The following is a 72,089-nucleotide window of genomic DNA, read 5'->3' as shown; positions in this document are numbered from 1 at the left end:
GAGAGTGAACAAACCAGGGAAATGTCTAAAATTCCAAGGAGCCCTCAGCAAGGGGGAGACTTGAGGAAGAAATTACAGATCAAAGTAAAGAGAGGAGGGAGAGAAGATCTGCTAAGTGACAGATCTATGCTACCCTTTTGCTCACTGCACCAGGATTTCCCACCCTTGGCACTATGGGCATTCTGGGCCCACGGATTCTTTGTTGTTGGGGGGTTACCTCGTGCGCTACAGGACGCAGCACCTCTTGGACTCTAGCCACTAGAGGCCAGGCAGGCGCACGCGCAAACACACACGCACACCAACTGTGACAACCAAGAACGTCTCCGAACACTGCCGAGTATCCCCTGAGGGGCCAGCATGGTCCCGTTGAAGACCACTGGTGTACGTTATTTTATTTGATCCTATAGAGCAAGGATTATGGTCCTGCTCTCAGGGATGAGATTAAATGCCCGAGGACACACGACAAAGACCAGATGGAGCCCAAGTTCAAACCAAGTCTGCTGGAGACGCGTTCTTCCCTCTGGCCCTGAGCTCCAAAGCCCACAGTGCCCCACCAGCACCAACACCTAGCAGGAACTGAGTGCCCTTGGCCCCGGCCTCAGGACCTTCGCACTAGGTTTCTACACCCCATAGAGTTGCCTTGGGCAGTGATCTGTTTTCCGGAAAGACTTAGAAAGAACTCATAAAAATTAAATCGTTAGAAGAGCTCTCTGTATGTTCTTTTCCAGGAAGTCAGTCACCCGGGTGAAAAACGTGGCAACATTTTCCCAAGGACTTGGAGGAGGAAACCACCATCCAGAAAGGAAAATCTTTCGAGTTGGAATGTGCTGGAGGCTGCCTCTTTAAATGAAAAACGTTATATGCCTGGGAAACATTATATCTGCCAAAGAAATAGGAGGGTCTAGCTGTAATAATGATAGCGTCAACTCCATGCTGCTTTTCACCCCTAAGACTCCAGAAAGGGCCTTAAAAATGAAATTTTATACAACCGCATACAAACACACACGCCGTTGGAAAAATTCACACATGTATCACTCTGTCCAAAGGTGGAATGCAGTGGCAGAAGTTTCCCAGCTGCCTGACACTCACCCTCTAGCACTTTAGGACAGGAAGCCGAGGACACTCGATCCAAGGAGAATTGCAGGGAGAGTCCAGGGAGGTAAAATCCAATCCTGCAAATTGGGATGCAGCCAAATACATGGGGTACCCTCCACATCATTGCCTCATCCCTGACTCCAGGAGACCGAATGAAGAAAAATGACGGGCATCTCTCTGCATCGGAGAGGCCATGCTGTTCCCGTGAAGACAGCTGGAACTAGAAAAGATTCCTAACACTTGGGGCATACGTGCTGCACGGACAGCCTGCAGTCCAGCCCGATGAGGTCAAGGTCATGGGTTTGGTCCCCAGTCCAGTTAAGTACCTTAATTCTGTTGAATAGCCATTGGATCTACCCCTGTTGTAGAGATGGCTGCTAGCCCATTACAGGATAAATCCTTTCATCAAGAATCCCTCACTGATGTATGTTGGTGGTAGGGGAGCACAGGGGTTGGGGATGGCATCTTGTCTAACGAGGTCAGGTAATGTACACCAAGTGAGGTGAAAGGAACTAATATCTGGGGAGCACCTAGCTCAGGGCAGAGCTTTTCCGAAGCCATCTCATTCACCCTTCCTAGGCCGTATTTCCCTGAACTTCACCAATGAAGAAACTTTAAGCAGTGTGTTGGGGTTATGCCCCCAACAAGGCAGATTCGAGCTCAGGTCCGCCAACCCCAAAATGAATGCATCTGGGCTACTATCCTATCAGGACTTAGAATATCGCTAACACCCCAGAGATCTTTTGTGCCTCTTCCAAGTCATGACCCACCCCCTTCTCCAGGTAACAGCGCTTCTTCCTTCTGTTACATCGATTACATTTTGCCTGGTTTCGAACTACATATAAATGGAATCATGTAGTATGTATTCTTTGATATCTTCTTTTGCCCAATAGTTTGTGAGATTCATCCATGTTTTTGTGACAACAGTAGCTCATTCCTCCCTGTTGCTGTATAAGACTCTACTGTGTGGGTATATTATTATTTATTTACCCATTTTACTGTTCATTGGCATTTGGGTTGTTCCACTTAGGGATATTATGGATATAATATATAATAATATGTATAATAGTTGCTACAAACTTTCTTGACGTCTCTTTTGGTGCGCACATGTTTACACACATATACCTAGGAATAAAATTACTAAATCAAAGGATATATATTTGTTCACTTTGAGTAGATGATGCCAAGTTGTTTTCCAAAGTGTTATAATAATTAACACTCCCACCAACAATATGTGAAGGTTCTCTCTGCTCCACATTCTCCAAAATTGGTATTTTAAGTTTCTTTTAAATTTTAACCATTCTGATGGCTATATAGTTGTATCACATTGTGATTATAATTCCACTGGTTATCAATGAACTTGAGGGCTTTTCCATACATTTATTGGCCATTTGGACCATTCCTTCTTTTATGAAGTGGCATTCTGTTTTTATATGTTGATTTGTTGGAGATCTTTATTCTCTGTACAAAAGTTCTTTGCCAGATATAGGTATTGCAAATATCTTGTCTCATCCTGTGGCTTCTCTGTTCAATCTCTTTGGTGTCTCTTAGTTCTTAAGTTTAATGATTTTAATTAAGTCCAATTTAACAATCTTTTTGTTGTGATGTTGTATCTCATTTAAAAAGTATTTGCCACCTCCATGATGGACATTCAGGATTACCAACCAGATAGCTTCTAATTTCAAAAAACACTATTTTTTTCTGTGCTGTGGTGAATATCTTGGAACATAAAGATATATCCATTTAGATTATTTCTGTAGAATAAACTACAAGAAATGCAATTAATGAGTCAGTGATTTCCAGCATTCTTAATGTTCTTCTTTTGAGTAATAAAGACAAATAAGTCTTAAAAATAAAAAAAAAGTGTATATTTGCCATGTAAGTGGATAAAGATATTCTCCTACGCTATTTTCTAGAATATTTATTGTTTGCTTTCCATATTTGGATTTGCAGTACACATGAAAAACTTTTTGTGTACGATGTAAGGTAAGAGTTAAATTTTTTTTTCTCCAGATGGATATCCAGTTAACCTAGAACCAATTATTGACAAGACTCTCCTCTTACTGCATTGAAGTGGTTCTCTTCTCATGAAAGTCAAGCAACCATGTATGTGTAGGTCTGTTTTTGAATTCTTTATTCTGTTCCGCTGGTCTGTTTGTCTATGTAGCTATTCCACCTAACTTACCTACCATAGCTTTATAATAAGTCTTTACATAGTAATTTCTTTAGCTTTGTTCTTCTTCCAGACTGTCTAGCTAATCTTGCTCCCATAACATGTTATACATTTTAAAATCAGCGTATCAATTTTTTTAGAAAGACTTGGGATTTTTGAATGGAATCCCATTTACTCTATAGATCAGTTTTGGGGAAGTGGCCATTTCTACAAAATTAAGTCTTCTGATCCACAAACATTGTGGACCCTTCTATTTATTAGGTCTTCTTTAATTTCTCTTTAAAAATGTTTTGTAATTTTTTTTTATTTTTTTTTAACGTTTTATTTATTTTTGAGACAGAGAGAGACAGAGCATGAACGGGGGAGGGGCAGAGAGAGAGGGAGACACAGAATCGGAAGCAGGCTCCAGGCTCTGAGCCATCAGCCCAGAGCCCGACGCGGGGCTCGAACTCACAGACCGCGAGATCGTGACCTGAGCTGAAGTTGGATGCTTAACCGACTGAGCCACCCAGGCGCCCCAAATGTTTTGTAATTTAAAGTAGGGAAGTCTTGGGGCGCCTGGGTGGCGCAGTCGGTTAAGCGTCCGACTTCAGCCAGGTCACGATCTCGCGGTCCGTGGGTTCGAGCCCCGCGTCGGGCTCTGGGCTGATGGCTCAGAGCCTGGAGCCTGTTTCCGATTCTATGTCTCCCTCTCTCTCTGTCCCTCCCCCGTTCATGCTCTGTCTCTCTCTGTCCCAAAAATAAATAAACGTTGAAAAAAAAAAAATTTAAAGTAGGGAAGTCTTGGGGCGCCTGGGTGGCGCAGTCGGTTAAGCGTCCGACTTCAGCCAGGGCACAATCTCGCGGTCCGTGAGTTCGAGCCCCGCGTCAGGCTCTGGGCTGATGGCTCGGAGCCTGGAGCCTGTTTCCGATTTTGTGTCTCCCTCTCTCTCTGCCCCTCCCCCGTTTATGCTCTGTCTCTCTCTGTCCCAAAAATAAATAAACGTTGAAAAAAAAAAAATTTAAAGTAGGGAAGTCTTGCTGTTTCTGTAGATATAGTCTTGAATATTGGGTGATTTTAATCTATCATAAAGTGTACCATTTTTAAAACTTTATTTTTGTATCATTTGTGAATAGTATGTAGAAACGCAATTTTCATATTGACCTTTTATACAATGTCTTTGCTGAATTGAATTCTGAATTCTAACTGTGTGTATATTCATTTGGATATTTTAAAAACATAATCATGGTGTGTCTAAATTGTAACAGTGAGCATACTTGTCTCATTTCTAGTATCAAGAAGAAAGTTTTCAAAATTTCAGCATTAAATTGGATACCCTTTTTTTGTTTTTTGCTCAGTATTCGCAAGTTGTGTTTTTCAAGGACCTTATTCATTTAAATTTTCAAATTTACTAGCATAATATCTTCATGGTACCATATTACTTTCTGATGTCTCTAGGATCTTTTGAGATATCTTCTTCATTTCTTCATATTGATACCATCTGATTGTGGTACTTTATCAGTTCTTTCAGTCCATTTAAAAAAAACAACTTCTAACATTATTGATTTTTTTCCTATAATATGCTCGTTTTGTTTCATGAATTTCTTATCTTATTATTTTTTAATATTTTATTTATTTATTTATTTATTTATTTATTTATTTATTTATTTATTTTTTACATTTTATTTATTTTTGAGACAGGGAGAGACAGAGCACGAACAGGGGAGGGTCAGAGAGAGGGAGACACAGAATCTGAAATAGGCTCCAGGCTCTGAGATGTCAGCACAGAGCCCAATGCGGGGTTCGAACTCACGGACCGCGAGATCATGACCTGAGCCGAAGTCAGCCGCTTAAGCGACTGAGCCACCCAGGCACCCCAATGTTTTTATTTATTTTTGAGAGAGAGAGAGACAGAGCATGAACAGGGGAGGGGCAGAGAGAGGGGGAGACACAGAATCCGAAGCGGGCTCCAGGCTCTGAGCTGTCAGCACAGAGCCCGATGTGGGTTTCGAACTCACAGAGTGTGAGATCATGACCTGAGCTGAAGTCGGATGCTCAACCGACTGAGCCACCCAGGTACCCCTCTTATCTTATTTTTAATATTGTCTTATCTCTACTTTTTTGGCTATAATTTGCCATTCCTTTTCTAACTTCTTAAAATGAATGTTGAAATAACGAATTTTAATTCTGTCTTATTCTTTAATACATATGTTTTAAGGATAGACATTTCTCTTGAAGCATAGCATTAGCTGTCTCCCACAAACTTTGATAGAATTTATCTTTATTATCATTCATTTCAAAATACTTGCTAACTTTTTATTTCTTCTTTGGGTGGTGGATTTAATTTACATATAGTTAAACTTCACTATGGTCAGGGAATCCATTCTGTATGTAGTATCAATCCTTTGAAATGTGCTGAAACTTGCTTTATGGCTCAGTTGATAGTATATTCTAGTAATTTTATAAAAACATGAAAAGAAAATGTATGCTGCAGTTATAGGGTTCAGTGCTCTATAGATGTCAAGTAGGAGGTTTGTTAGTTGTGTTTTTCAAGTTTTCTGTAATTCTACTAATATGTTACCTATTTACTTTATCCATTATTAAGAGCACTCTGTTAAAGTCTCTTATTTTGTTAGCAGAATTTCTATTTTTTCTTTAATTCTGTCTCTCTTTTTTTGCTTTATTTTGAGGCTATTTAAAATTTATAATTCTATATCATCCTCATAGGTTGACCCTTTTAACATTTTGAAATGTCCTTATTAATCTCTAGAATTGCTGCTTCTCTTAAAGTCTGCTTTGTTTGATATGAATATAGTTACAACAATTATTTTGGTTAATGTTTCCTTGTATATTTTATCCTTCATTTTACTTTCAATGTTTCTGTGTATTTAAAATGTGTCTTTTATAAGCAACATTTAGTTGAATTTTGCATTTATTTGACAATCTTCATCTTTTAACTTGAGTATTTAGTGTACTTAAATTTAAAATAATTGCTGATATATTTGGTTTTAAAATCTTCCACCTTATTATTTCTTTTCTAGTTGTCCCTTTTCTTCATTCATCCTTTGTTTTTTCCTTTATTGTCTCCTTTTGGACTAAACAAGTATATCTATTATTCCATTCTCTCCTTGTACTAGTATTAGCTTATTAATGATAAATTCTTCTCTGTTTCTTTCAGTGGTTATTCTAAGGCAGTGGTTCTCAAACCTTCACATGCATCAGAAACATCTGGAAGACTTTCAAAAGTGTAGGTTTCTGGGCTTCACTTCAGATTTTCAGCAGGCCTGGGAGGAGCCAAAAAATTACATTTCTAACAAGTTTGCAGGTGATACTGATGTGACCAGTCCAGGATTCACACTTTGAGAAATGTGTATACTTGATTTATTATAGTCTGCTATGGACTGATATTTTTACTGTTTCCCAGAAAATGCAACAACCTTAGAATTCTTTCACTCCACTTACTCTAATTTCTACTTTTATGCTATAATTTTCATGCATTTTAACTCTATGTATTTTCAAAACCCAAAGACATGATTTTGTAGTTATTGTTATCCACAATAAATATTCATCTAACTTATACATTTACCTTTGTACTGCTCTTCATTTGCTCTTGCATTTCTGCATTCTCCATCTGAGATCATTTATCATTTGTCTAAAGAACTCCTTTTAGTGTTCTATTACTAAATTGGTTTAGCGTGTCAATTGGTTGTAAATTCTCTCAATTTGGGTTGTATAAAAAGTCTTCATCTTGGGGCGCCTGGGTGGCTCAGTTGGTTAAGCGGCCAACTTCAGCTCAGGTCATGATCTCACGGTCCGTGAGTTTGAGCCCCGCATTGGGCTCTGTGCTGACAGCTCAGAGCCTGGAGCCTGTTTCAGATTCTGTGTCTCCCTCTCTCTGACCCTCCCCCGTTCATGCTCTGTCTCTCTCTGTCTCAAAAATAAATAAACGTTAAAAAAAAAAAAGAAAGATAATGTTTAAAAAAAAAGTCTTCATCTTATTTTTATTTTTTTAAAGGATATTTTTGCTGGGTATAGAATTTCAGAATGGGGAATGTTTTCTTTCAGCAAGAAAATATGTCATTCCATTGTTGCTGTTGTTGTTGTTATTTTGTTTGTTTTGTTTTGTTTTGTTTGCTTTCAGCATTTCTTTTTTTTTTTTTTAACGTTTATTTATTTTTGAGACAGAAAGAGACAAAGCATGAACGGGGGAGGGTCAGAGAGAGGGAGACACAGAATCTGAAACAGGCTCCAGGCTCTGAGCTGTCAGCACAGAGCCTGACGCGGGGCTCGAACTCACGGACCGCGAGATCATGACCTGAGCCGAAGTCGGCCGCTTAACCGACTGAGCCACCCAGGCGCCCCTACTTTCAGCATTTCTGTTGAAAGGTCAACTCTAAGTCATATTGCTATTCCCTTGAGGTTAAGATGTCTTTTTTAAATGGCATCTTTCAAGATTTTCTCTTCGTCTTTGATTTTAAGCAGTTTGACTATGATGTTCCTGGGTATGGATTTATTTGTATTTACTCTTTCGACATTCGTGGTCCTTATTGAATTTGTAATTGGATGATTTTCTTTAGTTCTGGAAAATTCTCAGACTGTCTCATCTGAGATTGCTTCTGCCCCAATTCTCTCTCTCTTCTCTTTCTGAATTTATACTTACAGATGATTAGATGTTTTCACCATATCCCAGATCTCTCTTATGCCTTTTTGGGGGCATTTTTCAACCTTTTTCCTCTTTGTGATTCCTTCTGATATTTTTTAACCTAGAATTAAGTTTCCTAATAATTTCTCTTGATAATGTCTATTATTCTGTTAGGTCTATCTATTGAGTTATTTATTTTGGTTATTACAGTTTTCAGTTCAAGAAATTACTTTTCATTCTTATTGACAGATTCCATCTATTTAGTGAAATTTTCTATCTTCTCATCTACTTTTGGCACATATTAATCACAATTAAACTGTGCCAAATAATTTTAATATGTGTAATTCCTATGGGTCTGTTTCTATTATCTGTTTCTTTCTTTAGTTTTTCTTCCTGGAATGCCAAGTGATTGTTAATTGAAAGCTAGAGAGTATGCATAATAAATTATAGAGGATTTACATTACATCCTCTTCCTGTGTAGGGGTTTAATTTTCTTCTGGGTGGCAGTTAAAGTAGAAAAGATCACCTTGTCTGAGTAATAACTGAGATAATTCAAGACTTGAATTTTGGTTTTCATAAGGGCTAATTTATTTTAGGTGCACCTTTAATGTCAGCATATAGCCTTTATAGGTCTTAATTGAAAGTCTCAACATTTATTAGGTGCTTTTCTTTGTTGTGTCCTGAACTCCAACAATTGTCCATCCAACATTGTGAGACTACAGAAAGTTCTGTGTTGCTTTATAATCTCTCTATGCTGCCCCACACAATTTAGAAATATTGGCAAATGCCTTAAGATGAAAGCAAGACAAAATACTGGACTCACCTCCCTGAGATTCTCTTTTTTCCAGGATCTTGGTCTTCCAAGTCCCAGCTGCTTTAGTAGTCCTGAACTCCAATTTTTGTCTTGCTGGCCCCATAAAACTACCAAAATCTCTGATTCCCTTCTTTCTGCTCAGTCTCTCAGCCCCATTCTTCTTATAAACCAACAAACACGTTAAGAATAAAAGCACCAGAAAATATTTAGCCTGACTTTTTTCTAGTATCCTGGCCTCACAAAGCCAGGTGGCTTTGATTATTCTCCAGTGCCTTCAAGGAGTTAGCAGCTTTTTTTATTTTATAGAGTTGTTACAGTTATCTTTTTTGAGAAATATATTCTCATGCAAGTTATTCAATCATAGTCTGAAATGGACGTTGATTTGTTGTTGTTTTTAAGTCTTCTAGGTGGCTCTAATATGTGGTCATACTTAGGAACCAGTGCCTTAACTTATTATACTCTCCTGCACATGTAATTTCCTTTACCAGGAACATCATTTCACATTCTCTTCCTGGCTATCCTCTAGCAGAAGCCTTTCCTTACCTAAGGACAGATGGGGTTAGTGGCCACTCTATATGAGTCTATAAAACACTATGTCTACTATATTTTATCACTTACCCCACTATATTCCAGTCTGTGTGCTTTTGCACTTATCTTCTCCAGCAGACTGTGAGTTCCTTGTAGATAGGGTTCATCTTATTTTTTTGTAAGTATTTGAATAAATGATTTTGAATATCATAGTGGTCTTTAGTCCTCATTGTTCCCAAACAAGACTCCTCTCTCTCCCTCTCCAATCCCATGGAATAGCTTTTGGATTCATCCCAATACATCTGGCCTTTTGATCCTCTGAGGCTATTTTAACTCCTCACTTTCCTTGGCTAATCAGTATGAAGCATTTCTAATCCTGCTACAACATTGAAGAATCTCCATGTTTCCCCTTTCATTTTCACATATGCCTGGCCTTATCTTTCTGCTAAATATAGAAGTACATACTTTTGGGGGATTTATTAGTTCAATTAGTCAATAACTGTCTATCGAGCTACTAATATACACACTGGCTGGGGTGGAAAGTATGGCAGATTTCATTATTTAAAGCTCCGTGCAAAAGTTATTACGTTTGGGAAACTTCTTTCTAGGTATGTTATTTTGTGGGATGGTGGTGCTTCTCTGTGCAGAGTTCATGGTCTTTTTGGAAAAGTGAAATGACCCCATCCTTCCACTGGGAAAGAGATAGAGAATGTTTCCTGCATTACACCAGCTATTTAGCTAATTGATAAAATAGTGGTATCTCATTGGAATTTTTCTAGATATATACTAGGATAATGGTGGCGGGGGGAGGGATCCCACTTGTTGACAACCCAGAGAAAAATGTCTTCCCACTAGAGCAGCTGTTGCTAAGTTAATGTGTGTCCTGTCAGTGAGAAAATAAGAGCCTTCTTTAAAATGTCTTTTGTTTGTTTATGTGTTGCATGCCTGTTCCAGCACTGATTAGCTTTTTTACAAGTGCATAGTTTGCAAGGTGTGTGTGTGTGTGTGTGTGTGCATGCACACACCTATGGGTGCAGAGGGAATGAGAGAGACAATGTCTTTCTCATACTTATGACTCCAGCTAGTCTCCATCGGTGCCCTTACTACATTTTCTCTAATGCTGTTGGAATAGTGCTGCGGACAGTATTAGAATGGGTTGTAGAGAACATCTAGCTTCTTGCTCTTCCTATCTTTTAAGCATCAAGCATCTTTTTGTGATGCCCTAGGCAAGAAAATGTGGATCCTGAGATCAGTCTACGACAGATCTTCAAAGGTGAAACTTGGATTCAGTAAAGAAATCCTGGCAGAGAGAGCTCCATGATTTCAAAATGAAAGATCCAAGCAAATAGTTACATTTCTCTTTCCAGAAAGCAAAGAGCATATTTTATTTTCCTTTGTATTTCCCATGGTACCCACTGCAGTGGTTTCCACTCAAAAAAAAATGGGGGAAACAATCCAGATAATGATAGAGAACCAGATCGACTGTCATCTGTCTAAGGTGGAGGAGGTCTGAGCCCTGGCCAGAAATAGGGAAATATATAGTATGAGCTGTCTGCATTCCTTTAGGCCTGAGAGTGCTAAGTGAGCAACCCAAACTGTCTTTCAAACTTCACCTATCTTTCTCTTACTTAATTCTCTGTACTTCCAGGGATTTTTTGTAAGTTAACATCAACATTCATATTCAAGACCAATAGTTGTCAACGACTGCAAGTATAAGACACCTGTTTAATGAAAAAAAATTCCCCTTACATGTAAAAAAAATGTAACTTTTAAAATCTGCTGATGGAAAAAGTGTGTAATAAAATCAACTATGAATTCAGTACCTTTTAAAAAGATATTTAAATTAGTATAACATCTGTGCACATTTCAGACTCAGCATAAACATTTGTGTGTGTGACATTATACATTAACTACAGATAATATTTGATATGTATATGAATTTGCAGACAGTCTGAAATAATTCCCACTCTTTGCTCCCTGACCCTCTCCCTCCAACCCTTCTACTTATGCTTCTTTAAGGATCTCATCTCTCTTGCTTTTGCACTTGACTCTTTTGCCTTCCTTTGCCTGGCCTGCCTGGCCTGCTTCTTTCCAGTAGCCGTTGTTTAGCCATCCTTTCCTTTGGATCAACTTATTTCCTATACCCCTGGAGGCCTCTCACACTCCATTGACCTCCTGCAAACTTGCCCCACTCCTGGCCATCACATCCCTCACTCATCCTGAGCCAACTAAGCATAAAAGTTTGTTTGACTGTTTACCCGTTCTGGCTTCAATTGGATTTGTTTTACAAGTACCAATTTTTCAAGAATTCATCAGTGAATAGGTGAGACCTCCAGTTGAAACCATATCTGTCCTTTGTGAAGAAGTCAGGTCTGGGACTTACAGCTTGGAGGAGTCCATAAATATTTGTTAGGAAGAATGACGGTATGAAGTAGGTGCCCCTTGTATTCGCAGGTGTCTCCTATTTACAGATTCTAGTTAATTTATGCAAATTAGATGAGAACATTTCATGACTTATGAGGGGGCTGCCCTGGCCTCACTCTCTAGGTCATTACCAGGCTAAGCCAGAAGAAAGAACAAGACAGTGATGATGGGCTAAATTTGCCATCCTGAAATCTCCATTCCTATAGTTTTTTTTTAATGTTTTACTTATTTTTGAGACAGAGAGAGACAGAGCATGAGCAGGGCAGGGGCAGAGACAGAGGGAGACACAGAATCGGAAGCAGGCTCCAGGCTCTGAGCCGTCAGCACAGAGCCCGACGCGGGGCTCGAACTCACCGACCGTGAGATCATGACCTGAGCCAAAGTCGGACGCTTAACCGATCAAGCTACCCAGGTGCCCCCTTTTTTTTTTTAATTTTTAAAAATTTTTTTAATGTTTTATTTATTTTTGAGACAGAGAGAGACAGAGCATGAGCAGGGGAGGGCCAGAGAGAGAGGGAGTCCTATAGTTTTTAACTTTGCCTCATGGGTCCCACAGAGCAAGCCTGCCCCCTCTTTCAGAAGATAGCCCCCATCAATTAAGTGGCAGTTTTTTGTTCCCCCTTTGTCCTCTCTGTATGGGCTGAACGATCCCAGTTCTTCTGATTGTTCCCCTTGCTGGTCTGACTGCGGACCTGGTCACTCCCTTCTAAGCATACTCTTGTTCATCCTCAGCCTTCTCAAGGTGTAGGGCTCCGAATGGAATATGCCACTTAAGATGCAAAGAGGCGATACATCTGATCACTATGGCCTCCATCCGCTCCTCAGTCTGGAGACACACCATTGACAACTGTCCTTTGTAGTCACCTGTTAGCTGTATGTCTTTGAAGAGAACTTCTAGCTTCTTCAAGCCCACAGATGTCCAATCAGAAAAGATGCCCAACTTCATTCGTCCACTGGAAAATGAAAATTCATATCCGCTGTGCAATACACTAGCCCCACCAGAAAGGTTAAAATGACAGAGACTATACCAGATAATGGGGAACATGTGGAGAAGCCATAATTTGCATATATTACTGGGAAGCATAATTGGTACAACCACTTTGGAAAACTGATAGCATCAACTGCAGCCGACCCAGTAACTCCATTCCTAGGGACATACTCAAAAGAAATGAATGCACAGGTCCACCAAAAGACATGTTCAGGAATACTCAGAGAAACACTATTCATATTATCCCTAAATTGGAAACATCCCAAATGCCCGCTAGCAATAGGATGAGTATAGTGATATATGCACACTATGGAATACTATAGACATATATTTGGAATGAGTGAACTCGAAATGCAAGCCAGGGTATGAACAGATCTCACAAACAGATGCTGAGCAAAAGAAATCAGACACGAGAGAGCATATAGTATGTGATTTTATTTGTATACAGTCAAAAGCAGATAAAACTGATCTCTGGCATTAGAAGTCAGAATAGTGGCTCTTTCTAGGGTAGGTACAGTGGCTAGAAGGGTGCAGGAAGGGGGCTTTCGGGGTACTGAAACTGTTCTGCTCTTAATCTGCCTACTGGTTATGTGAGTGTGCTTAATTAAGTTGTTAAAATTGAGTTGTCTACTTACGATTATGCACATTTCTAGAAGTATGTTATACTTCATGAAAATTAAATAAAATACACCATAATAACAACAATAGCAACAAAACTAGGGCAGCTAAACCTTCTTCAAGACAGTCAGCAGTTGAGGAGGTGAAAAAAAGAACAGCTAGTACAAGTCCACTTGATTTTTTACTATGCGAGCATCGGCCCACTCAGAGCTGGGTCCAAACGAACCGTCTCTTTATTACCATGTTCCACTGCTGGTCTGGCCACTTTTGCACCTGCTCTGTGGGTTCAGGACATCTCAAACTCATGGCTGCTCTGCCTTTGAGAGTGGCACATTAGAAATGGGAGACAGGAATCACTACGACATGTTAAGTATTTACTGTGTGCCAGACAAGAGATTTAGTTAATGTAATTTTATTGTATCTCTCCAATAACCCTGTAAGAAAGGTGATTAATTTCTGCTTTACAGATTAAGAAAGTGATACATAGAAAGATTAATCCATTTGCCAAAAGGTATAGGAGGACTGACAGCCATGCTCGTAATCAGCAGGCTTTCTGTGTCTAAATCAGGTTACAACACAATGTTTGGATTGATGTCATGTCAATCTCACTTACGTGGCTTCGTGGACTTCTGAGCTTCAGCTCGCTTTGGTCCATGTATATGCCTGACCCTCAACATGTGTGCTGCCTATCTGGTTACTGATATCCTACCTGTTCCTGACCTCCAACAACAGCACAACTCCAGACTCCTGGCTGGACAAGCAGGATCCCTGTGTGCTCCCAGACAACTTATTGGACACTCTGATCCAGGCATTCATCTGGTGGCCTTTGTGGATTTGGCATAGATAGGGTCCAAGATGCCAAGAAAGAACCAGATAAACAGAGGTCATACCCTTAACAGTCTATGACCTTACAGGAAGCTCCAAGTTTAAAACTGCAAGTCTCTGTGGGGTTTTCATCCTTTATGGCTGAGTCCAGAGAGAAAGTTGACTGAGAGCTGAAGGACACCCCTTGACAAAATATTTTTAAAAAGAAAGGAAAGAAGGACGGGGGAAGGAAGGAAGGAAGGAAGGAAGGAAAGAAAGAAAGAAAGAAAGAAAGAAAGAAAGAAAGAAAGAAAGAAAAAGAAAGAAGAAAGCAAGCAAGAAAGAAAGGAAAGGAGGGAAGAAGGAAAGAAAGAAAAAAGTCAAGGGGTGCCTGGGTGGCTCAGTCGGTTAAGCGGCCAACTTCAGCTCAAGCCATGATCTCATGGCTCATGAGTTCGAGTCCCGCAGCGGGCTCTGTGCTGACAGCTTGGAGCCTGGAGCCTGCCTCGAATTCTGTGTCTCCCTCTCTCTCTGCCCCTCCCCAGCTTGCACTCTGTCTCTGTGTCTCTCAAAAATGAATAAACGTTAAAAAAATTTTTTTAAAGAAAATAAAAAAAGTCAAGTTCCTTAAGTGTTCCTGTTTTTGGCTTTTAGCTGCGTGGTATTTCAGGGATTTCTTGTTCTTAAAATCTGTTAGCAATCCCCAAATCTACAAACAGGCTTTAGAAGACGAGGGTAGGGAGAGTAGTGAGAAAGATTGTTTCAGAAGCAATCCCTCTGTGAGGAAAAGCCGAAACCTAAATTGGATACAGCTGAAAATATCTCAATCCTGCAAGATTAGTCTTGACACCAGCCCTGCAGCAGAAGCAGTCTGTGTGTTAAAAGAATTACTCCAAAGGTTTTTCCTCTCTTATTGCCCACTTGTTTTTCTGAAAAGCCCTCTTCTGAAGCCCTGTGTTTTACACTAATGCAAAGCCTTTGGGGTTATTGTCCTAAATGGATTCCAACAGGAGACATTTTGCCGGGGACCACGATCAAACAGGCCCCCTGGAATTTAGGCTGGCTCAAACCAGGGGGAAGCCTCAACACTCCAGGAATAGCCAGCCCCAGCCCAGGACTTCCGGGTGAGCAAACACACACACACACACACACAAACTAAAACTAAATAGGCCCAAGCAAACCATTTCACCTCTTTGGGTCTTTAATGCTCTAATACCAAATCCCCCACCACTTTCTCTTTGAAGTCACTCCAAATTTCAGGGTTTTACAGGCAGAGATGATGTTTGCTGGGTCCTCATCCAAGCCAATGGAATAGTCCACCCATTCTCATTCTCAAGCGTCTCCGTTCTCCCCTATGTGCATGTCTGTTTTTCAAATTTACAACCTGGTGCCAAGCTAAAATGGGCTTGAATGGAAAATGACAGAAGTGGCACTTCAGTGGACCAGGATGTTCGCTCTTACTTCCGACAAATTCCAGCTCATCCTGGATGCCTTAAAACCAAGCGGACCACGGGGCATCAACGAAGGAAGGGACAGTGTCTGGGGACTCAATCAAACTCAAATGCTTCCGCGGGGGTTAGTGCCCCCAAATGTCAGTTCATTTCTTCCATACGGAAAAAAAAAAAAAAAAAAAAAAGAATTTAAATTCACAAAATTACCCAGAGCTAATCTGAACTCTCCTATTTGTTCCCGCCACCTGCAATTATCAGACCCCGCCAAGAGGCCTCTTCCTCGGGCCACTCTTCAGGAGAGTCCTATCGTCTGTGGGCGTAATGGTCCTTTTTCAAGAGAAGTATTTCGTTTTAATAAAAATGTGTACCACCATATTTAATCAATCAGGCTGATTGACAACGGCAATAGTTGAGCCGTACAGCAGACGCTGCTGCTACCTCATTCTTATTCCAGTTTCATTTCTCAATCAAATCCATGTGTAAAAAACATAATGTGCTGCCAACACAATGTAATAAAACCTCAGCTGAAATGCACACCAGCACGACAGAAACTGATAACTCAAAGTATGGGAAAAGTTAGCTCCAGAAAAATCACTTCTGACACCCGCACATTCAAGTTTCATGGACAAGAGATGCATCGTCTCACTATAGCTAACATGAATGGGCCAGATTCATGGATTTGTCCTGAAACAGAAAATAATAATCTCTAAAGCAACATCCTCAAGAAGCTGGTGGAAGAATTCTTTTTAAACAGCCCAGAAATCATCCTTAAAATTGGCTGAGTTTGTTTGAGATGCGCCATTTGTGTCATGGAGCAATAAATTAGTACTTGAACAGCATTTTTTTTTTTATGGTGGTGCGGACTGGTTAAAGATGATGTATCACTGGTTGTCATAGATTGAACCAGCAGTTTGCGAGGTTAATGATTCATAGAGGAATAAAGGTAACCTAATTATAGCAATACCAGAGACAGAGCCCAATTCCTATACTCAAATTCTGGACTCCAAATTTCAACGGGGGAATTGCATGTACCTCTGCAGCACTTTATTCTTCCAAAAGCCCCAGTTAGGGAGCAGACACTGAGTACCTGGAAAGGGGAATGGGCCCAGAGTCCAGAGACCTGTAAGGGTACTCAGTTGACTAGCGTCCTCCCAAAAATTCATGTCTACCCAGAACCTCAGCATGTGTGTGACCTTATTTGGAAATAGGGTCTTTGCATATGGAATTAGCTATGACGAGGTCAGACTGGATTAAGGTGGGCTCTACATCCAATGGCTGGTGTCCTTGAAGAAGGCCAGGTAAAGACGAACACGTAGACACCCAAAGGGAAAACAGACGTGTGAAGACGGAGGCAGCAATTACAGTGATTCAGCTGTAAGCCAAGACGTTCCAAGGATTTCCAGCAACCACTAGAGAGTAGGAAGAGGTGAAGAATGCATTCCACAACACAATAATGCCATTTGAATGATAATGTGGGAGTACTTTCCTCCAAGGAGTTCACTTATAATTGGTCGCAATATGACCAAATAGTCTAAGTCATACAGGATTTGGCATCACAGAATGGTTATAGTCATAGGTAATATTTAGCAATGAAATGCCTGAAGTAACCAGAAAAAAACACTTTTTTCTCTTTTTTCCTTTTTTGAGTAATGGTGGGAGATTTTCAAGATGGCGCTCAACACGGGAGTTGTCCCTGCCCAAAGTCGGGGGAGTCTATAAAATCTTGCTGCAGCACCCCCAGGCACCAGAAGACGGCTCTGGACAGTTGCAGCAGGCAACGGCAGTTACAGAATTCACTCAGCACTGCGCATGACTGATCAGAGCAATCACAGCGAGAATTCTGGATCGCGGCTGACTAATGCACTCTCGACCCAGGACTCAAGCGATTGCAGCCAGGTGAGAAGCCTGTACGGCAGCATATCAACCTTGACAGAAGGATGTAACCAGCCCCCCGTGAACTGCCCAGATCCATGTTGAATAAGAAGGAAAATTCAGGACAGGCACACTAGGAGCTACACAGTGGTCCGTTCACTTCAGGATCCTGCTCTAGTTATATCTGCATCTAGTTACGGCACACGAGTGCTTGTCTCAGGGTCTTTGTTAGTAAACTGTCCAGGGTTCCTCCACCACACGGGTTTGGTTCCTCTCAACCCCATATTTCCCCTGACTTTACGAAGTCCTAGAAAAGAAGCCTTTTGGATGTAGTGGAAGAAAACCACCTGGCCCACAGTCTTAATGATAACCACAGTCAAGACACCCACAGCTCAGGTAAGGAGAACTTTTATAGAAGAACTCAGCCAAAATGAGACCTCTTGCTGAGTTGGGGAGTAGAAATGTGATCCCCTGGAAGAGAGAACGGATCCATAGTTCATCAGGAAAATCCACAAATCTTCAAGTGATCCATAGTCCCTTTATACACTGACTGATCACCCAGAAAATCATAGATATATTTCGATATTACGTGGACTTATGTTCTCCCACCTCAAAAAGACGTATGCATAACACGCTTTTACTCAGCTGGGCACTGACTAGGGCACTTGGATTTCCTCAGAAATCTGACAGTGTTCATTGTCATCAATCCCTTTCTGGACTAGAACTATGCTCAGTGCGCCAGCTATCAGCTTGCCTCAACTCTTTCCTTGAACCAACAGGAAGCAAATGAGTCAGTGTATGAAGAGCCTTGAGTTCACAAACCAGCAGAATTTTGAAATATATTTTGGTTGCCCAATGCCCAAGGGCTGATACCAGGTGATACCAGGTCTTCCAGCATCCAACTTTTTGGGTCCCACAGACCTGTTATTCAGGGCACAGGTAACCCCTGTGGATATAGGACATATTTTAACACAACTTTGGTTAGCATTCATTTGCCACTCTCAGCCCTCAGGTTCTTGAACAGTGACAACCATCAGCACACACACTTCCCTCACCCACCCACCCATACACACTATGTTTAGAAATGCCTGGAATCATTTTGCTGGCCCCTTGCCCCCCTAGTGATCAGATTTGCCTTTGCGTATCGTCCTGTGCCCCACATTTCAGGACCTAGACTACTCTAACCATAGCCTTTGATTGTCAAGAGGTAGCTGGTGTGAGAAGACTCTGCCTCCACATGCCCACTTGCCTAAACTTTTGGCAACCCTAAAGGGGTGCCCAGATTTCCAGAGGAACAGCCCAAGAAACTCTGTCCCAGCTGAGTTTTAGCAGGAAGAGAGAAGGTCTGATTCAGCAGGCAAACAAAAGCTAGATCCAGAGGCTTAACAAATAGTTCAGGTTAGAACAGGACCAAGGATCATAACCACACTGAAAAGGCCAGAACACTAGGTGACCGGTGACCTCCTGAACAAATACAACCAGGGTGCTTCCTACCTTTCACCTCCCTGCAAGAAGCTGGCGTGTGAGTAGGACACAGGCACGCAGAAGACTCACTCTGCATCCCCATTCAGAAGCATGCGTGACAGTTGTGCCCTGCCACACAGAGATTGGCTGGGGAGCCCACCATTGGTGTAGCAGAATTTTGTCAAACACAGGTGAAGGGGAGAAGGCTATGGGCACACTGCTGGGCTGGGATGCCGGCACCAAATCAGCTTGTCTATCATCTTGGTCGACAGGCTTGGCTTCCTCATATATGAAAGAGAAGTTGTCCAAGTAAAATTGTGAGGTGGAGGAACTCAGCACGGGTTCTTGACAGACCCAATAATGCACTTCAGGTCTGTCATCTCCTAGCTGAGTAACTTGGAAAAAACAAAATTTCTGAGTTATAGTTTCCTCATCTGTAAAAACGGGGGTCATAACCCAACAGAATGACCCATGCGTGCGAAGTTTCTGGTTTTCATAGTAGGCACTTATTACTGACATCTGTCATTATTATGCACCTCACAGTAATCATTATCCTAAACAGCAGAGAACACAATGCATGGTGGGAGGTTATAAAGCAGTGAGCTTCATTTCATACACTGGCATGAGCATCATCCTCTTTATATTGGGCGCCTTGGAAAAATGTACACTTGTTCGAAAGCTTCTGTAATTGTTTACAAAAAAATAAAATAAAGTAAAGTAAAGTAAAATAAAATAAAGTAGAGTAAAATAAAATAAAATAAAATAAAATAAAATAAAAAAGTAAAATAAACAGGGGCGCCTGGCTGGCTCAGGGGGAAGAGCTTGTGACTCTTGATCGTTGTGAGTTCGAGCCCCACTTTGGTGTAGAGATTACTTAAATAAGTACAACTTAAAAAAAAAAGCAAATAAACACAAAGAACCTCCTCTTTGGGAGCTTTTATTCATAATGCATTTATTACCCCATTTGAGATCTGCCTTCTCATATGGTTTTGACTACAAAAATAATATATTGTTCATTCTGATCTAAGAAATACATACAAAGTTGTATTGGGCTTTTTTGAAAAAATAAAATACACCTTCAAAGGCCAAAGATTTCCCCCCCTGAGGAAACCAAATAAGACTGGAAAGAAGGAAGGAAGGAAGGAAGGAAGGAAGGAAGGAAGGAAGGAAGGGGAATAGGACCAAAGGGAAGTTCAAACCAGAACCCCCAAAATTTTCATCAGTGAGTATCCTCAGAATAAGTGTATAATTTTCAGGACAACTGTTTTAAACGTCAATACATTTATTTACATTCGTTTAAAAAGTCAGTCTGTTTGCATTAATATCTACACCTCTAAAAGAATGTATCAAAACATAGGATGTACAAATGTATAAATCATTCCATTTATTTTTTTACTGGGCATACATATTATCCACTTCCTTTTACTGACTTTTAATTAACGGTTAATTAATTAATGGTTAATGTTTGTTCATTCATTCATTTATTGGTTCAACAGATATTTATTGAAGACCTACTATGTCACCCACAATGCAACACTGCAAAGTAAAAGTTCAGATAAATAACTTCCAGCTGGGAAGATTTCTTCATCAAAAATATCTCCTGTTATTTTTTCCATAAAATGACTTTGAAGTTTTAAGGGCATCACAGTCAAAGCCTTTAGGTGACAGACACTCTGTGAGGGCATACCATGGACTGCCTAATTGATATTTCAGAGGCTTCTACTTCAAGATGGTGAACTGAGGCCAAGAATTTGCCTTCCCTCCTTCCTGAGATCCTTTCGAAATGATAGAAAGGAATTTTTTAATGATAAAATCAATAATAGTGAAGAGAATAGGAGGGTTCCATCTTTGAAGAAATTTCGACAGATCTCAGGAAGACAAAACGTATTTGGCAGAAGGTCAGTACGTCAACAGATAAACCAAGTGGAGGTGTCTTCAGCCCAGAGTACATGAGGTGAGTGACAATGGGGGGGACAGTGGAGAAAAGACTACATCTTATAGGCAGGACTCCAGGCTTAACCCAAGCCCCCAAAAATCAAGTTTTCCCTCTGAAGAAATTCATTATTTTGTTTAGTGTGAGTATTGACAACCTAAAGTAAGGTTTTCTTGTTCAGGAATACCCTGGAGAGAAGCTTGCCAGTTGATATGACAAGCCCCCCTACACAGAAACTGACAGCATTTCTTTCTTCATTCTTAAAAATGAGCCGACACCTAAATATGAACAAAAATTTAAAGGAAAAAGATAAACAAACACATCATAAAATGGCATTCCTATTTATTCATTCTTAAAAATTAATGGACAACTAAGGAGGAACAGATACTTGGGGGGGGGAATAGAAAGGCACACCGTAAGAGATAGAATTCAAGAAAACAAAGACTTGAACAGACATTATATCCAGAAGGGAAAACCAGGAAACAAGGATTTTTTTTCTTTTAATGAAAATGAGAAAACAGTAACTATTTCTGGGAAATTAAATTGCCAAAATAAAAACTAACATACTTTAATAGAAAGATTAGATGATGTAATTGAGGAAATTTCCCATAACACTGAGCGAAATGACAAGGGAAGGATCTGATAAGAGAATAAGAGGCATGGAAGCTAAATCCAGGAGGTTCAATAGCCAATTAAGAGAAGTTCAGAGACAATAAAATAATTCCGAGAGCTAAAGGGAAACACAAATATTGATCAGAATTAATTAAAAGACCAAGCTCTTGGCACACCATGGTGAAATACCAAATCACCGAGGATAGTGTTCCTGAGATTATGGCAGGGGTGGAGGGCAATGTAAACCAAGAACCATAAGGGAATTTGAATCACAACGGATCAGACTTCTCATTAAAATTGAAGATGCTGCAAGACACTCAAATAAAGGCTTCATGGGGCACCTGACTGGCACAGTCGGTTGAGTGTCCAACTTTGGCTCAGGTCATGATCTCATGATTCATGAGTTAGAGCCCCACGTCGGGCTCACTGCTGTCAGCACAGAGTCGGCTTCAGATCCTCTGTACCCCCTCTCTCTCTGCTCCTCCCCCACTTGTGCTCTCTCTCTATCAAAAATAAATAAAACATTTTTAAAAATTGAAATAAAGGCTTCAGAATATGAAGGTAAAATTATGTTGGACCTAGACTTCCATGTCCAGCTTAAAAATGAGAGAAAGAACATTGTTTTCAGATCTTCACATGTTTGGAAGATTTTGCCTCATGTCTCCATTTTCTAAAGAATTTTACCTATGGATGTGCTCCCAAAAAAGAGAGCAGTGAGGGGCAAGTGGGCAAAACCAAGAAAGGGAGAACTGTGGAATATGGGAAATTATAGAGCTAACCAGGATTCCAGTGAAAAGAAGCCCCTATTACAAAGTCAACCACAGGTCTTGAAAGCAACTGGAAAAAGTCACCAAATTTCAAGAATATTGTCTTAAAGAGGAAAACTGAAAAGGATTCTAAGAGTGTAATTAGACAAATTCTAAGAAATAATGAAGAGCTGGATGATATTTGGAATATAGTAAGAATATGTGTCTTACTCTTTATAAGAAAAAAAATCAAAACTTGAAGAAGTAAAATTTGTACAGAATAGGGGTGCCTGGGTGGCTCGGTCTGTGAAGCGTCCGACTCTCAGTTTCGGCTCAGGTCATGATCTCAGAGCTTGTGGTATCGAACCCTACGTCAGGCTCTGGGCTGACAGCGCAGAACCTGCTTGGGATTCTCTCTTCCTCTATCTCTGTCCCTCCTCCCCTCACTCTCTATCTCTCTCTCTCTCGCAAAATGAATGAACATTTTAAAAAATTGTACAAAATAGTTATTGTCTAAATGGAAAACCACCCAAATTAAAGTAAGTTTAAGAGGGGGGGAAAGTACATTTGACCTGATGCTAGGGTGCTTCCCTTTGACTAGCAAGGCACCATGACATTGGACCTAGAAAAGACAAAATACATGCTAATGGGAAAAAGACTGTTTTTTCAACATGTGGTGTTGGGAAAACTGAACAGCTACATGTTAAAGAATGAAACTGGACTACTTTCTTACACCAGACACAGAAATAAACTTAAAATGGATTAAAGATCTAAACGTGAAACCTAAAACCATAAAAATCCTAGAAGACAGCATAGGCAGAAATTTCTCTGACATCTGCCATAGCAACATCTTTCTAGATTTGTCTCCTGAGGCAAGGGAAATAAAAGCAAAAATAAACCATTGGGACTACATCAAAATAAAAAGCTTCTGCACAGCAAAGGAAACAATCAACAAAACTAAAAGGCAGCCTACTGAATGGGAGAAGATATTTGCAAATGTTATATCTGATAAAGGGCTAGTATCCAAAATTTATAAAGGATATGACTGAACACCCAAAAAACAAATAGTCCAATTAAAAATGGGCAGAAGACACGAACAGATATTTCTCCAAAGAAAACATACAGATGGCCAACAGACACATGAAAAGGTGCTCAACATCACTGATCATCAGAGTAATACAAACCAAAACTCCAGTGAGATATCACCTCACACCAGTCAGGATGGTTAAAATAAAAACATAAGAAATAACAAGGACTGGTGGGGATGTGGAGAAAAAGGAACCCTCTTACACTGTTGGTGGGAATGCAGAACTGGTACAGACACTGTGAAAATGGTATGGAGATTCTCAAAAAGTTAGTAACATAACTACCCAATGATCCAGCAATTGCACTACTGGGTATTGACCCGCAAAATACAAAAACACTAATTCAGAGGGATACATGTACCCCTATGTTTATTGCAGCACTATTTGTAATAGCCAAATTATGGAAGCAGCCCAAGTGTCCATTGATAGATGAATGGATAAAGGATATATCTATATATAGAGATAGATAGATATCTATCTCTATATAATGGAATATTATTCAGGCATAAAAAAGAAGGAAATCTTGCCAGTTGCAACAACATGGTTTAAGCTAGAGAGTATGATGCTAACTGAAATGAGTCAAACAGAGAAAGACAATATCATATTTCACTTGTATCTGTAACTTAGGAAACAAAACAAATAAGCAAAGGAAAAAGGTGGGGGAGTGCTAGGGAGAGAAGAACCAAGGTACAGAGTCTTAACTCTAGAGGACAAACTGATGGTTCCCAGAGGGGAGGTGGATGGGGGATGGGTGAAATAGGTGATGGAGATTAAGGAGAGCACTCGTTGTGATGAGCACTGGGTGTCGTTCTGCACAGCAAAGGAAACAATCAACAAAACTAAAAGGCAGTGTTGAATCATTATATTGGAAGTGTTGAATCATTATATTGTACACCTAAAAGTAACATGGCTCTATATGTTAACTATACTGGAATTAAAAGGAAAAAAACTTAAAAAAAAAAAAGAGAAAACGCATGCTGCTTAGTTCTGCACTAAACAAAATTGACATAACGTAAATGCTGATTACTGGCTTTCAGTTTTTAGAAACATTGGTAGACAAAGCACAGAAAACTGAGTAGTTACAAAACAGAATGTAATCATTATCTAGAGTGATAATGTAAAAAATAAAGATACAGCTGTACAGAAGCAGGGAGGGGAAAAGAGGGAAGGCTTGAGAAGGAAAGGTCTTCATTTTGCAAAAATGAAAGGTTAAGAGACAAAATTGAAAGCAACGGAACAAGAAACAGAAGCCTAAGTATATGTTATTTAGGGGCGCCTGGACGGCTCAGTCGGTTAAGGGCCGGACTCTTGATTTTGGCTCAGGTCAATACTCTCATGGTCGTGGCTCTGTGCTGAACACAGAGCCTGCTTGGGATTCTCTCTCTCCCTCTCTCTCTTTCTCCCAAAATAAATATATAAACTTTAAAAGCACAAAACACTTCAAGAGTGATGATGTTCCCTTTAAAATAAAAATGGACATATAATTTAAACCTATATGGCAACCAGTAGAGGAAGCTAAAAATCTTACTATAACTATCAAAACTTGGAATGATCGAGGGAGGAGAGGAAGGGGCGATGTGAGAGAAATTCTCATCCAGCCCAGCAGGAGGCATAGATAGTGTCTCGAGTCCATAGAGCCCGAAAAGTGGCCCTGGCATGTTATTTTGAGGTACTGGAACAACTTATTTAAGGTAAAACCAGAAAGGGCTTCGAAGTTCTTGCCTCTATGTATTGGGTGGGGGGCAAGGAGCGTTTGGGGAAAGGATTTTCATTCTCATCATAACTGTTTTCTGACTTGTTCATTAGTACTGCATGATAAATATTTTTCAGAATTAAAAACCACAAGCTTCACATCAGGGCTTCAGGCAGAGGCCCGGCAGGAAACAGGTGGCACACTCACCCTGAGCCATTGAGCAGAGCTTCCCAGGACTATTTGCAATTATGTGGGCAGGGAACGCACAGAGACCTGTGGCCTGCCAGCCGTGGGCTGTCTTTACCAGCCCACAACCCCAAAGGGTTGGGAGCGCCTGCCGAACCCGGTAGATAGTATGGAGAGGGCTGTGAAATCGCGATTTATAACAAGAAATATGTATTTGGACTTCGTCCCCACTCCTGGCACAAAACTCCTAAAACGTTGGGAATTTAAGTGGTAAGAGCAGGACAGGTGTCCTGATTGTCACAACAAGCCCCTCTCAACCCTTTCAACCGCACCTGAGTTATGCTAGTGAGGTGACTTGTGGACAGCCCTTGAGGATGACGGGCCAGTTGCCAGGAGAGCCAGCTGCTTGATTAGAAGGTTGGAACTTTCAGTTCCACCCCACTGACCTGTGTGGGGAGAGGGGCACCCGGAGGTCAATTGCCAATGGCCAATGATTGAACTGATCACATAAGGAAACCTCCATACAACCCCAAAAGGTCAGGTTTGGAGAGCTTCCAGGTGGGTGAACTTGTGGATCATGGAAGCTCCACACCCCTGTCCCTGCACCTCACTCTACGCATCTCTTCAATCTGGCTGTTCCTGAATTATATAATTTATAGTAAGCTGTAATCTAGTAAGTAAAATGTTTCTCTGAGTGAGTCGCCCTAGCAAGTTAATCAAACCCAATAAGAAGGTTGTTGGAACCTCTGGCCTATAGCAGATGGGTAAGCAGCACAGGCAATGGCCTGGACTTCCTGCTAGTGACTGACGTAGAAGGAGGGGACAGGCGGCCTTATAGGACTGAGCCCTTATCCTGTGGGATCCGATGCTATCTCAGGAAATAGTCAGAATTCAGGTGAATTGCTGGATAATTGCTTGGTGTTGGGGGGTGGCGGGAAATGCAAACGTTGGAATTGGTGTCAGAATCTAGGACTGTGTGTCAAGAGCTGAGGTGTTTGACAGAAGACACAGCCACCCCGTGATGACCACATAAGAGGGGGCCAAGGAAATCAATAACTCTCTTATTCTCCTTTTACCCCCCTCGTCTCCCGTGGGTGCTTCTTATTGGCCAAACCCAGCCAAAAATCCAGAACTGTACTGTCCAGGACAGGAGCCAATAGGCATATGTAACTATTTAAACTAATTAAAATTTAAAATTCAGGTCCTTAGCCATATTAGTCACACTTCAGGTGCTCAATAGCCACATATGGCTAGTGGCTCTCATACTGGACAGCTCAGATACAGAGTATTTCCATCATCCCAAAGTTCTACTTGGACAAGCTTGATAAAGGGCAAGGGAGAGCCACTGTGCATGACGGTCAGCCTCTTGGGCACAGAGCAGGTAAGGAAGGCTGGGGACTGGATCTGGAGGGAGACACAGGGGATATGGAGCATGTTCAACATTTACAAAAGCATGTCTCATAAGATACTCTGAAAACTATAATAAAATTGGGGGGGGAGGGGCAGTTGATGGTCGTATAAATTTGACAAACTCTATACACTGTTTTGTTCCCTTGAAGACTCAAGATATATATCAGCCTAGTAACAGCTGTGAGAAATCCTGGAAATGTGTTTAACACTGTTTAAAAGCAGGTGTTTTATGAACTCTTTTGGCTACAAAATGTTGTGTTTTTTTTTTTTTTTAATGGAATGAGTTACAACACCTTTCACAAAGTTCTTTTTTATACTGGATATTTATCATTTCGGGGCTTCCAAGATCCTGTCGACCCTCCTTGTTTGGGGTGGAGGATCCCAAAAGAGATAAGAAGGTTGGATCCATCTGCCCAACACAGGAAGCTGACCAGTGGTTGAGAGGCCTTCTACCAAGAGACCCAGGGGAGACCATCAGATGCCCCCACCCAAGCGGCAGTTGCAAAGAAGCCCTACTTAGATCTCCAGCTCAGGGAAGCATGATTGGTGGACAGTCTGAGATGCTGCCCCTCTGATCTACCCTTTGTTCGTGCCATGCTTCCCCTGGGCTGCTCCCAGTCAAAGACTAAACATAGAGGGGGCAATCATGGAAGTATCCCACACAGACACGGGAGTCTAAAGTCACCTTTGGCTTGAGGATTCCTCATTGGTCTGGTTGGGACTTTCTGAGGGCTGCCCTGCAGCCCGACACTCCTATCTGCTCTCCTTTCCTCCTACCTCATTTCAAAACTATCAGACCTGTATCTCTGACCGAAGACTCTGGCTTCCTGCTTTTTTTTCCTTCACAGGAATTTCCCCCAATAAATCTCTTTCAGGCATGTGTAATACCATATCGGTGTCTGCTTCTTAGAGGATCTGAACCAACATAATTTAAGATCCGAATCTTGAGTAGTGTCTCAAAGAGGTGGGAACACACAGAAATAATTCAAGGCGGAGCTCAGCGTCACGGACAATCCTTGGACACGTTTTGTTGGCCAGGCTCGAAACGGTTACTGAGTAAACTTCCCAACCTATTTAAAATCGCCTGATTTTCACATTGGTTAGCCGTGAAAACTGAACTCTTCACACCGGCATCGATTGCTAACGTGCTCTGACCATGTCAGGAAAGAGCCACTGCCTTGTCGGTGGTCCAAAGCCTCGCCGCACATTATCCTCCTGATTGTCTGGGGTGAGCAGCTCCTGGCCGAGGCCACTGAGACTTGTATTCTGTGGAAGACCAGACTTTGAGGAGAAGAAATGGGTATTTTGAATAAAAGGCACTGTTCTTGCCTTGTATCAATACATACCATAGGGTGTGGGGGTATACACTTACCATCAAGGCTCAAAAAGATGGTTGGTAGCCTTTAGAAAGGGCAAAACAGGGGCACGTGGGTGGCTCAGTCGGTTGAGTGTCTGACTTCGGCTCAGGTCATGATCTTGCAGTTCAAGCCCCGCATCGGGCTCTGCGCTGACATCGCAGGGCATGGAGCCTGTTTCGGGTTCTGTGTCTCCCTCTCTCTCTCTGCCCTTTCCTTGCCTGTGCTCTGTCTCTCTCTCTCTCAAAAATAAACATTAAAAAAAAAAGAAGAAGAAAAGAAAAAGAAAGGGAAAAGCAAGTTTTCTTTTTCTTTTCTTCTTTCTTTTTCTCCCTTTTCGGAAAGCTGGTGGTGAAGTGCGTGCCCTGGCAGCCACCCCTGGCTCCCTACAGTGAAACTACCTCAGACCCTGAGGATGCTTGTTTGGAGATGGGAGCCAGGGTGGGTGCTGGAAGGTGGGACGTAGGAGCTGTGCCTAGCTTTCCAGCAGAGGTGCTCTTGTGGCCCCCGCGGGGAAGGGTTGAGAATCCGGGGGAAGAGGTGGGGAACAATGCCCAGCAACTTCGGCTGTGGGACCAGGCGGGAGACGGGAGCCCTGGCCATCGCCCACCAGGCCACTGCTCCTCTGTCTATGGTCCACATCGCCCGCCACTCCGTGAGCATGTCACTTGCCGAAGGAACCACGTTTTGGCCAGTTTGGGCCCGCACCTTCACCTTCCAGCGCCGTGCTAGGCCTAGGAGGAGACGAAGGTGAGTCACAAGGTGTCCTTGCCTTTAAAATCTCACAGAGGAGTGAAGATGTCAGAAAAAGGGAGAATGAGAGAGAGCAAGGCCACTGGGTGGCACCGACCACAGAGTCTGGGTGGCCTGTAGGAGCCAGTGAGGCTCCCGAGGGCAGTGACTTGGAAGCTGGGAGGTGAAGCACAAGCAGGACTTCGCCAGGCGAAATCTGGAAAAGAGACTTCAGACCAGGAGAAGATGCCGTACGAATCTCAGCGATTGAAGTCCCCGAATTCCCAAAGCATGCATGCTGACGTCAGAATGACTAGTTTAAATACTCTCTGTACTGTCTGCTTCTCCAGCAAACTGGAGGGATCCAGTGCTCTCTGAGCCTCAGCATCTCCACCTGTGAAATGGCGAGAGTCATAGGTACGTGACGGCAGGGGGCTGGGGACTAAATGAGATGCGGTCTGTGCAAACATTTTACGGCACTGTATGCAGTGCTCTCTCTACAAAAGCCCATTGCTCTCATCATCAACGTGAGTGCTGTTATTATTCATTAATTCAGTGCCAGCGGCTCTGCTGGAGACTGAGGATTCAGAGGTGAATAAAACAAAGCCCTGCCCTCCAAGTGACCACAGTCTAATAACAAGAATTCACGCGTGGGGCTTTTTATGTGCCGCCTCTGTCCCCAGCGCTCCAGCTCTGTGTGTAGTCATTGTTTTACCCTCGAGACAACCTGAGAAACAGGTGCTATGACTACTCTCATTTTGCGGGTGCGGAAACTGAAACACGGTGGGGGCGGGGGTGTGTGTGTGTAAAAACTTGTGCAAGGCCTCACAGCGGACGGGTGGGAGTGCCCAGACGTAAACCCAAGTAAGTTGGCTCCAGACGCTTCTTTACACCGCCGTCCCTAACAGGGAGATGGACAGTTGAGAGGCAACGATACTATGACGTCAGTACTGTGAGCGTAAGTTGCGTGGAGGGCAGGGGATTTTCAGCAAACGCTCCTTGGAAGAGACGGTCCCTGAGCTGCGTTCTGGTGAGGAGGTGAGGAAAGGTGTGCTGGGAAAGAGAAGCATCAGAATGAAGCCCTCACGGGGTGGGTGACAGCCGAGCTCCTCCTGCCCTTCAGGGTGGGAGAGGACAGGTTTGGAGAGGTGGACAAGAGCAGGTGCTGAAGGCCTTGAGCACCACGCTAAGGAGACAGACGGTCCTCTGAGGGCAGCAGAGACTGTGCTGGAAGGCTCATTCTGACTGGGAGAGGCGGGGATGATGACAGGTGAAGTGGAGAGACAGAGTGGGGGCTACCACAGAGGTCCAGCTGCCATTCCCGGTGACTGCAAATAGAAGTGCGCCAGCAGAGACGGAAGTATGAAGACCTTTAATACACAGAGAATGACGAGAGAGAAAGCAGGAGAGACATTGAGAGAGACCACAGGGTCCTGGCTTGCATGACAGGTGGGGCAGGGTGCCAAGCACCAGGACCTAAGGAGGAAGACCGGGGACCTCGCTGGTAGAGTAGGGCACAGGAAGCAGGGCCAGAAGGTGACAGACTGCGAGTGAGCAGAGGGGAGTGAGGAAAAGAAGCAAGTATCTGCCCAAGAATCCCAGCAAGTTGAAGGGCAAGGGGGTTGGGTCAGACACCAAGAATCTACTTCGATGGAGTTCTGGGTACTCAAACCCCGGCTTAGGTATATCTGAAGACTGTGCTTGTCCTTGTCATTCGAAAAGTCCTTGTTTTCAGTCCTATTTTTCCCCAGTCTTCACTTGCCAAGACTTCATGTTTCACTGCCTCCACTGACATACAACTGTTGAATTAACTTCTCAATATCTTTGTCTGCTCGTCACTGTTCCCTGCACACATATGCATAATAGGAAAAGGAGCAGGTTCTGCCGGTGGGTATTTGTAATGTGCCGAGACTGATAAATAAACCAATAAACACGCCATTGCCGTCGCCAGTAATAATATCAACCGTTCTCAGCTCCTGTTTATTGAGCATCTATTATGCACCAGGTGTTCTGTTGGGAGTTTTACAAACCTGGCCACTATTCAGAGTAGAAATGACATTTCTCTCTTACAGGGGGAGAAACTAAGGTTTGAGGTTATGTGAGCAGCTGAGGATGACACAGTACAGGGTAAGTAGCAGTGGGATGTATGTGTGCCACCTGCCAAGGGCGCAGCCTTTAGGCAGCCCTTCAAAATGTGTTTGCATCTAAATGACTTGATATCCTTCCTATGATCCTTGGGGAGAGAAGAGTTGTGTGTGGGAAGTAGAAGAAGAGGGGGCAGAGCAAAGGGAACAGAGTTATGTGAACTTAAGTCAGGGGATTACTGTCCCCAAGCTCAGTATTTACAAGCTGTTACTATGCCTTCAAACAGTCAGGCCCGATGGGCTCCTTCAGAAAAGAACAAGCATCTGAATGGGTTTTCGTGTTTGCCACAGATGTTTATCTAAAGAAATGGAACACGTGATACAAAAATTCCTGGCCAGCTTCTTTTTCTTATGTACGTATGTACGTATATATGTATGTATTTTAGTGTTTATTTATTTTTGAGAGAGAGAGAGAGAGAGTATGAGCAGGGAAAGGCCAGAGAGAGAGAGAAGGGACAGGGAATCTAAAGCGGGCTCTGTGCTGACAGCAGAGAGCCCAACACGGGGCTTGAACCCCTGAACCGTGAGATCATGACCCTGAACCGAAGTTGGACACTTAACCGACTGAGCCACCCAGGCACCTTCCTGGCCAGCTTTCTTTCAAGAACATAAATTACAAATCATCCGTTCACTTACCAAGTATGTATGCAGCACCTACAGAATGGCAAGCGTTGGGTTAGACACCAGGGGTACAGTGGCAAATGTAATCAACCACACCAGTATGTGAGACTGAACACAGGGTGCCCATCCCTGAACTGTCTCTGTGGGGGTGACTGGAAGGCTGAGAGTAGTCCCCAGAAGAGACGGAGGAGGGCCTTTTGGGCAGAGGTGTGGCTTGAGCAAAGGCCGCTTGCCCTCACACTGTTTTTGCCACCTCTTGCCACCTATTGTGTCTTGCAAACTCTAACTCGCCCCTTAAGCCTTGGGCAGGCTTGCTTGGCCTAAACTCCCTGGCTGGGTCGGGGAGCTCTCCTGTGGGTTTCCTCCATACCTGTCGCATACGTCTATAGAAGCAGGTATTTGCAGGGAGCCCAGCCTGGGTGTCCGTCTCCAGTCTGAGCCCTCTGGAGACAGGTGGTGAGACATTTAGTTCCATGTTCCCAGAGCTGGCACAGAGCAGGTCCTTGATACATGCAGTGGAATGACAGTAGCATGCTGGAGGAGGTGTCTGAGAACCCTTTAGGTGGTCCTGGCCAACACTGCCCCTTTAACCACTTAACTGTTTGTTTTTGAGGAAGAGAGATTGGAGGCCTGAGCTCTGCCATGATGACTGGGGCATATCACTTAAGATTTGGTTTTCCTCCCTTACCAAATGACAAAGTTAGATCAGCATTGTGGGCTTCGGACAATATACAACCTACCAAAGTCCATAAGAAGGGCTGTTTGTGCTGAAGGAAGTCCATGGTTAGCCTACACCCTATAGTCAAGATGAGCAAAGAGAGCTCTTCCGGAAGGGAGGTAACCAGCACATTTGGTCTTTGATTTCGTTTACTCTGACCCACAATTCTGTGACATAGTGTTGCTTTTGTCTGTAATTCACTTGAAGCTTAATCTTTCAACAAGAACACGAAGTTCCTGGCATAGAATGCAATGGTAGCTAAATAATAATAGGTAACATTCATGGAGAACTTCACTTTTTGAGCAAGTAAAAGGATCACATGTCCAAAAATGAAAATGATATAAAAAGAGGTAGTCCCAACCCATGTTTGTACCTGCTCCATTTTATACCCCTGGTCTCTGCCCCAAGAGTCACCAGTCTCAATAATTGCTGATCCGTCCTTCCCAAGTTTTTTTATTCAAGTTTATATTTTCAAAAACACATCTTCAGCATCTAGGGAAATGATCGTTTGACTTTTCTCCTTAGATCTATTTTGAAACACTGTCTTTGCATATTTAGAATAAGCTGCACTTGGTCATGAAGACTTATTCTTTTCCTATGCTGCTGCATTCTGATTGCTAATATTTTATTTAGGATTTATGCGTTAGTATTCATGTAAGAGATTCATTTATTGTTTCCTCTTTCTACAGCCTTTGTTATCAATGTTAACATATCGGGGTCAAAAACAAAAGTCATTCTTCTTTATCTATGCTCTGGAACAGTTTAAATGGCATTGGAAACATCCACCCTTTAAAGGTTTGGTTAAATTTGCCTGGAAACTTTCAGCCCTGGTGCTTTTTAAATATTAACTCCTTTACAATATTATCTAGCTTTTTTATATGAAAATTGGCTTATTTAGATATTCTGCAGTTGGTTTCAGTAAGTTATATTCTCCTAGAAAAGTATCCATTTCTTTCAAATTTGCAAATTTAGATAAAGTTGGGTAAAATTGTTTTTAAAATGTCCTTGCTTTCTGCATTTTTCTTTCTTGCCATTTTTTATTCATTGCCTTTGTTTTTTCCTCCTTGATTTTGGAGAAGTCTTCTCTGTTCTACAGATTTTGCCCCAGTGATGTGGGTATTCACTTATTCACTTTGTTTTGCTATGTTAACATCCTTTGTATTTTCTTTCTTCTGTTTTCCTCTGGTTTATTTCGTTGTCCTTTTTCCTAACTTTTTCGATGGATTCTTAATTCTTTCTATTCCATTCCTTTTATATTTAAATAAATATTCGTTTTATAGGTTATGATATTTGCCATAAGTGCTGCTTGAGTTCAATTCTTTAGATACGGAATCTAACATGTAGTAATTTTTCATTATCATTGGTTTTTAGAAATTCTGTAATTTGAATTTGTACTTTTAACCCAAAAGTTGTTTAAAGGACAACTTTCTTAAAATTCTCTGATCTTTCACTAATTTAAATTTTTACTGCATTGTGAATAGAAAATGTCCACTCTACCTGAGTTTTTGAAACTTACTGTGATTTCATTTGGGGTGACCAATGGAATGGCCAATGATTGTGGCTGTTCCATGGACACGCAAAGCAAAAATACATTCTCTATCTTCAGGGCACAGAGTTTGATATATATTCATCCCATCTACCTTTATGATTCTGTTACTTAGGTCTTTTGTATCCTTATTCATTTTTGGTCTAATTGATCTGAGAGAATGTGTTGCTATTCCTGAGATGTGGAATGTCTGGGGAGGAGCCAGTTCCAGAGGGAAGAGTGGGTATGGAAAAATCATAAAGTCCATTGGATCATCTCCAGCCAAAAATCATTCTTGCCAAACACTAATTTGCAAAGATGTATGCACCCCTATGTTTCCTGCAGTGTTATTTACAAAAGCCAAGATATGGAAGCAAGCCAAACGTCCACTGACAGATGAATGAATAAAGAAGAGTCGAGATATGTGTATATATGTGTGTATATATATCATAAATATACATAACATATACACATATATAATGGTATATTACTCAGCCATAAAAAAGGATGAGGTCTTGCCATTTGCAACAACATGGATGGACCTAGAGGGTATCATGCTAAGTGAAATAAGTCAGACAGAGGAAGACAAATACCACATGATTTCACTTATAGGTGGAATCTTAACAACAAAACAAATGAACCAGCAAACAAAAGCAGAAACAGACCCACAAGGACAGAGAAGCTGACGGTTGCCAGAGGGGACAGGAAAAAAAGTCACTCTTGCCATAAAGAAAAAGGTCTCCCCAAAGTGACCAAGGTCTGTATCTTCCAACTTTTAATGGTACTACTCGACAGAAGAGTCAGTCTTTCATTTGATCAGATAATTTTGTATTGTTTTCTAATTTTTTCATACATGGAATTTTCTCTCCAAAATCAAGTTTAAAAGTTGAGTCCTCTTTTTCATTTCTGTGGAGATTAGGACAAGGTCCTATTCATGGCTTGGAGGGATTTTAGATGGTAATGTTGCTGATAATGACATTTGAGCACTTGCTATGAGCCAAGCCCTCCTTTAGGTACTGTGTATCTCTGACAGTATTAAATGCATAGCATTTAATAAACTCGTAGCATCCCCATTTTACAGATTCACAACCATAAGGCAAGTGGGGCTAAAAAAACAAAAAACAAAAAACCTCAAGTTCAAACTGTTAGTGAGTACACAGCCAGGACCCTGACCTTAGTCACTCTCCTCTGTTGCCTCTTTCAGAGACCAGCTCATCCAGTGGCTTCATTTTACAGGTGAGGAAACAGAGTCTCAATGTTGCTGAATCAGCCAGCAAATGACTGGCTGGGCTAACACTAAATCCTTGAGGTTTAGACCTTCATGCAGAACCTTCCCACCATACAGCACTGCCCTTCATGTGTACAGAAGCAATATTCTGCAATAGAAAGAGGTTGTAATTGCTGGATAATATGGGCTAATCATTTGATAGCAATTCCTGCCTGTCTGCCTCACCTCCCAGGGCTGCAGAAGTAATGCAAAGATGTTTTCATCGAAGGCTACTTAAATGACGTATACTTTTGATTTCTGAATAAGTCAGTGTAAAATAAACTCACTTTTAATAGGACCAGGATATATGAAATAACAAAAAACTAAGGTTCTACAAGGGATAAATGCTCTAGGTGGGACGACTTATGTGGTTTTGGTACTTTTAAATTTATTTATTTTTGAGAGAGGGGGTGAGAGGGGAGAGAATCCCAAGCAGGCTCTGCGCTATCAACACAGAGCCCCACTTGGGGCTCGATCTCACAAATCAGGAGATCATGGCCTAAGCTGAAATCAAGTCGCTTTACCGACTGAAACCCCCAGGCGCCCCAGGGCTTGTGTTTTTAATAGGCATCTCCTGCACTCTCCAATTCTCTTGCACATGATCTTCATTCTTTGCTTATGGGTTGTAGGTGTCACGCTCCGAAACAGGCACTTTCCCAGAACAAGAAAGAACCGAAGATAGCCGATGGAAGAGAACACTAATCAATCGTCAGGGAAGAGGATGATCATTAAACACACACACACACACACACACACACACACACACACACACACACACTAAGGGTGAGTTTCTTGTATTATCTCCAAGTCCAGCTCTCAGAGCCTTTCTGTTGCCAAGAGTGACCTAACATTTCTCTCCATGTCTCTAGCTTGGCTTTGGAGGGCAAGATTTGTTTTGTTTTGCTCCATTCCATACTTATTCCAGTAATTATGAAAAGAGGAAGGGGTTTAGGACATATGGGGAGGGGAGACTGACTCAGCGTATCAACTTGACTAAGAAAGGACATAATGGTTTGGCAAAATAAGACCATTTCATCCTGAAAGTGTAAGCACATCCTATACTAGTGGAATTATTTGGCTTGCCAAAAACCAAAGGTATTTAGCTGAATATGGCAGGGACCTAAGCCAAATGCCTAGAGGTGGTACCCTGTACAACTGCACAGAGGCTTCCAGAACTGGTTAGGGAACCTGATTCTGATGCTGGAACTGGTGGTGTTCCACTTGGATTCATTTGGGATGGGATCCACAACAAGCCCTGGAAACCTGTCCTGTAATGAATGGCACAGAATCTCTGGGAAACTGCTCCTTGTCTTGAATCATGACATCATGAAAAGATTTGTCCAGGGGCGCCTGGGTGGCGCAGTCGGTTAAGTGTCCGACTTCAGCCAGGTCACGATCTCGCGGTCCGTGAGTTCGAGCCCCGCGTCAGGCTCTGGGCTGATGGCTCAGAGCCTGGAGCCTGTTTCCGATTCTGTGTCTCCCTCTCTCTCTACCCTTCCCCCGTTCATGCTCTGTCTCTCTCTGTCCCAAAAATAAATAAACGTTGAAAAAAAAATTTAAAAAAAAAAAAAAAAAAGAAAAGATTTGTCCAAAGGTAGTCTTACAACCTGCCAGCTTTGGGGCTTGCAGCAGAAACTGAATAAAATGCATTCCTATCATCTTAAAGAGCAAACCGATCTCCTCAGCCTTCTAACCCAGCATTTGGTAGGTGCCAAATGACGAGCTAAAAATGTAGGATGGATTCCTCAGGGAGGTTCTAGACTCTCCTTTCTCAGTTTGCCTAGTTTTGTTTTTGTTTTAATTTTTTTTTTCAACGTTTATTTATTTTTTGGGACAGAGAGAGACAGAGCATGAACAGGCGAGGGGCAGAGAGAGAGGGAGACACAGAATTGGAAACAGGCTCCAGGCTCTGAGCCATCAGCCCAGAGCCTGACGCGGGGCTCGAACTCCCGGACCGCGAGATCGTGACCTGGCCGAAGTCGGACGCTTAACCGACTGCGCCACCCAGGCGCCCCATGTTTTTGTTTTTTAAAGAAAAGACTGAAGTGGTTCAGTTGTGGGTGGCCTAGCTCAGATTCTAGGCAATCTCTTCAGTAGGGTCTCCAGCCTTGCTGACCTAAACATTCTTGTTTGCAAAAGAAGATCCTATTTCAAAGGAAATGTGGCCGATTCGTGCTTTACCACGCAGGTTATCAGGAGCCTCCTCTGTTGCACCACGTGAGAAAGTTGAGCTGGGAACTTTCTCACTTGCCTCAAATTTAAGTCACAAATTAAAATGTATGGGAAAAATGGGAAAAGGGTTGAAAAAAGGCGAGTTTTGTATGAAATTGGGTGCAAGTATTTTCTAACCTCAGAACTTCAGGTTTTATGGGGGTCTCCAAGTTCAGTTAGTTCAAGCCCTACATCTGATTGCTTCCAGTAATCTGGATGATCTATTTGGTGGGCAGTGTTCTCTTCCCAGGAAAGACACGAGTTGTCTGTAAGGCATCTGTAGCTTTCATATTACCCGGAATCCAGCCTTAATCAGTGAAGGGAACATTAGTAAACTATCTTAGTTTACTAATGGTTACTTAGTTACAAAGAACGGAAAACCACTCAATTTAAATCCTTTCTGGGGCACCTGGGTGGCTCAGTTGGTTAAGCATCTGACTTTGGCTCAGGTCATGATCTCATGGTTCCAGAGTTTGAGCCCTGTATTGGGCTCTGGGCTGACAGTTCAGGGCCTGGAGCCTACTTGGGATTCTGTGTCTCCCTCTCTCTCTGTCCCCCCGCCCCCCATTCACACTATCTCTCCTTCAAAAATAAACATTAAAAATTGTTTTACTCCTTTGTAAAGAGTTTATTGGAAGGAATGTGTAGGTTTCCTGAGGAGGAGAAAGATATCAGATGGTTTTCCTCTCTCTCTTCTCTTTTCTCATTTCCTATTGTCTGTTTGTCTCAGCAACTAGCTTTCTCTTGCATTTCCAGCTTCTGCTTCATTATGACTTTTTGGCTCTGATATAGGACACCTGTTTTTGTTTCTTTTTACATTTACCTTGTTTTTCTTATCATCATGTCCCAATTTTTTCTTCAGAGAATCAGCCATGGGAATTGGTTTGGCAATGGACACCTGACTCGACCCCAGCCAACAAGATATGCTGAGACCCTGGCCGAGGTTTCTGGGAGATGGCGTGTGAATGGAGGAGGACACGAGGTTGGCGTTGCCTCTGTGAAGCCCAAGCCCAATGGCAACATAGCAGCAGAGCAAAGGGATAGAAGCTACATCCTGATGGCAGTTTTGGAAACCTGAACCCCAGCTATACGTGAAGCCAGTTTCATGGGCCAGTAACTTTCTTTCTTGCTTGCTTGCTTGCTTAAGTCATTTTGGATCAAGCACTCTGTCAAGCATAACCCCCAAGTCCCAACTGATACAGCCATCGGCCCTGGATTTCCACCCAGCCAACCCCACTCCTCGCCATGACCTTGCCGTTCTGGTTTCCTGATTGGCCTGGTTAGGAAGAGCGTGCTCAGGAAGGACTGGTTTAATGTGGTATGTAGGGCTATTCTTCTCAGAGCCAAAGGGAGGGCAGAGGGAGAGGAAACAATTAACTTCTTACATTTAGAGTCATTAGAGTCCTTGATCTGGCAATTAGCCTAATCATATTTTTTTCCTGTCTTCATTAGGGTCATGAACGCCAAAATATAGGGAATAAGATGCAAAAATCAGTTCCAACTTCATAAATAATGCTTGTGATGCATTTTCGTACACAAATCTAACAGAAATTTAGAAAATGAACGGGTCTGCTTTGTCACTATTCTCTTGTGGGTATGCCAACAGCTTTGAAAAGTTTTTCAGTATGCCAACTTTAATTTTATAACTGAAAACAACAGAGTAGCTTGGAAGCTCAGGTTTAAGTCATAAACGAAAATGTATCTGGTAAGAAGTGCATTACATTCTATTTCTTTATTATGAGAATATTTAACCCAGTTCTGACTTAGGGGCGCCTGGATGGCTCGGTCGGTTAGGCGTCCGACTCTTGATTTCGGCTCAGGTCATGATCTCATGGTTCATGAGATAAGAGCCCCAAATCGGGCTGTGTGCTGACAGCACGGAACCTGCCTGGGATCCTCTCCCTCCCTCTGTCTGCCCCTCTCCCGCTTGTGCTTGCATGCACTCTCTCTGTAAAAATAAATAAACTAAAAATATTATAAGAATATCTCCACTATACTACATCATGACGCAGATAGTCTTTTCCCACACCTCTTCCTTCAAGACATCTAACTTACTTCATCAGAAAATAATAAATCTCAGGCTCGGAAGCCATGTCTTTGCCAAGAATTGTACCAGTGAAGTGGTTCATTGTTCCAATTAACATTTACATTTGTTTAGGAAGGGCAAGGACATGACTGTCACATACATGTGACACATCCAACGTTTCACTTCCATTTTACACCTGTGTTGACGTCACAAGCAGAGCACAGGTGCAGCCTGAGAAGAATGAGAGCTTGGGCTCCATCCTGAGCCGTGGAGTCTACCTACGTGTGACGTTGGCAGATTATGACCTCTGTAAGCCTCTGTTTCTTCACATATAAAGGACTGATCTTATATCTTTATAGGTAATAATACTGACCTCATAGCTTTAATGGGGTAACTAAATAAGGTAGTATATGTAAGCATATAATTAATGCTCAGTGTTATTTACCACCTATCACTTAAGGTAACAAATAATAATGCCCTTCACAATCAAAACAATCACAACTCACGAATGTCCATTTCCTACCAGTTGTCAACACTGCCGTAAATCTTCCATAGTCATGAAATAGAATCTACCTTTTTTCATAATTTGAAATGTTACCGCCCTCTTAACGCTACGGAAACATCTCGTTCGGCTACTAACAGGCTATATGACCCGGGACAAGCAGGTAAGCAACATGAGTTTTGCTTCTGTATTTGCAAAATGCCCAGATTGGGCTGTCGTAGATGAATGTTAGGGTCCCCCCTAGCTCTACCTTTCTTCTCTGTGCATCTCAGAATTCAGTTCTGTGGCCACGTGATGCATGTGAATCATCATGGGATAATTACATCCTGATTTCAAACGAGCCCATAGTCTGCTCAGGAGAAAAACCGCTGCCATCTAGTCTCCCCAACGAACATCAGCCTCAGGATAAAAGGAAAGAGAGCATAAGAGGATGTAAGAGTATGGCAATTCACAGGCTCAGAGTTTCCATTTTGGAAATCTCTAAAACTTATTTCTCAAAATTTGAGGACAAATTTTGTGATGCAGGGGTAGTGAGAGAAAAGTGTGCCACGGGGCATGATGGATACTTATCCCCTGGGCTTACAGTCTACTGTTCCACAAAGCTCCAAACACAAGTTGCCTTAGTTATTGGAAATGCTAATGATTGGTATACTTCTATTTTTCTGCAACTGCAGAACAGAACTGCCTAATTAACCATTCCTTTGGTATTTACTTTGAAGCCAAGTGTGCATTTCTTGGCCTCTTCACATACAATTGATGCCAGCTCCCACGCAATTCCACAGAATTCTTGTACAGTTCTCACTTGCTCTGCCCCATCTTTTTTGCTTAGCCTCCCCTCTACTACCTGACAAATGGTGCACGTTCCAGAAATTACGATACCATCAGAAGGTCTCTACACACTCGTCTAAAAGACATTCAGGGAAAGATGCAAAAAAATGCCTTCGCACAGAAGTGGGGAGAAGGGCCTAAATTAAATTTCTAATGGACACAGCAACAGAAGAAAGTGCTGTGTGTGAAGAGCCCAGACTCTCCCTGACAGATGGCATGCAGTGAGTGCATGCTGTTAGCTGGGCAGTGCTCAAGGGCTTGCTCCGTTGCAAACACAGAAACAATAAAACTGTTTATTGATTTTGAAGAGATCCATAATTAAGTACGACATTTTCAAAGATAAAGGTTTACCAAGGCAGAACAGCCAGGATTTAAGGGGTCTTAAAATGGAAGACTATTTAATTGATTCAAATGTCGTTCCTAGGATGGCAACACTCCAAGAACTCCAGCTTGTACGCGTGTGCGTCTGCACGTACGTCTGAGTGCAAGGGTGTGCGCACAAATCATTGGAAGTTTTAAAGTGGCGCGTGGCCATATGAAATTTTCTTGAGGTTGGAAAAGCAAAGGTTGCAACCCTTACATTCGGTTGCCTTGGGCAAGCAAAAAAAAAAAAAAATCTGTCAAGACCCAGGTCTTACTGTTAAGGCTGGAGTTGAGAAATGCCCTCCAAATGCCTTCAAGTCAACATTAGCTATGACAGAAGCAAGACTATTATTTAACAGTAGCAGCAAATGTCAAAAACAAACTGTGCCTGGCGTTTTGACAAGACACTACTGAAAGAGAACCACTTTTTCAGCACTTGTGTAACCGTGGGGGAGAACGCGACAATTAATATCCTGAGGTCTGGTAATAGGATTTCCAGGCTGCTTGGTGCTTTCCTTCTGATGCACATAAGAGGAGTAGCAAGTGGCGGACAGGGGCAAAAAGAATCCAAAACGATGAGGCCTGGAGGAAAGGACTGATACATCAAGAAATCAGGTACCTGTATGGCTAATTAAAATGTAACTCCGTCCTTGGGAAACTGCAGTCTCACAGCGGTGACACTGTAAAGTATGAGGACAGAGCCATCATCCCTAGGCAAAAATAAGATGCTGACAAAACCTATCTCTTATTTCCCACATCCTTCCTTCCCTCTGGTGTCCTCACGCCATCCTGTGGCACCTCGTCTGAGCTTCCGTCCCTAGAAGACGTTCCCAGCCTAACCTGGCCAAACCTCCAACCCAACACTCAGTATAGGAACAACTAGCCACTCTTCTGCCCCACTTTTCTGCCTGGGGCCTGTAAGCAACCTGCTGAGTGAAGCTCTGGGCGGTGGGCGGTGGGTGGGCATAGTGGATTTGGGCATTACGTATACTTTCATTTTGACAGAAACATTAGGAGAGTATCTAAATGCAAAGGAAGCGCTAATGTGTTGGCTCAGTACCTGTACTTTGAAGTGGGAACCGAAGAAAAAGGAACATTTATGTAACCGAATGCCTGTTTACATATTATTGCATTTGATGTTACCAGGCCCCAAAGGAAAATGGTAGTGTACCTCCATTTCAGAGATGAGAAGATGGAAGTTTAGAAAGCTTGGGGGACTCGCCCAGGGTCCCGGTCAATAAGGAACTCATGCAGCGTTCAAGCCTGGGTTTGCCAGATTCCCAAGGCTGGCTCTTTCCCTGATTCACCCTGCCAAACCTCAGGATCACACCTTGATCAGCCTCAGAACATCCTTTTTCAAAAAAGTCTGACAGTTATGGTGATTTATAAATAAAGGGGATGCTGTGAACAGTGGGAGACAGTGTAGTCTCAATGTGTAAGCCTCAGGATATGATTCCCACAGGCAGCTGTGGACCCTTCCCAAGAAGCTATGCCCTGCTTGCAGGCTTTACAGGGGTCATTTAAACCCCAAAAGAGAAGTGTGTCCCCATGTTTCATGTCCCACCTGCCATCATTTCCTCTGTCATCCTCACTACTTCCAGACTGGACTTTGGATTCTTCAGAGTAGAGTCACCTGTCTATCCATGTTGTTTTCTTGTCCATCCCATGCCAAGGAGAAATGCCCTCCCCTCCTTGAGCTGAGTTTGACCCTTCCTTCACACCTCACCCCTACACGTGTCCCCACCCTTCAGAGGCCTTTCCTGACCAGTGGGTTAATATCATGTCCTTATTCTCACAGAAGGTATCATCTATACAACCCATCTGCACAGATCCCCCAACACCAGTTCTCCAGTATTATGGGGTGCATCAAAAACGATACCACCAAGCATAATAATTCACACAGACTTCTCCCAGCCTGAACTTTTCAAAAGGTCAGAAGTCAAAACCTGTTTAAAAAAATTTATCTCCTTTCCATTCTGTCAGATTTCCACATGGGATGGTGCCTGTGGAGGCCGCGGTAGAACATCTATTATCAAGAGAGGCTCAAGGCCCATGTCTAAAGCATTCATGGAGGGCAGAAGCCATGAGGCTCTCTAAGAATGCTTACACTGGCTTTCTAAAATAACCCAGGTTCCAGGGTGGAGTGGCATATTAAACATAAGGTATGTCTGTGAAGTGGAGGGTGTATCTGAGTTAGCCACGCCCACCGCGCCAAGCCACTCACTCTAAGGGATGGCCTTAGAAATCTGTTGGAAATACACACGGAAACCACTTGCAGGGACCGGCAGGGACAGCATGGTGTGGTGATGAGAGGAACCCTTGGTCGCTAGAGCCAAGTCAGACCAGAGTTTGAAACCCTGTTCTGCCTTTCAGAAAAACATGGACAATGAGGTGCCTGGGTGGTTCAGTCGGTTAAGTGTCCCAACTCCTGATTTTGGCTCAGGTCATGGTCTCTCTCACAGGTTTGTGAGTTCGAGGCTCGCGTCGGTCTCTGTGCTGTCAGCACAGAGCCTGCTTGGGATTCTCTGTCTCTCTCTCTCTCTGCCTGTTCTCAAAAATAAATCAAAAAAAAAAAAAAAAAAAAAGGAAAGAAAAACCTAGACATTGGAAGCTATGAAACAGTCCATATCTGGAAGGGTGTGGTGGGGATGTTCATAGGAGGCACAAAGCAAAAGCCTGATTCATTTCCTCCCCCTCACTTCTTCTCTTAGATGGTAGGAAAAGGTAAAAGTGAGCCCCTTCCTTCTTTCCCACCATTCTGGAACTTGGATACTAAGTTTTTATGCTACGTGTCTTAAAGACTATAATTTTAATTTGACCACCAAAAAGTATTTTATTTTCTCATAGTCGTGTTCACTATGAATCACTTAGGAGGGAAAATATGCTAGCGGGCAGAAAGTGCTACAGAACGCCTTACGCCATCCGTGGCCGACAGTACCACTGATCACCGGTATCTCGTTGTCCTGTCCCCCAGGGAGAGGGATTACACATCCCAGCCCCTTTACAGTTAGTTGGAGCCAGAACCAGAACTAATACTATCAAACATTTAAGGGTCGCTGATTTATTCTTTCTGGAAGAAAAGCTGAACCTGACTCAACCTTATTATGAATTTTACATACATTCTGGAAAGATCTGCTTTGATGTATACTGACCCGCTTTCTCTTAGACAGGCATGACACTGACACACACTAGGTCTGAGGCACAGGAAATTCCACAAAGATTTGTCTTTACAAACATCTTTAAGCTTCATCTTCATTTTTTTTTTTATTTTCAACGTTTTTTATTTATATTTGGGACAGAGAGAGAGACAGAGCATGAACGGGGGAGGGGCAGAGAGAGAGGGAGACACAGAATCGGAAACAGGCTCCAGGCTCTGAGCCATCAGCCCAGAGCCTGACGCGGGGCTCGAACTCACGGACCGCGAGATCGTGACCTGGTTGAAGTCGGACGCTTAACCGACTGCGCCACCCAGGCGCCCCTTTAAGCTTCATCTTCAAATTGTCAGCCCACGGGCTCCCTGGGCCAATGCGCAAACTACGCGCAGCAGCCGTATCCAGCTGATCCTAAAATGATGGGGTAGCACTTTGTCTTTCTGTAACGTCCTGCTGGAAAATCTCAGGCTTTTGTAAACGCAGAAAGGACTGTTTCAAAACAGAACTGCCACTGTCATACTTTGGTTGGGTAGACATTCCCAGAAGGTCTAGGAGTGACATGTGATGACTATAAAGGGAATAGAAATGAGTTTCATTCAGTGGCAGAAATTCCCAGGGAATGCATTTTAGAAACTTTTCTTCTAAAGCAAACAGATTCAGCACTTGGGTTCTTTCTTTCCTTTGTCTACTCAATTGCTCATCACAATGAATTGGTCCGTGATCATTCTGTACAAGTTTCCTCAAAAAGTGTTTCTAAAGAAGAGACAGATCTTGCAAACGCAACAATCTTACGGAAACAGTAGTGCTGAGTGAATTTGTTTTCTGAACAGTAATAAAAAAGTGTTCTTTTTCAATGGCAGTATATTTCCTACATGCTCATTCCTACTAACGCCCACCTTTGGGGAAGCTACAGGAAGATTAGCAGTTGCAAATCCTGCCATAAAAAAGCAGAAGACAAGGGTGCAGTCACACTAGAGCACAGTTCTGATGTGGAATCAAAACTGCCCCTTGTTCATGAAATCCTCACACAGACCACAGCTGGGGAAACGGTGAAAGGGAAAAATTGCCCATATATGGCAATCAGTTTTGACACGAGACTCATCAATAGCCCATTCTTTCCCAGGCACATCATTATCTATCTGATCTGCCAAATCTGATACTTAACAACATTGTCTTCGGAACAGTTGACATACCCTGGAAAAGTCTGTCTTGTAAATCACAAAGAAAGATGACAGGTTTCACAGATTTCATCAGTGGTAAAGAGAAGGGAGGCATAAAGGAACAGACACTAGGATACTCATACTCTCTGGCACAATGAACCCTATGAACTGAATGTATGTCGAAAGGGAAAATACTCTCCATACCTCAATTTTTATTGAGGCCAAACAAGAAACCACTGACTTAACCTATTTATCTCAGCTCCTAACTAAATTGAGTTTTCGGCCCGTAAAGACAAATGAACAGGCAGATGGCATGATCTCACGGTATAAAAAGGAAGTGGAGAAAGCTGAATCAGGACAGCAGACCCCTGAAGCCATAGCTTCTCCCCCCTACCCCCAATATATAGAAATAACAACAAAAATTAAAAAGAAAAGGAATCCATAACTATATTGTCAAGTAAGACCGTATCCTTCGTGGACCAAACACTACAAGGAACTCCTGGAAGTGAGAAAACAATCCAGGGCAGAGAGATGGAGAGAAACCACAGTTCCGAATACGAAAGGAGGGGACTTGCTATAAACACGAAATCAGAGATTCTAAGCTCAGAGGTGGCTGATGCTCTGAGACGGAAACACCAAGAGTAACTGACCTGATGCATTCAAGCAGGCTATTGTGGAAGCAGCCACCTGGCCAACTACATGTCTACTCGCCCACCTTGGACGGGGCAGAGACAACACAGTATCTGCCCCCAGGTGAAAGTGGTAGGAGTGGAGAGGCATGGCAGTCCACCCAAGCCGAACAAGGGAGCACTCACATCCAGAGACAGGCTGGTGATACAGGCTCATCCTGCCTTCCCCTGCAATGGCTCTGTAGAAGAGTTTAGAACTTTCAAAAAAAAAAATTTAATGCTTATTTATTTCTGAGAGACAGAGACAGCAGGTGAGTGGGGGAAGGGCAGCGAGAGAGGGAGGTACAGAATCTGAAGCAGGCTCCAGGTTCTGAGCTGTCAGCACAGAGTCTGACGTGGGGCGCAAACGCACGAACTGTGAGATCATGACCAGAGCCGAAGTCGGATGCTTAACCAACTGCATCACCCAGGTGCCCTGAGTTTAGAACTTTAAAAGAAGAATAATTACTAGCCTCAAAAAATACAAGAAAAATATAAGAATGGCAACGCATTTCCACATAAATAAATACATACATACATACATACACACATACATAAATAGCTTTGAAATTAAAACTGTGACCACTGAAAGTAAAAGCCTAGTGATGGCTGAACACTGAATGATACAGCTGAAGAGCAACTCACTGAGCTAGAAGATCCCGTTAATTCTTCTAGAGTGTAGCACAGCAGAGAAAAGCTAAAGGATACACAGAAAACAGAAACAAAAGGTCAAAGATCTCTTAAATGGAGGAATTTGAGAAGAATAGAGAACAAAAGAATAATAAGAGCAAAGACAAAAAAAAAATAGCCCAGAATTAAAGAGGAGATGTCTCTGATTGAACAGCATTAATAGAAAAAGACCTACTCCTCTACATCAGAATATGTAGGATGATGAAAAAAAAAAAACCTAAAAATAAATCAATAAAAGAAGGGAGAAAGGACTCTAATTAAAATCCCAATACAATCAACGCAGCTGGATAAGTATTTCATTCAAATGGTCAGGAGGACTACAGATCAGATCTTTCTTTCCACCTGACCTCTGAGATTATTCTAGGTAACACCAACACCACTGTTAACAGCTGGTCACCCAGGCCTTGGGTCTCCACTCCGTTGCTGTGCTTCTCCACCCACTTCAGGGAACTATGTAAACAAAGTTGTTTACATCGCACCTTGGACCTCAAGAGTTGGAAACGTTCCACTAAACTGCTGACTACAAACTCTATTTGTAGAAGCCTATGACCTTCTTAGAAAAAATGTTTTTTACTTCAAGATGTGCAGTCCTTGTAGCTTACCTGATTCTTTCACACTGTCAGGTCAGCACTGCTGGTTCAACTTCCTTCTCCAATTTGCCTGGATCCCAAGCAAGACTCCTGATCTTTTGTTAGGAGCCTCCATTAATTTCTCACATGGCCGTTATGCCACGTCTTCCAACAAATTCCTAACTAGAATCAATCTCTGCCATCACAACTGCCCTAACTGCTGGGCTACTGAGCCCCCAGACACGGCATAACCAAGTTGACTGTTGGCTCCATGTCAAGTGTCTCATCTGGGGCCTCACTTGAGTCCTTGATGGACTCAAAACCGTCTAGAAATTCTTTCTTCATCTCTTGTCAGTCCCTGTGTCCATTCTTCATAGAGGCTGTCCAAACCTCCACCATCTTTCAAAGTCCTCTAGCTCACCTCAGCTCCCCTCGCTCATAATAAATGGCTTAGTATATGATCAGGCGTTTCCCAAATATCTTTTGAGAGCTATTAGTATACAATGAAATATTTTAAATGTGAAGATACAATAGGTTAAGAAAAGCATTTTTCGGGGCGCCGGGGTGGCTCAGTCAGTTGAGCGTCTGGCTTTGGCTCAGGTCATGATCTCGCGGTTTGTGAGTTCGAGCCTCGCGTCAGGCTCTGTGCTGACAGCTCAGAGCCTGGAGCCTGCTTCGGATTCTGTGTCCCCCCCTCTCTCTCTGCTCCTCCCCGACTCATGTTCTGTCTCTCTGTGTCTCAGAAATAAATAAACATTAAAAAACAAAAAAAAGAAAAGCACTTTTCAACATAAACCATACATCTCCTTTTTCTCTAAGGTTGGTTATTCCTTCCAACTGCACTTCACACTACCAGCTCTCCTGTCTGGAACTGCCTTCTGCTCTGGCTTGAACCACATCACTCTTCTCTTTCTCCTCCCACTTGTGACAGCACCCTCCCCACCTCCTCCAACCCCTCTGCTAACATGCCAGCATGCCTCAGATCTGTCTCCCTTCACGGTAACATGCTCCCTAGGGGATCACACCCATGCCCACAGCTTCAAGGACCATGGACATATGCCAACAATGACCTCCCCCATTTACATCCGATAACCCAGACTCAACTATCTGACTGCTTATGACGCATCTTTACCAGACGTCCCCGACATACCTGGACCTCAACTTATCAAACTAGACTCACTAACTTTACTCACTCATCTGCTTCCCTATATTCCTCTTTGGTTTACAGAAATGCCATCCACCTAGTTTTCCAAAGAATAAACATTAAATCACACTTCCTCTTCCTTCACCTCCACGCTCATGTCATCAAGTTCAGATGACCTAGTCCAAAATGTATGCCAATGTTTCCCTTGCTCTTTGTTCCCCAAGTTACAATATCTCTCTGACCTCAAACATGCTCTTCATCTCACACGAATCCACACCAATGAGTGGCAATCTGGGCTGCACATTAAAACCGCCTGCAGAATTTATGAAGATCCTAAAGTGCGGGGCATACCACAGGCCAATGATTTTAGAGTCTCCAAAGGTGGAAGCCAGGCATTAGCATTCTTTACAAATTTCTGTATAATTCCAATAGGCAGCCAGATTTAAAATGTTTCCAGAATTGAAGATGTTGAGCGCACAGATTCAAAGTGCATAAACAATGAGTTAAAAGTCTTCAGCATGATGGGAGCAGCGGGAAACCAGGAACCTAGAATTCTAAGGCCTGATAAGATGTTCTGGGAGAAAAGAGCAGACTCTTCCAGATGCACAAAGCTAGGACTCTGCTACACACAGACCATCACTGGAAGAACTACCTTCTGAAGAATACACAGTTTGATTCTTCAACAACGTGGGTTTGAGCTGCATGGGTCCACCTACACGTGCATTGTTTTTTGATAAACAGAGTACAGTACTGTAAATGCATTTCTTCTTCCTTATGATTTTCTTAAGAACATTTTATTTTCTCTATCTTTATTACAAGAATACAGTATATGATACCAACTATTTATGTTATTGGTAAGGCTATGAGTAGTTAAGTTTTGGGGAGTCAAAAATTATACACGGATTTTCGACTGGGTGCGGGTAGCACCCCTACCCCCACATTGTTTCAAGGGTCAGCTGTACTCCACTGTGAGCCAAGATCAGAGAGGTATTTAATACTGACCAAGTCTGGATTCCACCTAGAAAATACAAGATGTGTGAATGTATGCACCACTGAGAGGCTCCAGTGACCTTAATAAAGGTAAAATCGTTCCATGCAAAGAAATACATTTATAACAAAAGTATTAGCAGGATTCTGGCTAGTTAACTGTTTTCTTGTGCTTTTGCAGAATTTAGTCTCAGTTTTCAAGCATTCAATTTCCAGAACTTTAATAAAAGGAAGCAATGACAATGTAGCAATGTTAAAAGATGTTTACCACTTTCTTTCATTGCAAAAAAAAGATGTAATATATTCACATACTTATCAAAATATCAAAACAATTTTATTTTTGCCATCAATATCTTGTTTTCTAGATGATCTAAAAATAATTTAAGAATTCCAAAATGATAATCATTCAATTCCTGTAACACTCGACTTGGTTTCCTTTCATTATTTCTTAGCAAATTCAACCATACATGTTAATTTTATTAAGTTAATCATCCGTATTAGATTCTAAGATTTACCACAGGGAAGAAAAAAAGACTCTTAACCAAGATGATAATTATATATTTAATACATCTTGCTTTTAACAGCAATTTTCAAAGTAAACACATCATAGACCTTATAACTTATTAAAGATTTATAGTGCTTACAAAGTTGATTCTAAAAATATACCTTATTTGTTCTAATGAATAACATTATCTAGAAGATAGAATAATAAATTATAGTAGTATGTTTACCACCACTATAGTTAAGATTGTGAACATATATTCAATATGAAATCCTTTTAGGATTTTCTCACTTTCAGCCTTAAAACGTAAAAGCAGATTAAAGTTTGGCATACAAGATCTCAGACTGATAGCAATGGTTTTAAAACCAAAAATTACAAGATATCTAGTTGACGTATTATGAGAGCATGGGCACATGCACATACATTTTTACATGTACATCCTCTCTCTCACTCAACGCAGTGCACGCGCGCGCACACACACACACAGTAAGCAGAAAGCTCCACCCTTTTGTATCAGACAACTGCCATCAATAAAAACTGGGAAAAAATTTAACTAAAAATATGTTTAAACCACACTTACATGGTTCCAGGTGTTAGAAGGAGATGCACAAAACTGTTATCAAGATCTTTAACATGCACAATATGCCATCTCAGTACATTCTTAAACAGGCTTAAACTACTCACTAATGGGCATATGAATACCTAAAAAGTGATGTGCTCATCCATTCCCCAGATGGCATTCCAATGATAATCAGTCACATGACCCAGCCTGGCTAATGTGGTTTGCTTTACAGAGCCCAACAGATTACAGAACCCAGGAGAATTAGAAACTTCATTTTGATCGGTTTGGGGTTTTTTGTGTGTTCCATGTGCAAAAGGAATGGGATTCTGTATTACAAATGACAATATCATTTAACACTTTGTGGCACTGTAAAAGGTCATTTTTGTATTTCTAAAACACATTCATGCCAGTTAAATTTCCCAACGGTACCTTCTTTTAATTATATATAGTCTCGCAGATTAGACTTAAAACAATTTAATGCTGATAACCTCTCCTGCTCAACACTTTTACCTCCAGTGTAATTCCTTTTTTGGACTCTCTCCAGTAATGCAGGTTTGAAAATGTTCTACAGACGTTCATTTTCATTATAAATTAAAACACCCAAAGCTCTCTGAGACAACATTAAAATAGAAACTAACCACACATTAGGGCACCCATAGCTCATACTGCTGTGATTAGAAAAATAAAAAGGCACAACAGTAAGCAAAAGAGAATATGCCAGCTTTCCATTTTTGTTTTTCTTTTTTTTTTTTTGGCTTTCCTCCTATTTTATTTCACTAAGTTTATTAACAGTTCAAGCATTCTTATACTCTGCATGACAATAACAGAATATTTTGGCACATCAACATTGTGATACAATATATGGTATGTTTAAAAAATTAATTTAAAAATTTCATCTATTAATGATCATGTTTTTAATGTAGTGCATATATATTTTATAGTTATTTAAGTCAAATACATAAAGGTTTGTAACTGATTTACAGATGAAGCAATCACAGATTGCAGTAATATATGCGTATGTGCATGTATATGCATATGTGCATATGTGTGTATGTATGTGTGGGTAAATATATACATATATATGTATATATACACGTATATACTTGTGTATATATACATATATATGTGTATATACATATGCATATATATATACACACACACATACACACACACACACACACACACACACACACACACACACACACACCTATACACCAATCAAGGGGAAAACTGCATCCTAGCAATTTTACAGTCTGACGTTTTGTTGGTATAGCTATCATGCCCTTTTCAGCTTGTTTTTCTGTACAAAAGATATATTTTTGCCTTCTTCATTCCTGATGAGATTTTTCTGCGATAACTTTACATTCATACTGTAAAAATTAAAAGGTTAAAAGGTTAACAGATTAAGGTTTATTTGGGATACCAATTTCCATATAAACTAAAAATTAATACTTTATTAACACATGCCCACTTTATTTGCCAAAGAATCTGAGAGTTATGCGATGATTTGAATTAAATGACAAATGTGATAGGGAAAAAGAAAGTTCACAGTCTAGCAGTGAAAGGAGACATAGAAAATGCAGGCAAAAGACAAGGTTACTGCATTTCAAGCAAATAACAACAGTATGATTCAGATCAATCTTACAACATGAAAGGAAGCAGAATGGGTTTCTTTGAGTGCTCAGTAAGGTGAATCAGCAAAGGAAAGGTCATGAACTTAATGACAGGACTGATACAGTGAATTCAGATAATATTTTCTCAAATAGCTTTACAATTTCAAGGAAAAAATCTGTTACATTAGCAAAATCTTCTGGTCAAAACAGTTATTTTAAAAGTACAGCTATAGATGTACACCCACAATTCAAAATAAAGGAAACTAGGAGGCTTAAGATAACTGGGTGGCTAGATTATTAAAACGACAGTGACATAAGCCACTCAATTCACCTAGCTGGCTACAACGATAAAAGTGACAGCACTTATTCATGAAACTGCTGTGGCCCTTGAATGTTTCTGTCTGACCCTTGCCATCTATGACTGGGGTTATCGACAGTGTCCTTTTTCTTTTTAACTAAAATGATCAAACACCTTGATTTGCCAGAGATGGTCCTAATTTATAACCACTGAAGCAACACAGTTACTAGTCATGTCTCTTTTCACCTTTAAAATTGTCTCTTTGATGGAGTAGAAACCTATAGATTAGTTTTTTAAAATTAGAGGATAAGTCATAGCACCTTATCCGTAACACATTTTAGTTTTTCTGTCCAGTGGTTCCTCTGACTTCTAGTATGCTTGGTTTGGAGAAGACCTGTCTCCCATCTCAATAACAGATGAAATAAGCATCAGCTTACCATTGCCAGTTGTCGACCAATGTTTCCCATTGTTATGCCTCCAGCAAAAAATATACACGGTAACCAAGAGCGAACATAGAGAAAATCTGGAGATGTATATCTAGAATAATAGAAATGTTTTTAACAACCCACCGAGGAAGTACAATGACACTTATTAATGGAAATAAGCTGTTACTCTGTAAAGTGGCTAACCCAATTTTAAAAGCTCAATTCTGAAATCATTTGTCATTTATTTTAGGAAACAAGCACCAAAAAGAATACTTACTGATAAACACCATTATAGACTAGCAGTTGAGTGACCAAGGTTGCCAAGAAAGCAATTCCTACTCCAAGGCCAAAACCACTTCTAGATCTATCAAATGTCCACCACAGTCCAATGGAGAGTGCAGCCAGTGTGAGAGACAACTGTATGTTGTTATCAAAATCCACTTTCTGAGATCTGTGTTAAAGAATCATCTTAAAACTTGTAGCCACATAACACCACCTGTTCGTTTTTCTAAAATAAGAAATGTTACTGTTGGGACGGGAATTGATTGCTTATTCCAGAGCGTGGTCAGTCTTTTCCTACAACATATTGACACTGGGTGATACTAACTCTCTCTGATATTTACTAAAGATACACAGAGCGCATGATAATTTCATTAATAGATCCCACCTACCTGTAATTCCTAAAAAAAAAAAAAAAAAAAAAAAAAAATAGCACTCTATCTAACAGTCACAATTATAAGATCAGACCCATTATTTGAGAAATGCTTTCTTGGCTAAAAATGTAATCAGAAGCCTCAGAACACAAGTATTGCTAAAGGAACATACTTTTGCTAAAAAAGAAACCAATATCACTTCTCAAACAGGTTCAGAATTACTTGAGAATCATACAAGAACTTGAAAATAGAAGAGTTGACAGCTATTTAACAGGGTACCACATTCTCTATATGATTTACTGACAGACACATTTTATAATAATGCAGTTCAGAAACAAGAGTACCAAGGACACAGTATCCCTTTCTATTATGTCAACTGTTCTAGTTTTAATTTGTTGAGGATAAAGCCTTGAAGTGAACATTATCTTGCAACCTGCCAAGCTATTTTGGTGCCTGAGACTTTCTGGTATAGGACAGTTTGCTCAAATGATATTTTATTTCCGTCACCTACTTAAGCATCTATTCACAAATGTACGGCCCTTTTCTACTCCAAAATCTCTGGGCAAAACGAAGCTTTACAAATTCAATTTTCTCATTTCTTTGCTAGAGGATTACACTAAAGGAATTAATTTCAAGTATCATTAAAAGGGCATTATCTATGTCCCAAAGGCCACATCTTGGCACTATATCCAGCTCCCCAGGGGAGACTAGATATTTCGCCAAGCTAACTGGCCATGCTGCAACTAGAGAAGAGAGAAGAAGTTCAAAAAATGCATACAAAACTATTTCTTACTTCCTTTTAACATCCTGTTGTTTACCACCATCCCCCTTCCCCCACCACACCATCTGGTATCTCCAAAACCTGGAATTCAGGTTTGCTTAACTTCTCAGTATCCGAGGGCTATTGTTGTCCACTCCCTCAAGGTCATTTCTTGATTAGGCTTAACAAAAAACCTATAGTTTATTGTATGCTTTCTGGAAAAGCTTCCTTATTCTTTAGCAGGCATTATACCTGAAACTGCAAAGAAAAGGTTATATGCTCTGATTTTTCTATGCAATAAACATACTTTTAAAGAACAGAATTTGATATTAACTAAGTGCTACCTATGATAACTAAATTAACTTCATTAAGGGTCAAAGCAAAATAAGGTAAACAGGTAAAACACATTAATCTGAAAAATAGTACCATGTCATTTCTCAAATCTAAGGGACTTAATATCAAGTCTACGTTATAAATTTATGCTAAAATTTTGCAAACATTTTGGATTTTACTTAAAGGGCAGGCAGAACAGTTAAAAATTGCTATATTCAAGTGTTTCATTGACAGAGAAAGAAAATGACCAAAGCAAAAAATTTAAATTAGACATATAAAGGTTTTTAAATCCCAGAAAAGGCTATTTAAATGTCTTTATTCAAAAACACCTGAAACATCTACAGTAGAGCTATCTAATCTACCAGTTGGAGAGGAATTTACACGCTTATAGGGCTCTGGAATAGAAGAAGCAGCCCTTCGTAGAATCGAGTCAGGATCTCCGGGGTCCGGTCTCAGCTCTGTCCTAGCCTTGCGGTATGAACGCTTCAGCGAAGTACCCAACCCCTCCAGCTTTCATTTGTCTTACTATCTTTATAAAGAAAATGTAGAACTGGGTGATTTCTAGTTGTCCTCTAGATAGAATATTCCAGGAGTCTATCTTTTTAAACCCTTCTAATCACTAGATTTGTTATAAAATCCTAAATCTCAAAGATGTCACCAAGCTAAACATGTTAGGAAATTCTTTCATGTAAAAGAAAATGGGAAACCAAAATAATAACCGCCACTGAGGGCCTTCCAAATTCACAGAGCCCTAAGGGCTAACACAATTGGGAAGAGAAAGGCGATGTGCTTGTGGAATCGAGGACCCTATCGCTTGCCTCCATTCCTCCTCCCAAGCCTTTCCAGAATACCTCAGTATTTTCTGTAAAAGACAAGGAATCTACCTGCCACGTGACCTCGCCTCTCTCCAGCTAACTGCCAGCCCTGAGCCTGGTACAGAGCCACAGGAGGGAACCCTGGGCAGCCTGGCCCACATTCCACGCTCATCCCAGCACCAGAGCTCCTGCCCCTCCACTCTCTAAGCCACATCTTCTAGAAAAAAGGGATGACTGAACTAGCATGTCCCAGACTCTCTTTTACAAAGGAAAGTCAGGGGTGGGGGAGAAGAGAAGCAGGGAGGATGACAGGATAAAAACCTTATGAGACCAAAAACGTTTGTTCTGGGGTTGACATTTTTCTCTGTGCTGTGGGGGAGAAGACAGTGGGGAGAAGGGAAACAGAGGCCACTTCACCCTTCTAGCAAGGACACTATAAAAATACTCATTCAGGGGCGCCTGGGTGGCTCAGTTGGCTAAGCATCCAACTTCGGCTCAGGTCATGATCTCATGGTTCGTGAGTTCAAGCCCTGTGTCCGGCTCTGTGCTGACAGCTCAGAGCCTGGAGACTGCTTCAGATTCTGTGTCTGTCTGTCTCTCTCTCTTTGCCTGTCTCTCACTTGAGCTCTGTCTCTCTCTCTCTCTCAAAAATAAACATTAAACAGATTTTTAAATAAGAAAACCCAAAAAAATAAAAATACTCATTCATCACAAAATAAATTGTCAGAATCCTTAAATGATCAAATTTTAAAAATATGTACCTTAGGCAAAAAAGTTCATTTTGGTCAATGTCCAAGCTGAATATTTTCATTATGCCACCTTTAAGGACATTTATGTGGTTTGCTGGCATTGATTAGAACCAATAGATGAGTCTGACTTTTTCTGAAAAATTACAGGTTCCTTAAGTTAGAAACAAACTAAAAAAAAAAAAAAAAAAAAAAAGAAGCCAGCATGAAGCCACCACATGTCCTTCTTGGCAAGTCTTAAATGAAAAAAGAGGAAAGAAATCCTTTGAAAATGTACCTGTTTCAATCTCAGAGTTACCGAAACTATACGGAAGTAATGAAGTAAGCTAATTTAAGAAAAACATGCACAGTTTTTAAACATGAGAAGTTTCTAAGTGATACTGAAGATGTAAATGAAAGGCTCTACCCCTCCTGTAAGCCCACAGCTGCTCCTGTGATGTTTCAACAAGACGGCACACATTCTTTTTCTGGCTAAGGAGACACAGCACAGTTTGACAACAGTGAAGTTGCAAGGGACTGTTTAACCTTTGGTTTGTTGGAGCTGCTTTGTGATTATGCATTTTGTTACAGCGGAAAGGATACAGCGCTGGCATGATTTATACCAACAAAGACGGCTACGCACCGCATCACACTGGACCACTCTCTTTTAAATTTATGTGGTTCTCCTAGATGCCTGTCAATGCAGGGGTATAATAACCCAATCACAGCTGTGGAAAAAAGGAGAAAAAAAAAATTAAGTCATCTCCAATGTTATAACGGCAAAACTTAAGCTAAAAGAGCTACAACCCCCATAACCATTTGAAAGACTGTTTAAAAAGCTCTTCAAGTTACTTAACATCAATCACGGATATTTTTAAACTTACGTCCCAAAAGAAAAAAGATACCACCGCTGAAGAAAGCGCTGTAAATGCTTACCACAGTATCCTCAACTGTAACTGGCAGAGCACCATTTCAGTGCATGATTCACAATTTAGCACTTTGCACTAGATGATTCATGCTACTTTTCTACTACTACTATCCCTGAGATTTGAAAAGCATCAAACTAGTTGGCAGTTAAGCAATGTTCTCTCTAAACTACCTAACCATGAAACGTGCTATATAATGCCACAAACTATCTAAAGAAAGCTAGAAGCATAAACGCATATAATAAGCTCATCACACACACCGTGCTCGTTCGGATGGCGATGGCTGTCCTGCTACACAGATTATCTTAGTTCCTCCAGCTTGTCTCCTGCACCCAGTGCTGGGTCCCAATGTTCCCCTGCACCCTGGCCCTCTAATGAGACTCTAGGTCATATTGTCAAAATGGGGAAACTTACAACAGAAATCTACATTTGAGCCTCCGTCTGCACATAGAAAAAAGTTAGGAAATATAATCTATAAGAACTATAAATTTCAGTTAAAATTTAAATTTACTCTTAAAAAGATAAGGAGGAATGATTTTAGTACATTTCTTAGTTTTAGAAAAAACATCTTTAATGTTAAGTGTGTAGTTATGAATAACTGTATGCAAAATGTCTATGATTGAGACTCAGAATACTTGCACCCGATTTTTAATTAAAATACTTGTCAAACTTCAACATTTTATTCATTTAATGGGAGAGGATTTTAAAAGCTAAGTTAGTCGTTAAAAAAAGACCTTAATGAATCAAAACAGTCTTCAGCAAGTTATAAGGAAAATGTACTTTTACAGATTAAATTAAACAGGAAATAGCTAGGCAGCTTTGATTTGCTAAACTTCCTAAAAACATAATGGATATGTTGCCATTAAGTTAAAGACACAACTGTTACAATAGTTGAAAAGCATGTTTAGAAGGCCCAATGCTACCTATGATGTATCTTGAAATTACCGTACCAAGATCTGAGTGCCTGAGGACCAGGAACCCCTGCCTGGCCCGGGAGTGGCTAACCCTAACCCTTAACAAATGATGCATCCAATCATTAAGGAAAAATGGAAATCAATTAATATCACAAATCGCAGGCTAGCAGACCAGTGGAGCAGTCTACCATCTGGAGGTGAGCTGCTACAATGATATATCTGTGTCCTAATCTACAAATCTGAAAGCGCTCTCCTGAGTTAGGCTTTTGCTGAACATAGCGGGTTCGCAGACCATCAAGAGATTAACAACAAATTTCAGCAATGCAGACCTCCAAAATCTGTTAGTAAATTTAAAACTTTCATATCCTATTCCTATTTAAAAGGCTCGGCTCTAAAATCCTGTGAGATTAACTGACAGCACTTCCAAATTTCTACAAAATTAAAATGGCACCAAGCATGCCTAACAGTTGAAATATATCTAAATGCATGTTACCTCTTTTTTTTTTTTTTTTTTTCTCAAGGGGTCATGAAACTAACAGCTCATATCATTCCTCACTCTGGCTCTCCCTCTCCTCCCTCTGCCTGTTGCTGAGTGAAATCAACTAAGATCAGGCATTCCAAGTCAATTTTCCTCAGCAGCTGATGCCATAGGTAAAGAATTATCACATAGAGAATACTGACGTGTGTGCAAAGAAATAAGTAAGTAAAATTGACTAGATTTGTATGCATGTGATGTCAGACTCACAAGGGAGAGACAACTGAGGAGAGAAAGCAAAAACACAAAAAGGAATTTAAACTGCCACGCTGCCAACCTTGGGATTTGCCAATAAAAATCAAATCCATTGAGTATGCATGGTTCTCGGATGCTCCCTGAGAAGGAGAATTCGAGGAAGCCTGTCACTTCCCATTAAATGTCTTCTTCCTTCCCTTTAAATAAAGGCATGGCAGAGTCTGATCACAATATCTACAGCTCAGTGAGGCTCCACTGTTTGAGAGCTCAGCAGAAGTATGCCTGGGCCTCTTTTCGTCTTTCTCCACTTTTATCCTAACAAGAGAGACCGTTAAAATCGTGCCAGTGTAACATTACATGCAAACATCGTCCTGCTTAATCGCAGGGTTCTCTGATGCAAACTAACACTGCTTGGGATAGATTTAAGCTATTTCCCAGGGACCAGTTACTGCCTACCAAGCCAAAACCAGAATAAGTTTGTAAGACATCAATATTAAGTCATCATGTTTTCTGGATGGAAGTGTGTTTAATTCAGTGATACACTACAAGGGACAGTGAAATCAAATGTTTTGCAAGGAAAGGGGGCTGAAAAAACAAAGCCACTGAACGAGATAGACTTTCATGGAAAACAGCTATAGGATAAGCAACGTTCCATTCAATAAATACTTAAGCTCCCATAATGTGTCTCGTTCTTGACGTTTGCTGGGGATTTGAAAAGAAAAAAGAGCAAAACACGATCCCAGCCCCAAAGTGATCACAGCAACAATTCAATACAGTAATACGTTAGGGGTAGCACTGACAGCGCCTGGTGGGGGCCCAGTCCTCTCTTGGCATGTGCTGAGGGAAAGTGGGGTGCTGGGGTTTCAGGAAAGCTTCACAGAAAAGGTGGCCCTGAGGCAGCAGCGCTCAGCAGGTCAGCGTGTGGAAAGGGCTTTCTAATCCAAGGGAAGCATTTGAGGAAAAGCACGTAAATTGCCAAATACCCACTATCACTTGCAAGTTGTAAGCTTCAAGCAAAAAGGGAGCTTCAGAAAGCCTCAGAGGAAGATAAAAGTCGGCAAGGGCCATATCAGAGACTTCACCCTGCAGACACTGGGGAATCAGGAAATAATGCCATCGAGTTTGAACCAGATGGTTCAAACCAGATCTGGTTTGAACCAGATAGAGTGTGTAGGAACACGCTCCTACAGTAGCACCAAGTGCACCACACAGGATGGGGTAGCAGGCAGAGTTCAAAATCAGAAGCCAAAAAGGAAAAAATTGAAAATACCCATCAGACTGGTAGAGGGCCTGCCTGGACCAAGAAAGAGACGGAGGAAACACGGAAGTTGGACACTTGGAGGTAAGAGCGGGAGAAGTCTTGCGGAGCTCCCCAGGAACTGCGTAAATGACTGCCTGGCCAACCTGGAAAGATTTGTTTTTTCTTTTTACATTAGACATTAGCTTCATAGGTTTGAACATAATTTGGTTACTTAGGATTTTTCGAGTCAGTTTCTCTAGTTAATGTTACTCACACAATGATGGTTATCTTTTTCCTCTATTCATTCTTCAGAAAGATTCCTTTGCAGCCCTCGGTAACATTCAAGAGGTTTCTAACTGATTCTAACGCACTGCACACACAGAGAAGTTAATCAGCTTGAAATACTAGCCATTATTAAATTAAAAAATAGAGAACCATAAAAAGGAAAATGACAGCAAAGGCAATTTACCAGACTTCTCTACTGGGTGTCCCTCTAGAAGCATGGCTAGCCAATTTTCTGGCACTGTGTTATAGGGAAAGGTAGCAAATAACCAGGGGCCCTTTGGTTTGCATGTAGAAAGTGGTGATTCTGGAGAACCTCCAGAAGGGAGCTCAATCTATGAATGTTGTTGGACAGGAAAATGAAAGTACAATTTTCAGTTTTTCTGACTTAAGATGGTTAAGAACCTAGAGTTTTGAAAATGCATTCCAGCACACGTACAGAAAAACATATACATACTTTGAACGCATGTCAACTTGTACGCGCTATGTTTCTTATACCACTGACTTTTTATTTCCTTGATACTTTCCCTAAAATTGGGGGCAGGAGGGGCAGAAATCCATTTTCTACCTTTGGCAACTTTCACAAATCTGGTACTCTGCTCTCATTTACTAAATACCATGACCTACCCAACAAAATCAGTAGCAGGGTTAACTGGAATCTAGATTTCCAAATGCCTTTCTACCTTCACTTGCCCAGTTACCTCGTGGAATGCACTGCTTTCAGAAGAAACACTTAAGCAAGAAATTTAAGTGTAAATACCCCAAATGGAGAGCTGTGAAGTTTGCAAGTGTGACAAACCTAGTGGCTGGGGAAAGGAAGGAAAGTAGGGACAAAGTGACTGAAATGCAGCATTAACATCTGGAATCTTCCTTCCTAAATATGAGTTTGTGGCAAAAGTGCCCACACCACAGGGGAGGACACAGCCCCTGGTCCTCTCCTTAATGGAGGTACAATGAAACCTCAGTCAAGTTCACTTGCCCCCCTGCCCCCGCACACCCCCCCACCCACGAACGTACATCACACAACACACTATGTTCCATCCAAGCCCGGCGCTTCATCTGCAAGCTTCAAAAGAGACACCCTGAGGAGAGGGAAGTGTGAGTAGCTTTCTCTTCCCCTTCTCCAGCATCTGGACCTAGCTGCACATCTGACCATGTGACATCTGACCTAGCTGCACCACTCACTGGCCCTCAGACCCTGGGCTCACGGATACCCTCTCTTTATCTCAGGTTCCTCATTCCCCCAAAGGAGGCACAATGCCAAAATATCACTCCCAAAGTTGCCCTACACATCCCTGGGGTTAAGGGATGTGCCTAGCATGTGAGGAGGCATTCAATAAGAATTTCTCTCCCCTGACCTTCCTTTCATCTATCCTGAAAAGATGTGTTCTTCCAAGTCCCAAAGAGCTTCAATTAGTAGCCAGACAGCAGCTATACCATAGGAGAAAATAAGCAAACCAGGGGTGCCTGGGTGGCTTGGTCAGTTAAGCGTCTGACTCCTGGTTTTGGCTCAGGTCATCTCACAGTTCAGGACATGAACAGAGCGCGTCGGGCTGGGTGCTGACAATGTAGGGCCTGCTTGGGATTCTCTCCCTCCTTCTCTCTGTCCCTCCCTCCCTCTTTTTCTCTCTCTCAAAATAAATAAATAAACTTAAAAAAAAAAAAACTAGAAAAAGATGGTGGGAAAACTTAATTTTTCTCTTTTGAGTTTAGATGGAAAAAAAAGAAAATATATGAGGGCTAGTAGACATGACAGAGAATGATAAAATATAATTTTGCTTTCTCCTGCATTTGGACTAGTTTGCCTATTCTCTCAGAAAATGTAATGACCTTGGGGCCACTAAGAATCCCTGCCTTTACAAACCTTAATGTGAATATTGTGATAGCGACATCGATTCATAAACCACACTGGAACCTTACGACAAAAATGCCCTTCAATCCATGCAATTGTCCACTAGATTCCATGAGGTCATTCTAAAACATCTCACACCTAACTCCTCACTCTTCAACCTCCAGCTCTGGGATGGAAGTCAAGAAGGATCTACATTATACTGCAAAGTGTCGCTGATATTAAATATGAGACACCAAGTGGACATTCCAAAAAGCAATTTCTCTCTCGATCAGAATTTTCTTCTACCACACAATGATGGCTCCCTTCTATCACTTTCTTTTATATTATTAGTCTATTGGTCTCCGTCATTGGAAAAAGCTAAAGAGTATCCATTATAGAAGCTCGGCATTACAAAGGCTTTCTGAAATGCTCCACCTTATTCATTACACATTGTCCACCAAAAAAGATCTACAATAACTCCTGAAATAGGATAACGATTTTTAAGCAAAGAGAATCTACCTTACGTATCTCTTTAAGTATTCTCTATTCTTAAGCTACATCTGAAACCAAGATACCAAGAAGAAAGCATGTCCAAAAATCTAAAAAATAATAACATGAAGCTTTAAATTTTTTTTAAGTTGATTTATTTACTTTGAGAGAGAGCTTGTGCACACACACACACACACACACACACACACACACACACTCAAGCGGGGGAGGGGCAGAGAGAGAGGAGCAGAGAGAAAGAATTCTGAGCAAGCTCCACACTGTCAGGATGCGGGGCTCAAACCGACAAACCATGAGATCATGACCTGAGCTAAAACCGAGAGTCAGAGGCTTAACTGACTGAGCCACCTAGCGCTCCGAATTTGGGTGATTTTGAAAGTAAATTATTGCCCACATGAAGCTTTAAACTTGAATACAACTACTCCATCTTTCAAGTTTTCATCTACTTCAAAAACAAGGCCATAACACGCACAGATCCAACCCTTCAAACCAAACAGTGACAATGATCATCAAAATAACTCAGAGTAAGACTTAATATGAGGTGGGCTGAAGAAAGGATAAAATTAAGAAGTTAAAAGCCTCAACCTGAAGGCAAGCAAGATTTGTTTTAGGATTAAATTTTTTTTTTATTTTTTTTAATGTTAATTTATTTTTGAGAGAAAGAGAGAGACAGAATGCGAGTGGGGGTGGGGGGGCAGAGAGAGAGGGAGACTCAGAATCCAAAGCAGGTTCCAGGCTGCGAGCTGTCAGCACAGAGCCCGATGGGGGGCTTGAACCCATGGACCACGAGTCATGACCTGAGCTGAAGTCGGACACTTAACTGACTGAGCCACCCAGGTACCTCTTAGGATTAAGTTTTTAATGTTCACAGGTCAGACAGAAATCAGACACGCTGGTACCCACCCAGTGATTCCATTTATATTACATTACATTGTCCCCACTAATCTAAGGACAGAAAGATCAGTGGAAGCCTGAGGCTGGGGGTGGGGAATGGACTGCAAGGGGGCACAAGAGAGTCCGTGGGTGACGGAAATGTGCCACAGACGGGCTGTGGTGGTGGGTCACACAACTGCACGCATTTGCCTAAACTCATCAAACCACTCATTTAAAACGGGTCTGCCGTACTGCATTTAAATTAAAGCCAGGAAAAATAAGTCCTGCTCAGACAACATCAGAACTCATGTGCCCTGCTTGCTTCCTTTCTAAGCATCACAGAAGCAGCCTACACATACCTGAGGCTGTGCCACAGCAGGGCGGCACCCACCACGCTGAAGAAAAGATGCTCGCGATCACGTCGGGTGGAAAGAGCGTCACATTTCTCTGAATCTGAAGTAAATTTAACACTAATGCAAGAAACACTCCAATAAAAAACAGCACCACTCCACGAATCATCAAGTTCACGCTCCTGCTAGTGATAGATGAAATATAGGGGCCGCGCTTTTTGGGCCCAGGCGACTCTGTCTCTCCTTCTGCCATGGTTTCATAAGTTCAGTAAACCGGCAAGGCAAAAAAAAAAAAAAAAAAAAAGGCTTCCCAGTGGAAAAACCAAATGTCTGTGAATCGAAGCAGGCCGGTGATCCTACAGTTTACAGCATCTTGTCCTAAAAGAGGACCTACCAGAAATCCTGCAAGAGATAAGAAACAAGAAATCAATGTTTGTCTAATAAGTGATCCTGCAATTTTTCTGATTTCAATACTAATTAATTTCAAAGTACTAATAATGAAATGACAAGCTTATATATTTATGTGAATTAGTTACTTACTGAATAAGAAGTGACTTAAAAAGGATTTTTTAGGCATGATGTAATAAAAAAGTTTTTTTTTTTTATCTACCTGTATTTATGTATTTACCAGGACAGAACAAGTGACCTGTCAGGCTCACAGGTTAGATGAATAATAAAAACAACTTGCCCCACCTCGGAGAAGAGCAGAGCAGGGTACCTGAGACGGTACCACCAGAGTCTGGAAGATTATAATCCAGGTTTCTGTTTCTTCTACCTAAATCTCCAACCCTATCAGTTACAACAGATGCGCCTGGAGATTTAGGTAAAAATCTGTATACTTTACAAACGATAAAAGAATTAACATATAAGATCAACATATTCTGACTGAAAATTGTGTAATGCCCACAATAACATGTGACTTGCTCACATGTGACGATCACATGTGAGGATGACCTCCCGAGGGGAACAACATGACCTGTTTTACTGTTTAACGCTTATGTATTTGAATTTCCGTGCAAGAGCATCTTACAAAACACAGACCACCACCCACTCACCTACATACACATCAAGCAAAGAACCAGACCTGGCCTGCCCTCGGCAGGCCACAGCTCTGTCCCACCCCTGCCTGGACCCAGTCAGCCCTGATTGCAACCCCAGGAGCTTTTGTGATAAATCTTTAATAGGAAGCAGAAGAAAGGACACGAAGAAAATGAAGGGTAATCCATGGCTGGCCACACGGCTCTTGACTCCCAAAGCTTAGAACTGTGCCAGCACCATCAGTCTAGGTATCTGTTTGTCTAACCAAAGCGATGTTTCCTTTGTGTGTGGCAAATAACATCTGATGCAAAGTGATCTTTCCTTTGTGCGTGGCAAATAACATTCCATGCATTCTATGAGCAAACAACACCCATGTGTAAACTGGGTACTGGGGACGGGGTGCTGACTTTAGAAATAATCAGTGTAGGGGCACCTGGGCGGCTCAGTTGGTCAAGTGTCTGACTCTTGATTTCATCTCAGGTTGGGATCCCTGGGTTGTGGGATTGAGCTCCACATCAGGCACGGTGCTGAGCGTGGAGCCTGCCTGGGACCCCCTCCCTCTCCCTCTGCCCCTCTCCCGCTCACACGCATGGGCACGCACGCTCTCCCCCTCTTCCTCTTAAAAGAAAAAAAAAATTCAGTATGAAAATGAGAATATCTGTGAGTCCTAGTAACTTTCACAGCCTATCAGTTCCATGTGATTAACACAGACAAAAGACGTTTTTTTTTCCCTGAACCTCTGCCACATCCAAAGCTCTGTGCCCAACACTCACAGAGGGAGTTCTGTCCTCAAACTAGTCCTCACAAACCTAACTTGGTCTAAAGCATAACTGAGCTCTACAGCTTAGAGGACTACAGAAAGCAGTATGTATTATGGCTGATTCATGGGAAAATATACTTCAATACCAACTCAAAAGTCTAGAAAACACCTCCTGATCTGCTTTTGCAGACTCTTCCTTGCTGTCGTATCCTGCATATTAGCATGCCATATGTTCTCTTATACTTTTGCCAAGGTGTTCAGTAGCCACAGAATTCTTCACCATCATCATGGTCATGACTACTGATACAGCACCCACTGATGGAGGGCCTACTCCATGCCAGACATAGTTAGCTCGAATCTTCAAAATCATCACCATCCTCATTTCACAAATGAAATACAAAGTCAAAGAGATTTAGCAAAACTTGCTTATCGTCACATGACATGCAGTATCAGAACTGGAATTTTACCTTAGGTCGGACTCCAAAGCCCATCATCCTCTTCCCTCTAAACCCTGAGTCCCATTCCAGCCCAACTGCTCAGACTTGTTTTTCAGCACATGGATACATGTAAGGGTATTTGGTCAGTGAAAAGATGATAGACATGGAAAAACTAACTCAAGTGTAAGAGATTCTCAATATAAGTGGGCCACTGTATAATAATAGCACAAAGATCGTAAGTGTACCAATGTCTTGAAATGTCCTTTACATCAAGGTGTGAAAAGATGTTTCCAAGAAGAAAAAATCCTATGGCCAGTTTGCATACTGTGTAACACCAACGTTTACTGTGTAAGTTCCTTCACTTCCCAGACTTCCAGCAGACACAGCAACCCGCCCCAGCTCCTGCTGTTAAAACAGCCACTCGAGCACAAAGAGTGTATATACATTTTAAGTGGCCCCAATTCCTCTAGCAAATCATTTGTTTATGTCTGTGCTTTTTCCAAAAGTGAGTTAATGGCAAAGCATATGTGGCATTGAATTATGTTTCCAAAAGAGCAAAATAACTTCAGCTTTAAAAAGCGTTGCTCAATTGTGCCAGGCTCAGCTCACAGTCACCAGTGTTTGTCAGAGGGCACTGGCATTTTGGGCAGGACAATTCCTTGTTGTGTGGAATTGCCCTAAGCATTGCAAAACACTTAATGTCCCTGGCTCGTCCCCACTAACTGCCAGCGCATGCCCCCTCCCCCACTTGAGACAACCAAAAATGCCCCTACGTAGATTTCCAAATGCCCCCAGAGGGCAGTGCCCTCCCACTAAGAGCCACCATTGCTACAGACTATTTCCTCAAGCTAGAGACTTTCTAAACTATTTACGTGATTCTACCATAGATGTTTATTCAACCTTCCCTGGCAATGCTTGTTTGTAGTCTCCTACTTCACCCCAAAAGCATTCATTCTTTAAGAGTAACACAGTATTTGTTTGGTGTTTGAGTGTTCTTTAAAAGCTAATATTTTGGGGTGCCTGGGTGGCTCAGTCGGTTGGGCAGCCGACTTTGGCTCAGGTCATGATCTCGAGGTCCGTGAGTTTGAGCCCCGCGTCGGGCTCTGTGCTGAGAGCTCAGAGCCTGGAGCCTGTTTCCGATTCTGTGTCTCCCTCTCTCTGACCCTCCCCCGTTCATGCTCTGTCTCTCTCTGTCTCAAAAATAAATAAACGTTAAAAAAAAATTAATTAATTAAAAGCTAATATTTTAAAAATCCAAGAAGCTGACTTTGATGACTATATAATAATATAATAGTATATAATTACTGGAGACAAAAATAAAAGAATGCTTTAGAATCACAGTATCCTAAAATTTAAGAAACAGAAGGGAACTGAGAGACCATCTCTATTCTAGGGGGTATGTCAGCCTGATGCAAAACAAAACAAAAAAGTGTGTGTGTGTGTGTGTGTGTGCGTTTTTCTGCAGAGTTCCACAATTTATACCAAGTACTCAAAAAGTCGATGATCCAAAAGAAAAGTTAAGAACCAGTGATCTAACAGTTTTCTCATTTTACCAGCATAGCAAATGAGACCCAAAGTGGTCAAATGAGGGGACAAGATCAAGAATGTACTACTGGATCTTGCTACCATGAATGTGTAAAGCGTACTCCTGGAAATGACCAGACTCATCAAAGGGATAAGAAATTCCACAAGCTCACTCACTCCCTACTATCCAACAGCTAAGTTCCTTAAAAAAAAAAAAAAAAAAAAAGCATGCTGTTTATAGTATCAGTCACACAACAGGGAAGTGAGTTATTTAAAGCTCTTGGAATTAAGTGTCCCCCAATTTGTTTACTTTTACATAAAGTTCAGTTTTCTGATTACGTATTGGAATTTTTTTTCAAAACAAAATGTACCTATAACCTTAAATATTACTGTTACATCAACGATAAATTTGATTCTTCACCAACTTTTTTTTAAGTCTATATTTGAAAACTTTAGATTACTCAACAAATAATTTGCTGATCAGGGAAGAAGTCTTTGGTATAAAGATTTAAAGAACAGTCCCTCAACAGATCCTCAACAATAATCCTGGTAAGTAGGCAAGCGTATTTAATCCCCATTTTACAAAACAAAAAATGTTAAGTAACTTTCTGAGATGATAATACTGTATCCTAGGTAGTATCAGGACTAGCGCTCTCCCCCACCTCCCCAACACTCTGGCTTCATGTACAGTTCTTTCTCATTTCACCACATTGCCCCACCTACGAACATCAAACAAAAACAATACGTGTGCCACACAAGTGGCAGCTTTTAAAGTCATACTGATAAATACTGTTAATACCAAAATAATGTGTGGGTTTTTTTTCAAAAATTAACAAAGAAAAATCTCCCACGGTACATAAAAAGCTTTTAATCTTCCTTGAGTCCTGACCTACAGTTTCTATAAAGTACATTACTGAACAAAAAGAAAAATAGTTCAGATAGTTTAGATACATCAATAACAAATCATCAAAACTGGAAAAACATTAGTTCAGGTATATGACTGCCTGTCATATAATAAAATTAAATCACTACTGCACATCTTTTGCATCATGTGCTCTCTTAATTATAATGGCATTCTCAACATAGAATAAGCATAAACATCAAGAAAAACACACTTACATCAATGCAAAAGTTTAACTCTCCTTAAATAAAAGCACACGAATGTGAATCATAGTCTAGGGACACTAAAACTTCTAGAAAGACAGACATGTGTGCCTTGAAGACACTGCGATTCATCTTTCCTTTCTACGTCAACATCCAAACACAGAAACCATTAATCAGGCAGCACTCACATCCCATTACTACTTTTAAATGTCAAATCTCAGTCATTAAAAAGGTTACACTATCATTTGGGAATAATTTTCTGATAACGATGAAAACAACTGGTCTCCAAATTTCTGAACTACATTTTATCCTCTCCTTTACTGCCCGATCCACACATAAAAGCAACAGTTGTCAGTTTAAAAAGAATCAACCCTTTCCCAAATGTACACGATTCACTGCTTGGTCACTTTATGTCAGATGTGTACTGAGAAGTACAACAAATCACACTCGTCAACGTAATGTCCAGAGAAAGAATCAAAGGGGGAAAACAGGAAGAGTACGTGACTAATATTTTTCTGTGGAGATCCTATAATTCAGGGAGCCTATAATCCCTTCACTCATTTTCACTCACTGGATGGCAATCAGAGCCAAGCGCCAAAGTTGGAAAACAATCTAGCCACTGCCTGCTTGGCTGCCTTCATTTTTCCTGTACTTAGGACTGGAGCACGCCTTCCCCTGCAATCTTCAGCTCCATCGCAATACTGATCTGGGCCAGTTTCCGTGGCGCAGCTGTCCAGTCTACCCATTCCTTCTTAAAGCATCTCCTCATCAATCCTACAAAATTGTAAGCTCTTCATGGTATATTTTCCTGGTCTAGGGAGCTACACCATACTTTCATAACTTTTTCCCAACACTAACAGGGCATGGGGTCACGATCCCTTGTTTTATTAGCACACTTCTCCCCACCCCCCTCCTCCTCTCCTATCATCCACACCGCTTTCCTTTTCCAGATTGCCAATCCCCACTGAGCAACCCTAAAAATCCCAGTAACTATCACCAACCGACTTCTACGTCCTGACAAGAGTTCTCTCTGCATTTACCCACACACCTACTCCAAAGGTGTCCAATTCCAATCCAAAATGCCAAAGTCCCACTCCTCAACCCAATATCAACACATCTTTCTGCGGATTCTAAACTTACTACAAAACCTACCTTTTGGATCCATCCCCTTCCCAAACCTGAGTCTCTCTGGCTACAAGCTTCCCAAGTAATGACAGCTCTATGCTTGACAGCTCGCCGACCTCCACCCTCATCAGATCTCCAGGGTCGCCCTTCGCGGCGTCCTCCAGCCTTCTTTCCTCTCGGACACTCTTCCACTGTCCGGGGAGCTTGGGCCTCTCCTATGACCTCCGCCCGACCCCGCTTGTCCCCTTCCGCACCTCCCCGACCCTTCTCCAGGTAAGCGGAGCCCCTTGCCCTTCAGGCCCCATCTGTGGTCCTGGCTACCCGCATCTGCCAGCAAGGTTCCCAGGATGCAAAACCACAAGCAGTTCCTCTCCCCGAAGGCCATCCGCCTCCCCAGGCCGCTTCCCTCAGCACCAAGTCCCCCGCGCTTCGCAAGGGTACCCCAACTCACCCCCGCCTCCGCCATCTTCTGGGACCGGCTCCCGCCCCCCTCCGGCTCTTCCTCCTCCCCTCCCACAACTCCGCCCGACCTCCACTGCGCCTGTGCCGTCGACTGGGAGGCGCTCAGACGATCGGGGCAGAAGAACTTCCGGTTCTTACCGACACCAGTCTGTGGGCCCGCGAGACGGGGCAAAAAGGCTTCCGGTCTTCGCGCAATCCGAGGCCGCTGGTAGGCGTGGACTGTTCAGACGGTGGGAGGTGGCTGGGTCAGCTGTTGTTTGCTTCTCAGGCCACCGTGAGTTGTGACAAGTCTCCAGACCCTGGGGGCGGTGTGAGAGAATCGCGCGCTGACACACGCACACTCTCTGGGAGGCGTGACCCTCAGCGTGTCTCTCTGCTCCAAGGGGAATTGAGGGCTCTGGAGCGTAGGCCGCCGGGTTCTCCCGCCGAGGACGGTGACTCTCAGTATCTTTGTGCTTTTGCTTTTCCTTTCCCCACTAAGTCATAAAAACATAATGGATATTTGACTCATCTCCATGCCACAGCACTTTATAAGGTTTTTATTGATAATCGTTCCCCAGGTTCGATCAGGTAACACCGTTTGGGGGCAGTTGTTTTCGTAGAAAGAGCTTTAGAGGTTTATAGCAAAGTAGAGAAAATACAGAATCTTGTAACCCCCCCCCCTTTGTCATAAGTTGTGCTATAATGTGGATGTGATGAGGTTACAATGGCCTTGAGGAAAGTTTTAGGTGAAATTTGGGCCTAACACAATTGCTTAAGAGCTTTGCATAAAAGTGTCAGTGAAATTCCTTTTTTCCTTCCTTTGAGCTGGTGAACAATAAGATGGATTTTTATGTTTCTAAACTTGATAGCAGTACATTTATTTCCAAAACTTAAAGTAGAAATTAAATCTGTAACAAAATGCATCTACGCAATGTGATCTCTCTTGTTTTCTCTAATGTTTCCTCTAGCTCTTAAATTTCTCTCCTATAGGTTTTTACACTCCCAGGAAAATAAGATCTGGGCAGATTATATGAATGGATGAAGAATTCTAAAAGGAAAAGAGAAGGGCACCTAGAAACAACCTGAGGATGTCCTGATACGAAGGCTGTCTGCAAAGCAATATAAGTTCTATTCATCTAGCTCTGCCTCCCCTAACTCATCTTTTTCAAACACTTAGAAATTGCCTTCAAGAGGGGCGCCTGGGTGGCGCAGTCGGTTAAGTGTCCGACTTCAGCCAGGTCATGATCTCAGGGTCCGTGAGTTTGAGCCCCGCGTCAGGCTCTGGGCTGATGGCTCGGAGCCTGGAGCCTGTTTCCGATTCTGTGTCTCCCTCTCTCTCTGCCCCTCCCCCGTTCATGCTCTGTCTCTCTCTGTCCCAAAAATAAATAAACGTTGAAAAAAAAATTTTTTAAAAAAAAAAGAAATTGCCTTCAAGAAAAGCCTTATGGAAAATTTTAGCCTACAGAGCATTTATTTTAGTTTATTTAAAGCTGGAAAACCTTGGTACATTCAAGGAATTGAAAAGAAGGCAGAACCCCAGAGGGCAGTGGGGGGTGGGATAGCAACTGAGATTGAGGTTGTGTACTAATATCATGATTGAGCACATATTGTATGTCCGATACCATGACAAATTTCATTTCATTTCACCTGCTCAAAAACCTCTTTAAAATAAATACTATATAGTAGATGAGAGATTAAGGCCAAGAGCTGTGATACTCAGTACTGGCTGCATATTAGGATCACCCGTGGATCTATTAAAGTTTCTTGTGTCTGAGCCTCGTCCTCCATATCTTCTGACTTAATTGGGCTGAAGAGGGGACCTGAGCCACTTTAATAAATTCCCTGTGTAATCCTAATATGCAACAAGAGCTGAGAATCCCTGTCATAGAGTCAATTTGCCCAGGGGCACTTAGCAACTAAGTAAGTAGCAGAGGAGGCAAAAATTCAACCTAGATCTATCTGATTCCAAAACCTGTGCCTTTAGCCAACAATCAACAGCATGTGGCACACGCCACTTGCATGCTAGGAACTTTGTTAAACCCTGGGACACAGAGATGAATGAGACACAGCCTTTGCCTTCAATAAATTCACAGCCTTGTGAGACAGAAGTCCCAGTAAATGAAGCTAGGCCAGCTCAC

The 72,089-nt window shown here is 41.8% G+C and overlaps 1 protein-coding gene and 1 long non-coding RNA gene across 6 annotated transcripts; both read right to left on the bottom strand.

The window, feature by feature from the left end:
- Positions 1-27,284: 27,284 nt before the first annotated feature.
- Positions 27,285-28,009, bottom strand: LOC124516268 (uncharacterized). The gene is made up of 2 exons (XR_006963009.1): positions 27,891-28,009; positions 27,285-27,799 (listed from the first exon to the last, which is right to left on the bottom strand). It is a non-coding gene; the product is annotated as an uncharacterized LOC124516268 (long non-coding RNA).
- Positions 28,010-28,208: 199 nt separating this feature from the next.
- On the bottom strand, positions 28,209-70,008 carry INSIG2 (insulin induced gene 2). Of its 5 annotated transcripts, none has more exons than XM_047082746.1 (6): positions 69,959-70,008; positions 63,529-63,921; positions 56,470-56,594; positions 52,858-53,024; positions 52,593-52,692; positions 28,209-28,607 (listed from the first exon to the last, which is right to left on the bottom strand). In XM_047082746.1, the coding sequence occupies exons 2-6, from the start codon at positions 63,770-63,772 to the stop codon at positions 28,602-28,604; spliced, it is 642 nt and encodes a 213-aa protein (XP_046938702.1). In that variant the 5' UTR covers positions 63,773-63,921; positions 69,959-70,008; the 3' UTR covers positions 28,209-28,601. The 5 variants fall into 5 exon arrangements, with proteins under 5 accessions (XP_046938702.1, XP_046938698.1, XP_046938699.1 ...); XM_047082743.1 differs by lacking the exon at positions 28,209-28,607 and adding an exon at positions 44,377-44,530; XM_047082745.1 differs by lacking the exon at positions 28,209-28,607 and adding an exon at positions 49,015-49,211.
- Positions 70,009-72,089: the final 2,081 nt, after the last annotated feature.

Source organism: Lynx rufus, unplaced genomic scaffold, assembly GCF_022079265.1.
Source record: "Lynx rufus isolate CCGP_SWC_20201006 ecotype Redwood Valley unplaced genomic scaffold, mLynRuf1.p SCAF_2, whole genome shotgun sequence".
In the NCBI taxonomy this organism is placed as follows: Eukaryota; Metazoa; Chordata; class Mammalia; order Carnivora; family Felidae; genus Lynx; species Lynx rufus.
Note: the sequence above shows the minus strand (reverse complement) of the source record. Positions and strands in the feature narration are given on the sequence as shown.

Bases quoted from the DNA above. Each gene is read 5' to 3' on its own strand.
- INSIG2 (XM_047082742.1), bottom strand. From the start codon at position 63,772: ATGGCAGAAGGAGAGACAGAGTCGCCTGGGCCCAAAAAGCGCGGCCCC. The intron at 53,025-56,469 runs GTATCCTTTCCG...CACAGATCTCAG, and splicing joins GTATAAATCATGCCAGCGCT to AAAGTGGATTTTGATAACAA. The intron at 44,531-52,857 runs GTAAGTATTCTT...TTCCCTTTATAG, and splicing joins GTCTATAATGGTGTTTATCA to TCATCACATGTCACTCCTAG.